Below are 72,089 nucleotides of genomic sequence, written 5' to 3'. Positions count from 1 at the left end.
GCCACTTCGAGCAATGGGAGGGACATTGGGAACAAGGAGAAGTAAACATAATGAGTGCTTCACCTGCTGCTGCTAGCAGATGAAGGAGTTACGAGGAAACAGGTTGTTCTAAGGTCTACTTCATGTCTTCTTGTTCGGTCATGTGGATGAGTGGTTGTTGAAGAAACGAACAAAGGAAAGCACTTGTCATGATATTTGTAGCCAATTGGGGTCGCTTGTCAGCTATGTTAGACTGGAGCAATATTATATACGGGACCTGGTAAAATAGTAACCGAGACAACATCCCCCCCCCCAATCACCCCGGCACCAAGCTAATCAGACAAAATTCTATCAATTCACCTATGAAGTTCTACCATGCGAAAATGCAGGAATGCTACCATGCGATATTCTCATACCGACTCTTTCAATTCGTGGTCTTGGGGTCAGAAGAAGAAGTTTAATGATTATCAAGGAAAAGAGAAAGACGCCAATATGCCACGATATCTACTTATTTATTCTCCAAAAACTATGTTCATTGTCCATTGCTACTACTACACCAAAATCAAAAACTGCAGACAAGAATATAAGCACAATGAAAAGCAAGAACGATAAACAATACCCATGCGTAGAGAAGTAAGGCACTATTCCCCCACACAACTGCACGTGATAAGGATCTCACGCGATATCTTACTGCCTGCCAGGAACCAAATCAACTCCTGCAAAGAACCCAAATAAAACAAAATTCAACTTTACACAATGCAAAACAAATATGATCAAAGATGGAATAAAACCAAAAAATTAAAGTAACTGTAGTGGGACAAAAACGTCAAAGATGGACACAATTTGTTATAAAGAAGAAGCTTCTAAAAAACACTGAAGTCAAAACGGTAAGAGGTTAGCTAGCGCCTAGTGATGGGGTGCAAAGAAGAATTTTTCAACCTGACAGAGAAAGAAAATGTGCATAAAGGATTTGACTACGTCCTCTAAAAATTATAATCCCACACCATTGATTTGCCAATAGGTATAGGTTTGTTAACTTCAATGTAATGGATGTTGATTTACGTAAACTCTACGTGAACCCCGTTTGCAGTGAACTCGTGAACAAAGGTCCACAGTATTCGTTCAAGAAGTTGTTCCCCTGAGAGAGAACGAACGCCCTTTATTATAGTATTTTAGTTAGCACCATCAGAACTCACAGATAGGAATCCAAACCTCATAATTTGCGGTTGAAATGGACATGCCACCAACAGCCATCGGCTTGCCTTCTAGTGATGGATCACTTAATGTTTCAACTGCTGCATAGAATGCATCCATATCTATATGCAGCCAAATCCTTCAGAGATCCCGATCGAGTAGTTTTTAATTCTAGAATTCTTTTACCAGCAACCTATACCAAGAGAATACCTTTTTGAAATCTAAAACATCTTTTAGAAGCAGCAGCCTAAGATCAAATACAAGAATTTTACTTCAAATCAACAGTTGCCAGAGTTATTATAGTCATTTTATGTTTATTTCTGAAAGTGAGGTCCCTGGTCAACAAATCTACTATAAGGTGTACAATTTCATCGGTGGATGGAAATTCCACTTCCTATATCCGTCAACACAACCAAGTAAAGCAAAATAGTATTGCAAGGATTGCGTAACCTTGATACAAGTAAATTGGTAAAAAAATTTATGAATATAAAAATAATCAGTAAAAGAACATTCGTATAATACTCCAACTCACCCCTCCCAAAATTTCAAATTGGAAATCCCAAGTGGTGTCGTCTATGGCCAATTTGACTGCACATTGCACAACATCAATTTCCTACTTCAACCTTATGATTTTAGTAACAAAATATGCATTCCGAGAATCTAAATAATAACTGGTGAATAATATAGAAAATGCATATAACCGGAAATAAAAGCTACACTAAACATATACCTTCTGATGATGGGAAATATCAGAGGTGTAAGCTTACTGTAAACTCATCTTTTCAATCTTAACCTTCATATATATCAACCTCTTTTCTGGCCTCATTTTCAAAAAACTTAGAACCTTTACTCATCTCATACACTATTTTCTGCACTTCTGTCTACTCCTTCCATCCCTACACACACGCACACACATTCAACATTAAACTAGAATCATACCCCCAATTCAATCACTAAATTAAATTAAATTCTATCCAATCCAAATTTATATACAATAACTTTGTTATATTGCTGTAACAATATATATTGCTAAATACAATATATAATTGCCTCTATATTGCTGTAATAGTCGGTATTATCTCCAACACTACATTCATCATATACCTTCATTTCACCAACACAAAATTCTTGCAGTAAAAACATGTTCATCTACTGCAAAACAAAACCAAACATAACGAATACATCTCAATCCGACCCGCAACTAAACTTCGAAAAGAATAGGCTGCGCATAAAGTAATACTACACAAAACCCATGTCTCACTAACATATAACTAATCATGAAAAAGTAAAGTTAAAATTCTTTAAAGTGATAGAATTGAGACGAAAAAATATATTACTTTATTGAGTTTATTATTTGAGTAAAACATTATGTCCTTTGTGTTGGAATTGGATAAAAATATTTTTTAGCGAGATTATTATTTTAGCTACAAATTGACATATAATGATACATAAAAGTACATAAAAGTAAGCATAAAAGTACATAAAAGTAAGTGGAACAATACTTTGACCCATGGTTTTTTTTCACATGGGACTTACCTATGGCGTAAGAACCATCTCCCTCCTTAATTCTTAATGGCAAAAAACTCACAACTTGCAACTTTTCTTTTTAATTCCAATTAACACGAGACACAACAATTAAGGATTCACTCAACTCCTTGTATGAAATACTCGCTACTCGCTCTTCACTCCTCTTTACGGCTGTGAATCGCCTGGTGCTATCGAATTAAATCAATGATTCCCTTGGTAACCTTGTTATCTTACTAATATATCCTGTTTAAATAGATTTGATGCTACAACCCCTAACCCTCCGCTCAGAACTTATTTGTCCTAACATACTTGTTTAGCAATACATAAAAAAAGATAGGGGCTTTGGATAAAAGATCAAAAAGGGTATTCAAATATGTTATAATCATACCTAAAGTTTATCAGCCCCATGTTAATTATAAATACAGATATTCAATTCCAAAGGGGGTAATTATTATTTGTATCCAAATTTTAATGATACAATTTTCGAAAAAGCGAGATGAGGATTCTTTTATCTCAAATGTTGAGCGTACCATCAACTCTGAGAAATAATGTTTTTTTTTATATTCGTTCCAAATCTTATTAGCCAAGGCTAATAAATATGACAATACTCATTAGTCATACCAATTACATATTTAACTTAAGTTCGAGTTGGATTGTCCATGGTTGTTCTTTGTTTTTTAATTGTGCTATGATCTTAATTTAGTTAACTGTTTTATATAAAAATACACAACACTTTCATATGTAATACATGCATACACTAATAAATATTTAGTGTAAAATAATAATAGAGACTAATTTCACAAAAAAATATTTTTATTTTGTTAATTATAGAAAATAACAAAGCTTCGTGTGTGAATCACGTGTCGAGATTTTTTGTTATATATTCATACCTCCATAACTCTTTGCACCAGCAGCATAATAGACATCAGGAATCACACACGCAACACATCCGGAGCACCTGGGAAATGGAGGGAATTAATGAGAACTGCATTTTTTCCCAAAAAACAAAAGGACATATAAGACCAAACAAGAACTTATATTTTTAAGACTTAATTGCAAGACAATGGCATAAGTTATAATTGATTTGCACAAAAATGGCTAATATATAATAATAGGCACTCATATGACTCATGTATAATTATTTTGTCACCCGATTGCATTCCGTTAGTTATTTTTAACGGACGTTAAGATTTTTTTAAATCAAAGATATAATTACACGAAAATGGTCTGAATTATAATTTTTTTGCACAAAAATGATCTATCAAAGAATTAAAAATCAAAGAGTATTTATAAATTAAATCAGTCATGGAATTAAAAACTAAAGAGCAAATATAAATCTTTCTACATTTCTGTCAGACCTTGTTAAAAAGAACGATTTTGCTGATTTCTTCTGTGAAATTGAGTGCATGACTTTGTGTGTATTTCTTGGCTTTTTCTGTATAATCTGAAGGTCTCTCTTTAGTTTATTCTATATGTGTTGGCTTTATACTGTAATATTTTGGTATTTCTTTACATCATGCTCATTAGCTTAAAGTGCTTATTGAAAATGTAATAATTTTGTATGGATTGTCTCGTTCCTAAGATGTAAAACTTTGATATTCTCTAACTATCACTTCTAGATGTTGTCTAACATAAAATTTTGAATCCTACCATTCGATATGGAGTTTGGATTCATGAAATGTTGGTACATTAGTATTTTTCATTAGTATCCTTAATTATTTTTTCCATGTTATCAGACTATACATGAAAATAAGAAATTAAATAATTATAAGTAAGATATGGCTGATATGCATGTTTTAACACTTATTTTTATGTGGATATTATAATTTTGGAAGGCAGGTGATTAATGTTCCCTCGTTCATGGTGAAAGTGTATTATCATAAGTATATTGACTTTTCACTTACGAGTCCCTTTGCTGGTAGTCGGCCTGATAGAGTTAAGTGAAGGAACCATAAGACTGCTTCAAAAAAAAACTAGTGGCGGAGATGGAGACGAAGAAGATGAAGATTAATGCGTTAAGTTTAATATACTTCTGAATGCTTATGTTTGAAACATGGTTTATGGTTTACCATTTTCCGTTTTGGCTCTGTCCCAGAAATATAGATTAAGGTGTTTTTTTCCGTCTTGGCTATGTCGCAGAAATGTAGATTAAGGTGTGATTCTTTAATTTTACAAAAGGAAAGTCGTTTACCTTTATAAAAAACAAGTTTTTTTTGCTAATTTGTAGCTTTTGTTTGGTTTTTTATTCCGTGATTGATTTATCTTACAAATGCTCTTTGATTTTAATTTCATGATTGATCATTTTTGTGTAAAAAATATTATAATTAGGCCATCTTCGTACAATTACAACTTTAATTTATGAAAACCCTAGCGTCCGTTAAAAATAACTAACGGAATGCAATCGGGTGGCAAGAAAATTATACATGAGTTATACGGGTGCCTATTATTATATATTAGCCATTTTTGTGCAAAAAAATTATAACTCATACCATTTTTATGCAATTAAGTCTATTTTTAAATATACCTCTCAAATTCTTGGCAACATCTTCTGGGATATGAACTCCAAATTCAAAATAGTATTTGGTTGAAATGGAGTAGATCTTCAATCGAGCATATGCCTTGCTGCAAAAATTGAATTCATCAAAAGGAGACAAAAAAGACAAGTTAGTGTATAGTGTAAAAGCAAAATATTTACTTTTAGTAACCAAGTAAGGAAAAAAAAACTAATCCTACCTTCAAGTAACAGTTGCTAATATGTCTATATAACTGTCAATGATCTGATCCCGAGTGGGATTACCCACTGGTGTCTCAACCTCAACTCGCCAGTGCTGATAATCCAGCCCAACGGTCAAATCACTCGCGGAAGGTCTGACACCAGTATAGGGCCATGGATGCTGTGCATTCGAGGAAGACGACGCCGGGCCACTAGAGAAACATATATCCAGCGGCGATGCAGAAATGAGACGAGGGCGAAAAAGAGCCGATCTCCCGGAAATATAACTACTAGCCATATCACCTGTGAATTGTTTTTGCATTCAAGAACATTTAACATTATGTCAAATAATGCTTAGCAATTCTTCAAATGATTTAAATAGGCCATTCGCATGAGTATATTAAACATGCAATTGAATTATACACCCAACTAATGATACAAGTCAAACACTTAAAATTTTTATAACAAGTGAAAAATGAAATTCAAATTTCTACACATATATGTCACGCATACATTCTACTTGCTACAAAACTTACTCAATATAGTGACAGTTCAACCACATAGATGATTACTGAAATTAGAGCATTCCATTCAACTATAAATGTGTAATCAAGTCAACATGTTCATTAGCTACCGCAAATATTCAAATTTGACTAAAAACAATCAAACCGGACTCAACCTATTTCCATACTTTATCAAACCCAACTCGAGTTTCAAATTACTCGGCCTCAAATAACAGTAATTGTACGTAACCTTTATAGTGTATAACTATATATTCCTTCTTGTTAATGAGAGTAGTTAATTGATTTACAAATTACAATAACTTAGATGATCTATTTTTCTTTTTTATTGTTAGCAATGCTCTTCATTTTGGTTGCTGTATGCGAGTCGGACTCTCCCGGCTCTCCGACTCGGCCCCGTCTCCTGAGTACGTATTGGACTTGCCACGTGGCGAGTCGGCACAAACCACCGTGTTGGACTCGCCACCGACTCGGGGGCGACACTCTTAGTACTCTACTCAATTAGAAAAAACCCAACCCAACTAGAAAAAGCTCAGCCCTCCATTATATAAACTTTATCATAGGTGGAGGAAAGTGTTCTAACAGTTGGAAACTTTTAGATCGACTAACCAGAGATGGAGTTTGTTCTTTTTAAACAAGATGAACATAATGTTGACTGAGTTTGTAATGAAATTTTCCACTTAATTTGAAGAATTGAACTTTCATGACTTGTTATAACTTGTGATTTATAATGAAAATATGAAGTATTTCACATATACAAATCTACTAACCAATTAAAAGTTCTCCATGAAGATTCAACTACTGTAAGAACAACGTGTACCACAGGATAAACACTATTTTATGTATGTCATATAATTTGGTTTCCAACACTATTTTATATTTCTTAGCTTGAATTTAGTTTGAATTTTGTGGTTGTTTCTGCAACACCTAAATGAGAGAGAGGATCGAGAAAATATAGTGCAAAGTCCGAAGCTCAATTTGCAAATCGTATATATGTGTATTATACACGAAAGAGGATAGTGCCGGTTATCGTGAATTCTTTGTTGACATGCAAATATACAGGAACTTCAACTTCCTAAAAAGGAGAAAACTACAAAATAATTGGTTGACACTTATATGGGAAGATGAACTTCTTGAAAGTAAAAATTTCAATACAATTTAGAAAGTTGTTTACCCACCCTCTTTGTGAGAACAAATTCCTACACCACAAACAACATTTTGTCCAACTTTTAAGGAACTTGCTAAAGGAATTAAAGGACAGGGCAATATAACTTCTGAAGGAAGTAAATAACCACATAAAAGTATGAAACCAAACCAGCACTAAGAAAGTAAATAACTCCTAAAGCACAAAAATAAAAAAGTAAGATGTACAGAACTTACTACACATCTATCTGAACTAATATATATAATATTGACCTCAAAATTGTAGGCAAAACAGTCATGTTGATAACCTATCAGGAAGAAACTTTGAAGTGTTCAAAAAATTAAAAAGGGATATAGACGCCAGGCAACATATATGTATTTAATGAATGTGCAAATTTTATATTATAATATTAATACTACTCACCATTATGTTTTTGAAATGTTGCTAATAAGTTTTTGAATCCCCTCCTTGCCCAGAGAATCCTTCAAGTACAAAGCATCAGCTACCTTGTACAAAGAATCAGAACGCTTCATTTCTGACTTCACTTTTTTCCTTCTGTTTTCTTCCTACAAAACATGATATTAAGCTGCTTCAGTTGCGATGATTAGTATGCTTTAAGCAAGTCCTAAGGCAGTTGCAGACCAACAATAATGTGCTTAGTCCTTCCATATTTTTTTTGGTGTCATTCTCTTATTCCTTTAGCCTTTGCTACCTTGTACTTACCTTGTATCAAAAGTTGTGGCCAGAACCTTGCAGGCTCCTTTATACTAATAAAAAAAATTGAAGTTATGAGATTTCCAAGGATATGATATTTAAAAAGCATACTGACTTTGCTCTGGAAATGGTCATGATCGCAAACAGTTTGCTTCACGTTTAACTTGATCTTTGCTCCAGCTGTGTCCCGAAGAGAAATTGCAAATTCACTTCTTGCCTTTAAGCTGTTTAGCTTACTTTCCGGAGCTTCCTGCAAGCACAGATGATAACAGATCAACCATAATGCTCCACAGACAAGCTACCTACTGATTGATTCGCGCGTGCAAGTCGAAAACATTTAATGGAAACAAAATATACACATAAGTTGGAAAAAATGACAAAAATACCTCTTTTTTTAAAATTTGTGACAAGAATACCATTTTTTGGAATGTTTGACCAAAAATACCTGCCTAAAACGCATTTTAAAATTGGGTATTACTAATACGCATTTTAGAAATGGGTAACTTGTATAAAAAAAATTAAATTTTTAAAAAAAAAAAAATAATTATGGATACGCATTCGTGAGATGCGTATTATGCCTTTACAAAGCATGAATGCGTATCATGATTTTACTTTTTTTTTTAAATAATACTCATTTGTCAAATGCGTAATAGCCTTACCCATTTTTGAAATACGTATTAGAAATGTATTTTTGGCCATATCTTTCAAAAACGGGTATTCCTGTTACATTTTCTAAAAAAAAAGGTATTTTTGGCCATCACCCTAAGTTGCCAGAGAGAAATGCATGCAGAGAAGGGTAGCTTGAAAGAAAAGAGGAAGGGAACTCTTAACTAGTGACCTTAAAGCTATCTTCGCTGATGAAAACACAAGTTCGTGTCTAACCCGGTACATTCCAGGCCAGTTTTCGAATGTTACCCAATGGTGGCTGAAAGAAAAAATAGAGCACTACAATAATAACTAATATTTATTTTTATTCTCGAATTCTAAAAATAACAATTCACCATTGAAAATAACATGCTCATTGAGGCCACAACTTTCGGAGTATATTCTAGTTTGCAAATTCCCTGCTCATTTAAAAAATTTCCGCAGTAACTACCCTGGAATAGTCCCAATTTAAATAACCCACAATTCGCAACATTGTGCTGAATCTCACGATAATGTGTAAAAGCGCGAAACTGAGTAGAGACATTCAAGTAACTAAAAAGAAGCTTGTTCCTCCTCCTTAACATTGCTCCCCAGGATATAAACGCTAAAAAAAAATTAAAAAAAAAACAATAACAATTCAATTAAACTTGAAACAAAACAGGAAGACAAACCAAATCAAAATAAGGAACAAAAAGTTGTCCCGACAGCTATTAAAATCACCATAAATTGTAAAGCAAGAATATTTTTCGATTTATACAGTAGAATCTAGTCTGGTCCGAAACAAAACAAAATAGGGATAGTAAGTTGGACAAGTGAATAAAATATTTGTAATCGAACCTGTTGTTAAATACAAAATACAAAAATTGCAAACAAATACTGTTGTTTTTTTTAATAAATTACAAACAAAAACTGTTATTTTTTTTCATACTTACATAAACTTAATCGGCAATGTGGGTTTTTGAATATGTGATGAACAACTCCAAGACTATTCGGAGAAACTATACGAAGATGAAACACCAGTTTTAGATATTCAGCCAATTCCCCCCATTTCGGGATGTGTACTACTATCATGCTGTCTACTTTAGAAAAAATGACAAAAATACCTCTTTTTTTAGAGTTTGTGACAAAAATATATCTTTTTAAAATTTTGGCCAAAAATACCCGTCTAATACGCATTTTTCAGTTGGGTATACTAATACGCATTTTAAAAATGGGTAATTCGTATCAAAAAAATTGAAAAAAATAAAAATAAAATAAAAAATAAGATACGCATTCACAAAATGCGTATCACCCATTTGATTCTGGTGATACGCATTTGTGACATGCGTATCACATGTTCTTCTCTTTTTTTTATAATTTTTTTTATGTAATACCCATTTGTCAGATGCGTAATAGATTTACCCATTTCTAAAATGCGTAATAGAAGGGTATTTTTGGCCATAAACTCCAAAAAGTGGTATTCTTGTTACAACTTCTAAAAAAAAGTATTTTTGGCCATAAACTCCAAAAAGTGGTATTCTTGTTACAACTTCTAAAAAAAAAGTATTTTTGGCCATCACCCTCTACTTTACGTGTCTTATTATTTTCTGATTTGTTTTTTAAACTTTATTTATATCGATATATTAATATGTATAAATAAAATATATTTATACAATTTAAACTTATCATTTCATTATTTATTTATTTCATGTATATTAATTTTATGTCGTGTATTCTACGTTAAGATACCAAATCAATACTAGATTTATATGCTTTAACTAAGCTTTTTTTTTAATTCTACTAAAATTCAAAGTCATTTCTACCTTTAAATATGAAATAGTGACCAATTTATCTATATTTTCATTATTTTTGCCAACTGCAGCGTGAATTCCGATTCTCTATTCCCTTCCAAGTCCCATCTCCTGATATTTTATTGGTTAATTAATTTATAAATATATTTAGCGGATGCAATAATCACATTAAATATTAATAATCGAGCAGTTAAAAAAAGGGACAGAGAAGAATTGATAGGGATAAATAAGTCCTGATTTTATAATTAATGGGCTGCTAGGCCCAATAAGAAGGTATATGATATTCAGACCAGAAAAGTTAAGCCTGATGGACCAAATCAGGTCTGGTGGAATAAAAAAGGCCCAAAAGCCCTGATTATTAATTAATTTCGTAATTAATTAATAAGGGAAAAATCAGCGGTTGAGAAGAGTCCTGATAAGGATATAAATCCTTATAGATAAGCCTCAAGGGGACCTAAAAGGATAAGGAATCAGTTTCCTACTATCTAGGACTCCAAAGTCCATTCTAATTATGAGACTTGCCCACCAAGTCTCCTATACCAAGTCCAATTCAAGGACCACCAACATCTATATAAGGGGCCTCACCCCACAAATCAGAACTACGTTTTTTGGCTTGATTCTCTAACTCACAGAGATACGTAGGCATCTCGTAAAGGCAGATTGAGCCACGAAACACGAGAGCAGCCATTAAAGGCCTTGAGCTCCCGAATCTTAGTAATAAATACAGCAATTATATATATTAGTTTTTTATCCATAACATTTGGCGCCGTCTGTGGGAATCGACAACAACCATGGCGAGAACACGGAGAACAATTAGAGCTTTGGAGGAAGGAACACCATCAGGGACAACTCAGGTGATTTCGTCAACCGTGGAGATTCCTCCCCACTCAACTTATGCATCTGCTCAAGGTGAAGCCCAGACAGGGGCAACTCAACCTCAGCTACAAGGGACAACTCCCCCGACTATTCAAGGTACGAATCCTCAAGTTCAACAAGTACATATACCTGTGAATTCTCGACCCGTCGGGTATGAATATTCAACTATTGTTACTACTAACCCCCCTTATGGGATGCCCCTTCACCCTGAGATTGGAGGAAGCGGATATGCTGGGCGAAGCGAAGCACGAGGGCAGTCGCCCCCTATATACGAGGATTGGGTCCTATCCCTGAGGATCGGGAATTTTCTGGTCCTTACACTGAGAGAGACTCCGAATCTTCGGATGATGAAGTGGCCCCGAGAAGGAGGCGTCCTGGCAAAGAGCCAATGGCTGATGGAAGGCAACGCCCTCAAAGCACCCCAGGGGCGAATCCCCAAGAAGTGCAGGAAAGGATTAGGGCTCATGAGGCCGAAATCCAAAGGCTGAGGCGTGATTTGGAGGCTCACCAGGCCGCCAGACCCCAGATACCTCCTAGGGGGAGAAATCCTCCTCCTGTCATAGACCTGGAAGGTCCAGTGCGAAGAAGGGCTGTTGTCCCAAGAACTGATCCAAGCAATCTACTTCCCCTTGGAGATCCTGATGATCCAACTCCGCCCTTCACAGAAGAGATAATGAATGCCCATATATCAAGAAAGTTCAAGATGCCCACTATCAAAGCCTATGATGGCACAGGAGACCCCGCAAATCATGTTAGGACATTCTCTAATGCACTGCTGCTGCAACCCGTGAATGATGCTATAAAGTGTCGGGCCTTCCCTCAAACCCTGTCGGGTATGGCTCAAAGATGGTATAGTCGCTTGCCCCCGAACTCTATAGGATCGTTCCGGGAGTTAAGTCAGGCTTTCATTTAGCAGTTCATCAGTGGGAGAGTCCATGAGAAAAGTTCAGCATCTCTCATGAGTATTGTGCAAGGAGCAAAGGAATCTTTGAGAGACTACCTGAATCGTTTTACAAAGGAGGCTTTAAAAGTCCCAGACCTTGATGATAAGGTAGCCATGATAGCACTGCAACAAGGAACCAAGGATGAGTTTTTCAAGATGTCCTTGGCCAAACGTCCCCCTGAAAATATGTTGCAGCTCCAGGAGAGGGCAGGGAAGTATATCAAGGTTGAAGAAAGCATGAGGAAGACCGCAGTAAGTAATGAGCCCACTGGAGGCAAGAAGCGAAAAACTGATCTGGAGTATATCGCTAAGGACAAGTATTCTAGAACCGAACAAAATCCTGATTCAACCCCCAAGAAGGGAGGACCTGGTCAAAAGTTCACTGAATACGCTAAACTGAATGCTCCTAGAAGTCAGATTTTGATGGAGATTGAGAAAGACAGAGATATTCGATGGCCTAAGCCCTTGAAGGCTGATCCTGCCAAGCTAGATAAGAGCAAGTATTGCAGATTCCACAAAGATGTTGGCCATGACACCGATGAGTGTAGGCAATTGAAAGACGAAATTGAGTTTTTGATTCGAAAAGGAAGATTGAATAAGTATACTGGAGAAGGAGGGGACATGAATAATAATGGAAGGAAGAACTTTGAAGATCGTAGGAGGGACCAAGACGATCAGGGGCGAAATCCCCAGCCTAGAGGACCTGTTATAAACACCATTTATGGAGGGCCGAGACCTCGAGGGCATGTGATAAACACGATCTTTGGAGGTCCAACTGCTGCTGGATTGTCCAAGAATTCCAGAAAGGCATATACTAGAGAGGTTATGCATATTGTAGGAGAAGCCCCGAAAAGGGCCAGGACAGAGGTAACATTGGCTTTTGATGATTCTGACCTAGAGGGAGTCAAGTTTCCTCATGACGACCCGCTAGTCATAACACCGATAATAGGAAACAGCCCGGTCAAGAGGGTCCTTGTTGATAATGGTGCTTCTGTGGATATCTTGCTCCATGACGCCTTTCTAAGGATGGGGTATAACGATTCCCAGTTAACACCAACCGATATGCCGATATATGGATTTGCTGGAGTAGAGTGTCCTGTAGAAGGGATAATCAAGTTGCCAACCACCATAGGTACGGAACCAAGGCAAGCAACGCAGATGTTGGATTTCGTGGTGGTAAAGGCTAGTTCAACCTATAATGCTATCATGGGGAGAACAGGGATACATGCCTTCAAGGCAGTCCCCTCTTCCTACCATTCAGTCATGAAGTTTCCTACCCGAAATGGGATTGGAGAAGAGAGAGGAGATCAAAAAATGGCTAGAAGCTGTTATGTGGCCTCTTTGAGGGCGGACGGAGTTGGGGGGCAGGTTCTTCCTATTGAAGATATGGATGTTCGAGAAAATGACGAGAAGAGAGGAAAGCCAGCTGAAGACCTGGTTTCGGTCCCTTTAGACCCCAAGGATCCTGAGAGGAAGACTTTCATTGGAGCCACATTAGAGGAGCCCTTTAGAGGGAAGTTGGTGAAATTTTTGCAAGAAAATAATGATGTGTTTGCATGGTCAGCAGCTGATATGCCAGGCATAGACCCGGAGTTAATTACTCACAAGCTAAACGTGGATCCAAGCCGGAAGACAGTGAAGCAAAAGAAAAGAAATTTTGCCCCGGAAAGACAAGAGGCTATAAAACAGGAAGTAGAAAAGCTCTTAGAGGCTGGTTTCATTGAGGAGATCCAATTTCCGGAGTGGTTAGCCAACCCTGTAATGGTGAAGAAGGCTAATGGAAAGTGGAGGATGTGTATAGACTTCACTGATCTGAATGATGCATGCCCCAAAGACTGTTTTCCGCTGCCTAGGATTGATACTTTGATTGATGCCACTGCTGGACATGAGATGCTGAGTTTCATGGATGGATTTAGCGGATACAACCAGATCAAAATGCATAAGGATGACATTCCAAAGGTATCATTTATCACTGACTTTGGTGTTTATTGTTATCTTGTTATGGCGTTTGGTCTCAAGAATGCAGGAGCCACCTATCAAAGGTTGGTAAACAAAATTTTTAAGGATCTTATTGGTAAGACTATGGAAGTCTATGTTGATGACATGTTAGTCAAAAGTTTAGTAAAGACCGATCACATAACCCATTTGAGGGAAGCTTTTGAGGTCCTGAGGTACCACAAGATGATGTTGAATCCTGCGAAGTGTGCTTTCGGAGTAGGATCTGGAAAATTCTTGGGATTGATGGTCTCAAAGAGGGGAATTGAGGCTAACCCCGATAAAATAAAGGCAATCCTGGACATGGAACCCCCAAAAACTGTCAAGGATGTTCAGAAGCTCACAGGAAGGGTTGCTGCGCTAGGACGATTCATCTCCAAGTCAGGAGACAAGTGCTTGTCATTCTTCAAGTCACTAAAGAACATCAAAGACTTTGTATGGAGTGAGGAAAATCAGAAGGCATTTGAAGAATTAAAGAAGTATATGGGCCAGGCCCCGTTGTTGGCCAAGCCAGTTCTGAATGAAGTTTTATTTCTGTACTTGCCTGTTTCAGAGAGCGCCTTGAGCGCGGTGTTGGTTAAGGAGGAACTGAAAGTCCAGAAACCCGTATACTATGTCAGCAAAATTTTGCATGGTGCTGAGTTGAATTATTCAACTATTGAGAAATTCGCTCTAGCCTTGGTAATGGCTTCGAGAAAGCTGCGTCCTTATTTTCAGGCTCACCAAATTGAGGTGCTAACAAATCAGCCCCTGAGAAACATCATTCACAGTCCCAAGGCAAGTGGGAGATTGATTAAGTGGGCAATAGAGCTGGGAGAGTTCGATCTCAAGTATAAGCCACGTACGGCAATAAAAGCCCAGGCACTAGCTGACTTCGTGGTGGAATGTACCATACCCAACCAAGAAGTCGGGGGGCAGGAAGATACCATACCTCAAGACAAGGGAGTTGATAATGAAAGCAAAGAGAAGGATGATAAAGAGTATTGGGTTCTCTATTTTGATGGAGCATCAAAAACAAACTCCAGTGGAGCAGGATTGGTTTTGCAAAGCCCTGATGGGTTCTTAATTGAGTATGCTATGAAGCTAGACTTCCCAACCACAAATAATGAGGCAGAATATGAAGCCCTGATAGCTGGCCTTGGTCTAGCTGGGACACTTAGAGTCAAAAATTTAAAGGTCCGTGGAGATTCGAAGCTGAACATATCCCAGGTAAAGGGAGAATTTGAGGCAAGGGATGATACGATGGCTAAGTATGTCCGCCTAGTAAGAGCTGTGATGACCCAATTTAATGAATGTCATGTTGAACACATTCCAAGGGAAGAAAATGTTAAGGCAGATGCGCTATCAAAGTTTGCTTCATCTGAGATAGAAGAAAGTTCAGGAAGTGTATACTTCCGTGTTTTAAAGACGCGAAGCATAGATGTTAAGCTTGTGGCTCCCATAGGCCTGGGGACGTCATGGATCGATCCCATTAAGGCTCACATTCAAACCGGATGGTTGCCAAGCGATGCAACTGAAGCACGAAAGTTAACTGTTCGGGCACTAAGGTACTCTTTGATAGATGGGATTCTGTATAAAAGATCTTTCGTGGTTCCTTACTTAAGGTGTCTCAGGCCCGATGAGGCACGCTTGGCTCTTGAGGAAGTGCATGAAGGTATTTGTGGACAACACTTGGGGGGCAGGGCCTTAGCTCATAAGATAACCCGTTTAGGCTTCTATTGGCCAGAAATGATGGCTGATGCCAAAGAATATGTGAAGAAGTGTGATCGCTGTCAGAAGCATGCACCAGTTGTTAGGCAACCCCCCGAGATGCTGACCTCTATCAACTCGCCTATTCCCTTTGCAATGTGGGGGATGGATATTCTAGGGCCTTTTCCTATGGCCACGGCACAAAGGAAGTTTCTGATTGTAGCCATTGATTATTTCACCAAGTGGATCGAAGCCAAACCTTTGGCCAAAATCACAACTAAGCAAGTTGCACAATTCCTGTGGGAAAACATTATGTGCCGATATGGGATTCCCCGTATCCTCGTCACTGACAATGGAACACAATTCAACAATGAGGAATTCAGGAAGTATTGCGAAGAAAATGAAATTGAGTTGCGGTTCACCTCTGTGGCTCACCCGCAAGCCAATGGGCAAGCGGAGGTAGCAAATCGGATAATCCTGGATGGACTAAAGAAGAGGATCGAAAAGTCGAGAAATAATTGGGTGGATGAGATACTTCCCATATTATGGGCCTATAGGACTGCTTGTAGAGTCACGACAGATGCAACTCCTTTCATGTTGGCATATGGGGCGGAAGCAGTAGTTCCCGTGGAGATATCACATTCCTCTCCAAGGATTCAGGCTTTCGATGAGAAAGAAAATGAGGAAGGGCAGAGATTAGCCCTGGACTTAATTGATGAAGTGCGAGATAAAGCACATGCAAAGATAGTAGAATATCAGAAAAAAGCTTCATTCTACTACAACCTAAGGGTTAAAGAAAGGTTTTTTTAAACAAGGCGATCTAGTCTTGAGGAAGATAGAAGCATCTGGTGTAGGACAAAAAGGGAAGCTTGCCCCAAATTGGGAAGGGCCGTACAGAGTCAAGAGTGTTCAAGGTAGAGGAACCTACAAGCTCGAGACTATGGATGGTTTTGAAGTCCCGAGGACCTGGCACGCACAAAACCTGAAGGTTTACTACGTGTAAGATAGGCGAAGTACGATTCTCACTTGTCATTGTGACAAGTAGGTTTAAAAGCACCTGGAAGCTTTGCTTGCGTAGGATTTTATATTCCAGTAGAATTTATATTGTCTAGTTATTATTGATTAGGGTCGAACCCATGCTATGTAAGGTTTTGAAAAACCAGACTTCATATTAAAGATTTTGAAATTATTTCAATCCAAGGATGTTTAAGGCTCAAATGCATATTAAACAGAAAGAGGCAGGAAAAGCAACATATAAAATATAAGCCCCGAAGGGTAATAAGTTTTGAATACAATTAAGTTAATACAATAAGACAAGCCATGCAGGGCTGAAAAAGCTCTAAGGAGCTGAGGTGCCCTCGGCGTCCATATCATCGTCCTCTCCGCTCTCGCTAGATGTCTCCGTCGTCTCGGAGGAGGAGGAAAAGCTGTCGTCCTCAGCAGGTCTGGAAGAAGACTCGGGAGGAGGAAGGAGTGGATCCTGAGGAACATGATCCGAGACAACTACTCGGGTACGAAACCTCTGTAGCAAAGCCTCGTCATCAGGGCAGATATAGTCCGCCGGGTTAATATCAGGACAAGCCTCGTTCACGGTCCCAAGGGCCGTGTCCCAACCAGTCCTAAAAAACCCGGGAAAGACTGAATCGTCCCTAATCCTCATGGATTGGGTAAACTCCTCCGAGTCCAGATAGTTGTCTATTGCTTTATCCTTCTCCGCCCGAAGTACCACCAGCTCGGCGTTGGACTCTCCGAGTTCTTCCTCCTTGCGCTTGAGCTTCTTTTCCAGGGCAGCATACTTCTTCTGTTGCCTCCTAAGGGCATTGTCGGCCTTATCAGAAGCCCGCTTCCATGACTCGGCTTGCCTCACCGCGCCTTGAAAATAGGCGTTAGACTGAAACAAAGCAATCAATAAAGTATAAGGCGAGAAAACGCTACAAGAATGAAAGGTAAGTTCAAAAGAGAAAAGGCATACCGAAGCCAAAGATTGGGCTCCCATGAGCTTAATCCTCTCAAGGTCGGGGGTAGCCACCACGTCAGTGAAGTCCTTTGGAGTCACGCTATAGTAGGACCAATCCCAAGCGTGTTTCGTGGAACCAACCACGGTGTCCCCTCGGCGGAATCCCCAGAGAGGCTGAAAGGCGCCTGTGGCAGCAGCAGCAGTAATAGGAGCACTATGGCCCCCAGCTCCTTCAGTTGAAGCCTCCCCTATAGGCTCCTTCTGCTTCTTCAAAAAGCTAGGCTCCGTGGCCTTTCCCCGGGTGTCTAGGCCTGCGAGCCGAGCTTTTTTCATCCTAGCTGTCTCCTCAACCAAAGGAACATTGTCCTCGTTAATCTCCTTAGCAGCTGAAACAAAGCAAAGGACAAAATAAGTGATGTTAATAATGCATGAAATGAAGTGAAATTGAGAAGGGAAGAAAAATACCCTGTTGAGAAACAGAGGATAGTCCCACATGAATCAGGGAAAACTCCTCTAGGAGAGTCCAGCTGGTGGTCGTGCCATCATCCTGAGTAAGCCCATTATAAATAATAGTTTCTTCGGGAGTTAAGTGAATGGATTTGAGGCTACCATCACTAACCTTCCCAAAGGAAGATCGAAAAAGTGTGCCCCAGTCACCATTCTCCCAACGTAACCCGACGAAACTATTCCTCCAATTTTGATTATTATCAGGAATAGAGGCGCTGTTAAAGATATGTTTGCTTTTGGGCCTTTGCTTGACATAGACCCAGCCGCAGATACTGGAAGAACTATTGTAACACTGAAAGACTTTCCTAAAAACAGCTACAGAAAGAGGAAAGCCCTCCCTAAGACAGCAGACCATAAAACATAGAATGTTCCTCCAGGCGTTTGGAGGAAGCTGACACGGGTTGATTTGTAAATCAGCCAAAAGATGAGGAATAAAGGGGTGAAAAGGAAACCTAAGCCCAGCATTAAGGGCATCTGTGTAAATGAAGAGAGTATCGGGTCTCCAGTGGCAAGTACGATCACCACCAGAGACTGGAACTAATTTAAGAGGAGGAAGGACGTTATAACGAGCATTTAGTTTATTGAAATCTATGTTGTGCCTAGTATTACAATGATTAAAAGAGTCGAGATGTGCAGTGGAGGGATATTCATCCCCCCTAGTGTTAATCATATCAATTAAAGACATATATGAAGAGCGGATCTCGATATCCTTACCTCGTTTTGAAGCCGAGGCTATCTTGGCCGCCCTCTCGGAACTCTTGTCAGCCATTTTAGTAAAGACTGGAAAAGACTTGGAAGGCCAAAGGAGGGGATTTGAGAGAGGAGGAGTTTAGAAATTTCTAGGATGATTGAAGAAATGAGATGAGAAGGTGTGAGGATTCCACTCTCCCATCCAACTCTTATATAGTCACAAAGAAGGCTAGTTGGGCCTAGAAAAGCCCATTTGGGCCCAAGAAAAGAATGTTCTGGAAGGATCCAGAAACGAAATTTAAATTAAATAGATATTTATGGAAATTTCTGGAAGAATCCAAAGAGAGCCATAGAAGTTCTGGAAAGTCAGAAATTTGAGCCAAAACCCGGCTAAAAGCAATGGGCCTGAGTTTGAGCCCAAAATGTCAGCCCAAATTAAATTAAAAAGCCCAGAACTAGGGCCCAGTTAAAAAGCCTGTGGAAAAGATGGCCAATAAGAAATGAGCCCAGAAAAGGGCCTATATAATTAAAAGTGGGAGGCCCAGGAAAATAGGAATAAAAGGTTGATATCCTGACCCAATTCGATCAGGACTTGCATTACATTCCTAGTCGAATGAGTTGAGATTGAAATTCTGTCGATCAGGGCTGAAGAAAAGGTTTATTTCGATCAGGATTTGGACCTATTCGACCAGGAATTGTACAGAAATCCAGATCGAAACTCTTGAGATCGAAATTGCTTCGATCAGGGCTTAGAAGGAGGGTTAATTCGGTCAGAAAACAAAAATCCTGGCCGAAATTCGACCAGGACCTCTGCTCGAATATTCCTGCTCGAAAATCCTTCGATCAGGGCTGAAGAAAAGGTTTATTTCGATCAGGATTTGGACCTATTCGACCAGGAATTGTACAGAAATCCAGATCGAAACTCTTGAGATCGAAATTGCTTCGATTAGGGCTTAGAAGGAGGGTTAATTCGGTCAGAAAACAAAAATCCTGGCCGAAATTCGACCAGGACCTCTGCTCGAATATTCCTGCTCGAAAATCCTTCGACCAGGTCTGAAAGAAGGTTAATTCGACCAGGATCCTGGTCGAATGGATTCCTGGTCGAAAATTGCATAAAAAAGAAGAAGAGATAAATCCCAGAAATTAGGGAAAAAATCCAGAAAAATAAGGAAATTCCTTAAAATAATTTTTGAAAAATGTTAATATTTTCAGAAATAAGGAATAAATCCAGAAAATTAAAGGATAAATCCCAGAAATTAGGGAAAAAATCCAGAAAAATAAGGAAATTCCTTAAAATAATTTTTGAAAAATGTTAATATTTTCAGAAATAAGGAATAAATCCAGAAAATTAAAGGATAAATCCCAGAAATTAGGGAAAAAATCCAGAAAAATAAGGAAATTCCTTAAAATAATTTCTGAAAAATGTTTTCAGAAATAAGGAATAAATCCAGAAAATTAAAGGATAAATCCCAGAAATTGGGGAAAAAATCCAGAAAAATAAGGAAATTCCTTAAAATAATTTCTGAAAAATGTTAATATTTTCAGAAATAAGGAATAAATCCAGAAAATTAAAGGATAAATCCCAGAAATTAGGGAAAAAATCCAGAAAAATAAGGAAATTCCTTAAATATTTTCTGAAAAGTGTTAATATTTTCAGAAATAAGGAATAAATCCAGAAAATTAGGGAAAATCCCAGAAAATTAGGGAAAATCCCAGAAAATTAGGAAAAATTCCTGGAAATTAAGATAATTTCTGAATAAAAGGAAGATTCATTGTAAATGTGTAGGTCGCTCCACACTTTACGCAGATACGAAACCCTGTAAGGGAACGAATAGATTTAACTTCTGCGAAACCTAATCAATGTATCCCAAAAGTTGGGGGGCAAATGATAGGGATAAATAAGTCCTGATTTTATAATTAATGGGCTGCTAGGCCCAATAAGAAGGTATATGATATTCAGACCATAAAGGTTAAGCCTGATGGACCAAATCAGGTCTGGTGGAATAAAAAAGGCCCAAAAGCCCTGATTATTAATTAATTTCGTAATTAATTAATAAGGGAAAAATCAGCTGTTGAGAAGAGTCCTGATAAGGATATAAATCCTTATAGATAAGCCTCAAGGGGACCTAAAAGGATAAGGAATCAGTTTCCTACTATCTAGGACTCCAAAGTCCATTCTAATTATGAGACTTGCCCACCAAGTCTCCTATACCAAGTCCAATTCAAGGACCACCAACATCTATATAAGGGGCCTCACCCCACAAATCAGAACTACATTTTTTGGCTTGATTCTCTAACTCACAGAGATACGTAGGCATCTCGTAAAGGCAGATTGAGCCACGAAACACGAGAGGAGCCATTAAAGGCCTTGAGCTCCCGAATCTTAGTAATAAATACAGCAATTATATATATTAGTTTTTTATCCATAACAAGAATATATAAATATTTAAATAAATTGATCATAGCTGTTGGATCTAAATTAAAATAATATTCTCTAATCAACTATAAATTGGTATTTTAAATGGGAAAATAGATTTTTCAATATTTAAACCATAAGAGGTAGACATCCTAAATTAAATAAAGTAATAATTCAAATTTCGTAATTATTCTTTTTCTTCAATTCCAGCTCAATATTGAATTCCATAAATCAGATTTTGACGATTTTATAACCCACACGAAAATTACGAAATCATGTTTAATTCAATAATAATTTAAAATTTTAGTCCAACAAATATTATAATCAAACAAAACTCGGTAATTTTTTCATTTGCTTAAATCCTAATTTAATTCATTTTTTCACTATTTTAATTTTGATTTTTTAAAATTTTTATGAATAAACAACTACTTCATTCCAAAAAAAAATATTACATGGATAAATTGAGCTAAAAAAATGTTCACGGAAGCCCCCTGTTAGGACGAAAACACGCGCTAAATTACACGCAAGTATACGCGTTCGCAAGTCATATGGAATTATTTCTAGTTCGTTCTCACAGAGACTCTTTTAGTTTAACTTCAATTTATGCACATATGCAACAATGGTATGATTACTATTCAATGTTATGATGATTACAAGTTGAGATTGTTTATAACTACGAGATTATACTAACTAATATTAGCTAAAGAGAATTAAGGTTTATTTACTTATATAACACAAACATGAGATTCTAACTTCATTAAATACTTCATTCAATAGCCTTTTTATTCTTAACTTTAGCATGCAATGGTGATGACACTAATCAGATAACACGAAACTAGTAAACGCCAACTTTTGTTGTACGAATACCCTACTACCAGATATCCACAAAAGAGATAGAAGTTGAATAGACACCAGTTATATTAAGACCCTATATTTCTATAAAATTTGACAACATAACGGTTTAATGCACAAGTTATCTATCATGATTACATAGAGCAAGTAAGATGGTTAAAATTACCTACGAATTATGCATATCAAATACATGAACCTATGCTAGCATGACAAGTTTTAAACCCCTGTATTCACTTTCGCTTCAATAGAGATTAACACGCTATCTTATAAGTTCGCGACGGTCATAAGACGAATAAGCACAACCAATACTAGGATATCATACAACCACCACACACTAAGGTATCGAAATAAATTAACTACTGAAATTCATTAGTAAATCCGTTGAAACCCCACGATAACGATTAGCTCATAACCGAACTCATCATCACCGCGGGTTCCGATGAAAGCATGGTATAATATACTAAGTCTTTATAATCTGAATAATAATCAAAATACGTTAAACAAGAGTATTAGGTTCAACAAAAAAGAAAACTAGCATCCAAGATTACAGCTCAATTAAAGAATCACAAGTATAAACAAGCTTTTCTTCTCCTTTGTTGTATTTGTGCTCCTGGTTCTTCTCGCTGTCTTTTCCTTAGTCTCCGTTATGAAAAATATCTTCAAAGAGTCATTATATAGCAACCCAATCATAAGAGAAGTACAGAAAATCAATCTTCTAGTTGAAACATGATTCTTCAGTTTCAGCCTGGCGCGACCGCGCGCTCTCCCAGCGCGGGCGCGCTGTCCTTCTGACAAACTGGCGCGGGCGTGCGCTATCACAGTGCGGGCGCGCTGACCTACTGGAAAAAATTCTGAACTTTGTTTTCTTTGCTGGTTTTTGATGGCATTCAACGAGCAATCTTCCGAGACACCTTCCTCAAGCATAAAAACATTGTAAAACTCTTCCTGCTTCCGACTATGACCTGATATCAAATACACAAATAACTTGAGTACAAAACACCAATTCGAGCCTTTATAGGACGTTCTAAGTGGATATAAATGCCACTTAACATACCCCCAAACTTGAACCGATGTTTGTCCTCAAGCATAAACAGGCTCAAAGAACGATAAATATAAATGCATGAATGCAACTAACATGAATGCAACGATCCCCCCAGAATAACTAAACCAATCAATGAGCAACATCTCAACAAATGCAGTTATTCGCACAAAGATCAATCAAATCCAATAATTTAACTCACAAGCCAGATTCGTGCGTGTGTGCAAATGCTTAACAGATATACTATCGCCACTAGATCAATAATCATGACTCACTCTTCATCAAGGCAATCACAAGGTTATAAATAAAATAAACGCTAAACTCAAAATGACTGACAACACTTCAATTTTTATATCGGAGTTATACACTGATTTATGCTTTTATTGATAACACATAAACAAACAAAAACATGTTTATTTGATGGTGCAATGAGTGAGGTCCACAAAAGACTTATACAATAATACCCATGTAGCGAGCGTTAGGTTAGTGGATCCCAGAATATAAAATCCTTAGGTCACTAGGCACAAAGTCCCCTAAGAACTTAATAACTCGAGTATTAAAGAGCCCACTCGTGATCAATTATGCACAACACATATTTTTTCTTTTTCTTTCTCTTTTTCATTTTTTTCTCTTTTTTTTCAACAATTTCTGAACGAGTGCGTTTCGTTCCATCTCGTTCAACCCTAAACTACTCATATAAATATGAGCTGACTACTTGCCATTTGAAACCTAGCCACAACAACTAGCAATGAAATCCAATATTTTTCTCCAATTTTTAAATATCCATGTTATTACGCCACTAAGAGAATATCATACATTCTAGATATAAACAAGTGATTAAACCTCGACAAACAAACAAAATATGATCATGATCTAGCACTCAAGCAACATATAAGACTTAGTAAAAAATTTATTGCTTCTAGCATGCAAATCAACTAGATAGGACTTAACATCCCTCTATATGACATCACTACACTAGCATCAATATCATAAATCAATCGGTAAAGTAAACTTAAGGGATCGTGATATAATGTATATGCAATCTGTATGCAACATACTAACATGCAAAATACTAAAAACTACTACATGGCAAATATGCAACTATATGAACTAAACTATCATGAATATGTAACTATATGAACACACACATAACATATATTCCTTAACTATCACCCCCAAACTTAAAATATTCACTGTCCTCAGTGAAGGTTATAGTAAGGAATCAGGCATATCTACTCGAAATCAGGATCATCACCCTCAACGGGTGGAGTGTCAGGAGGTGGGTACACAGAGTCCTCACCAAAAACTGGCCACTGGATGTCAACTCCTGTGGCTCTGAATGTTGTACCCAACACCTGGGTAAGGTCCTGCGCAAACCTGCTATGGATGTTATGCATCGCATCCATCCTCTTCAACAAGCGCCTATACTGCACTGAACTCAAACCAACACTGCCCTCAACATCCTGCTGCTGCGAAGAACCGGCCTCTCCCATCTGATGTCACCATGCTGCTCTACTAGCCTGAGCAGAACCACCAGCATATGTCTGATCAGCTGGTCGTCCACCCGGCAAGTGATCATAAGAGTAACCGAGCCCCTTCTCATCAGCCTTTCCCATATACCAATTCGGCATCACTGCTATCATCGAACTATCAATCAGGGTACTAGGCAACTGCAGCTGCTCGTGTGCATGCCAATGAACTCCAATTGTCACACACAGCTTCGTCACGATCAACGCATACGGAATAGAACACGTAGTGCTCCCTCGCAGAAACCTCAAAATCTCCTAAAAAATAATGGACCCCAAGTCCACATAATCACCCTGCAGAATACCCCACAACAGCTTTGCCCGGTCCACCGTAACATCATGTACATGTAATGAAGGCATAATGTTAGCATAAATAAATGAGTTCCATGCACGAGCATACCTGTTCATGCACAAAGCAGGGAAAGTAACATACTCGTTCGACCCCTTCTTGAACTTCCAGTGAATGTCGGGAATGCAGAGAGTAGCAATAATCATGTCCAAGTTAAAATCTTCCCCCATCTTCGTCACTCAATCCTCCTGACCCGGCTGTCTCTCGGGCTGGCTAATCACCCTCCCGATCACATCCATAGTATAATCCACCGTCAATCCCCTAACCACCGAGTACCCGTATTATCCGCATTCGCGTTCGCGTAAAACTCGCGAACCACACTCATGGGCACATCGGTGGGTGCATCACAAAAAGCAACCCAACCCATCTCCATAATCATCTATAGTAACTTACCATCTCTCCCTGATGGCAGAAAACCTCGCTCCTTGGATATGGGCTTCGATAGCAGCCTCGTATACTCCGTCTCAGCCTCCGGAGTTGCAAACCTGGGCCTCACACCCCCAACACTAGAAGAATCGGTGTTGATGCTACTAACTTGGGTTCTTTGTCTCTTTGGTGCCATTGAATTCGAATAAGTTTGAGAGAAAAGATGTGTGTAAGAGAGATTTAGAGTTTTGAGAATTGAAAAAGTGATGGAGATGATTGAGTATAAGTGTATGTATATATAGGGTGTAGAATTAGGTTTAGAAAAGAAGCGGGAAAAGATATGGAATTAGTGGGACTAATGGGGTGATTAAAACTGATTTGGAGAGGGAATTATGGTAGGTGGAGGAGGAAAATCGGTTGGACTTTGATTTTGTTTTGATTTTTTGATTTTTCTGTTTTTTTCTTCTATAGGGGTGCAGCACGGACACGCCGTGATACTGGAATTCTAGCACAGCCGCCCCGCTTCTAGCGCGAGCGCGCGTAGTTACTGTCTTTTTCAGCGCGGGTGCGCTGTGCTTCTATCAAAATTTCCCCTGTATCTTCTGCTTTTATGATTTTTTTGTGTTTTTCTTCTTTTTCTTCCTTCTAACACCTACTAATATACAACAAACTTGAGTTGCCTCCCAAGAAGCACTTGGTTTACGTCCCTAGCTTGACGTCGAATCCCGAGATCAAGTGGACAATAAAACGGCACTAACCACCTCACGGTTTGCCGTATTCCCATAGTAATGCTTCAACCTTTGTCCATTCACCTTGAACGCTTGGCCTGGATCATTCTCAAAAATCTCCACCGCTCCATGTGGAAACATAGTTTTGATAACAAACGACCCTGACCACCTCGACTTCAACTTTCCAGCAAAAAGACAGAGATGAGAGTTGAACAAAAGAATTTGTTGCCCCGACACAAATGATTTGAGCACTAGACCTCTATCGTGTCACCTCTTAACTTTTTCCTTATACATTTTGTTGTTCTCATACGCTTGAAGCCGAAACTCATCGAGTTCATTCAATTGAAGCATCCTTTTCTTACCAGCTACATCCGAATCGAGGTTTAGTTTCTTCAAAGCCCAACAAGCTTTGTGCTCTAACTCCACAGGCAAATGACATCCCTTACCATAAACCAAGTGAAACAGAGACATGCCTAGCGGAGTCTTGTATGATGTTCGATACGCCCAAACAGCTTCATCCAGCTTCAAAGACCAATCCTTCCTGGATGGACACACAACTTTCTCTAAAATACGCTTGACTCTGTTAGACACCTCAGCTTGACCATTAGTCTGAGGATGGTAGGCTGTAGCAATACGATGATTCACATTATATCGCTGCATCATAACAGTGAACTTGCGATTGTAGAAATGCGATCCCTCGTCATTGATTATGACTCTTGGAGTCCCAAATCTTGTGAATATCTGCTTGTGAAGAAAATTAAGCACTGCCTTTGCATCATTTGTTGGCAAAGCCTTGACTTTCACCCATTTCAACACATAATCAACCGCCAACAAGATATACTGATTATTGCAAGATGAGACAAATGGCCCCATGAAGTCATTTCCCCAAACATCGAAGACATCAACCTCGAGAAGCACATTCAGAGACATCACATCCCTCTTAGACATCACCCAAACGCTGGCAGCGATCACATTTCAAAACGAACTGATGCTCATCCTTAAATAATGTAGGCTAGAATAATTCTGCTTGAAGGATACAAGCTGCTATCTTTTCTCTACCATAGTGGCCTCTATAAACAGTCAAATGACAGTCTCGCAAGATACCCTCCATCTTGATGTACGGAATACATCTCCTGATGATTTGGTCAGCTCCTAGCCTAAACAGAATCAGCTCATTCCACATGTACCACTTCACCTCATGAAAAAACTTCTTCCTTTGAGCAGAAGACAAGTCTGGAGGCATAAATTTACTCATAAGGTAGTTCACAATGTCTGCGAACCTCGGTTTTTCCTCTTGCACCCTGAAAGGCATATGGCATAGCCTATTTGTATATACGTGGATATAACTCAACTCAAATAAGAATGTAATAAGTAAATAGTGGATCTATCGTCAGAGAGATCTCACAAAGTAACATCTGTCAAAGGGTTAAGAAACATTATTCATCTACAGACTTGAAGACTTAATTCACTGGAAGAAGCTCAAGAAATTGATCAAGCCTCAGTTGAAAGGAATATGTCCTAAGTCCAATCATGTATTAGGATTTAGGAATAACTTTTATGTAATCTGTTTTGATTTCATTGATATTAATAAAGACTTGTTTTGTTTTATTACGGGCTTTATCTATTTAAGTGTTTAAATAAGATATACCATAGTTTAGAGTAAAGCTTTTTATGGATTATGATGAGATCATAATAGTGAGACCTAAAAAGATGATAACTCTAAACTTAAATAGTTCCTGGTCATAGGATTACTAACTGGTAATTAATAATCCGCAAAGATCGGTACATACTATGCTTGCTTCATTATGAAGGATGTCTGTTCTCATAGACATTTGTGTGGTGACACTATAGCTAGTATGTAGGTGCTTATTATGGAATAAGTTCACTGAACATGACCCGCCCAGCTGAACAACTGATGGAGTTCACTCACGTGTCAGCAGTTGTTCGCTTAGTGATAGTTGTACAAGTATCCTTAGACTTGAGATCATCATAGTCATCTTGTGTACACTGAACTATGCTTTGGTTTAGTTCTTAGTCTCCAGGGACAAATATTAGGGCTCTTCTGGGTATAGGAATTTGTACACGAAGATAGTGTATGATCAATAAAGGATCTACCCCTTCCAGTGAAGGAAGCGAATGTTCAAGGCTGATCCACTTATGCTAGTTCAGGAATCTCTGGCCAGAGTAAATGAAATTAGAAAGGAGTTTCTAATTTGCATAGAACTACGCATAATAGATGGTAAGCAAGTGATTGAATTAGATAGGCTTGACACGAGATCCATGCCTTGTATTTAATCGGGACATTGTAGGGTAGAAGGAGTTTATTGTACGGTAACTATTCACTGACAGGTTCTTGGTATTCTAAGCAGTGAATTCATATTATCCGGATAGTCGCGATATGTTGAGAAGCATCACTCACGATGTAGAATAAATGTGATTAATTAATTAATCATATTTAATAAATTAGAGAATTTATATAAATAATGATAAAATAGTTTTATTATTATTTATTTCTACTACCGGCTTAATATTGAACCTACAGGGTCACACCATAAAAAGAGAATGATTTTATGGTGGAGGAATTAATTAATAATGGTTAATAATTATTTATTTGTGAAATAAATAATTAATTGGCAAATTTAATAATTGATTAAATGAGATTTAATTGATTATAAATTAATTGAGAAAAGTTCTTAATATTATTAATTAAGGATTTAATTTTTGGAAATTAAATCAAGAGAGAGAATTATTTCTAAAGTGTTTAGAAAAAGGATTAATAATTAAAAGGTGTTTTAATTATTAATGAGAATAATAAATGGGATAATAATAATATTATTTATGGGAAAATTTCAGCTGAAAATTTTGCCTATAAATACACTATTATAGACCCTATTTTATTCTAATCTAAGAAACCCAAAAGTTTCAGAAAACCAAATTCTCTCCACCTCCTCCTCCTCCTAAAAGTCGTTTTCTTGGTGGATACCGGTGGAGTGCTTCACACTTGAGGAGCAACTGCTAAGGATCTCTGATCGTTGTCTCCGATTATTAATTTAAAAGGTTAGATTCGATCCCTCGAATTTTTATTCACGATTTATATGCTTTTATTTGGATTTTGTGTGTGTAAAAGTGTTTTTCCACGCCCCGCTGCGATTAAAAATCCATCATCAGTGATATAAATCAAGATTGTGGATTTAATCAAGTGACAGAGATCTCGTCAGGGTATCAATTAATTACAAGGATTTAATCTGAAGAAAATCAAGAGTATCAAGGTCAAGGTTTGAAGAAACGTCACGGAAGTTAGTCACTCATGAACCAGACAGTACATCGAGTGTCAACATTGAAGTGGTGGAATTGATTCATAATTGACAGTAATTTTCAGAAGATTTTCAGAAGAATGGTTGCTGCTCAAGATTAGTATTAATTCTCTATTAATTAATTAAGTCAAATAATTTAATTAAGAAAATAAATTATATCTGCAAAGATTAATTTATTGATTAATTGAATTAATTGATTAATTGAATTAATTGATTAATTGAATTAATTGATTAATTGAATTAATTGATTAATTAATTCAGAATTAATATTAAGGATTTTCAGAATTATTATTAGATTAAAATCTATTAATAATTCAGTAAGACAATGTGATTTGAACTACTATGACAATCGGTATGACAATTGATAGTCATACCGAAAGTCTTGCTAGTTCATTCTGATTGTCTTGCTAGCTATTGGGATTGTCTTGCTAGTTCAAGAGGATAGTCTCACCGAAAGTCCTACCAGTTCAAATGGATTGTCATACCAGTTCATTTGATTGTCTTGCCGAAAGTCTTGCTGAGTAAACTGGATTGTTCTGTTTACTTAAACAACAAAAACACAGCAGAAGAGTTTGATGGAATAATTCAACAGAAAACACAAGTCAAGAACACAACAGAAACAAAAGCAAATTATTTCATTTTTCATCTGCCTTATTCAAGATCAAAATTCTAGATTGTAAAGTTAAATCCAAACCACTAGAATTATTTATCTTGTTCTTGTGTAACAATCTAGCGGATTAAAATCCCTAGAACTTAATCTCAAATAGCATTTAGCATTTGATCTTTTAATTGCAAAAATAGAAAAAGTTCATGTCGAATTTATTCTAGATTTGTAATAATTGACTTGAGATTAATCCCTTGTAACCGATACTGTAGTTGTAACACCTTTCCAGTTTAATAAAAGTTTTATTTAACTTGAATTTTGTTTCACCTTTTTATTCCGCATTTTATTCGATTAAACGGTATTGTTTGCATTCAACCCCCTTCTACAAACAAATTGGGACCTAACAATTGGTATCAGTGCCTTCTGATTAATGTACAAATCTAGATCCTAGACTTTTGTGTTTCTTTCACTTCTTGAATTTTTTATTCACTCAAAAATTCATAATGACTACACAAAAAGTTGGAACCGTTAAAATTCCACTTTTCGATAAAGAAAATTATGTTATGTGGAAGAAGAAGATGCTACTGTTTTTACAAGTTGCTAATCCCAAATATTTGCAAGTGTTAAAGAAGGGTCCAAAAATTCCTATGGTTATTGAACCAGAGGTAATAGAAAATGATGTGGTGATCACCAAAGCGAGAACTTATGTGAAAGATCCTGAGGATTTCTCTCCTGCTGAAGTAGAAGAAGCCTCCCTGGATGCTAGCCTTCAATTAATCTTAGTAGATTCCCTTAATCCCTTGATGAATAGACATGTGATGAATTGTAAAGATTCCAAACATATCTGGTAAACTATTGAGATTATTAATGAAGACACAGAGGAAGTTAGGGAGAACAAGCTAGAAATCCTAACCTCTGAGTATGAATACTTTAAATCCAATCCAGGGAAAGGAATCACTGAAGTGTTTGAGAGGTACAATGCATTGATCAACAACCTGAACATTAATGGTAAATACTATTCCATCAGGGAGGTCAACAAAAAGTTCCTCTTAACACTGCCAACTCATCTCGAACATAGAATCACTGCCATAAGAGAAGCAAGAGATCTGAGTGAGATTTCTTTGGAAAGGCTCTATGGTGTGTTAAAGACTTATGAGTTGGAGCAGATTCAGCAGAAGGAAGTTTACGGGAAAGGAAGAGTGGTCAGCACGTCTACTGCTCTAGTAGCTGATGAACAACAACAACAACCACAATATCAACAACAATCTCAACAGTCAGAAAGAATGGTACAGTCCTCCAAGGTTGAAGATAATGTGATAGTAGCAGAATTTGATTCTCCTACTACAAATCAATCAGGAGATGATTATTATTCCTTGGAAGAACTGGAGCAATTGGAGGATGAGTCAATGGCCCTGATTGTCAAGAGATTCTCAAATGTCAGATTCAAAAGGAATCCCAAGTTCAAGTACAAGTCCAACTACAACAGATTTCAGAAAGGTGGATCTTCATCCTCTAACACCAGCAGTGGTGGGTATAAAACAGGGATGGTTGATCGAAGCACCATTCGATGCTTCAACTGCAATGAGTTGGGACACTTTGCCACAGAATGCAGGAAGCCAAAACAAGCTAGGAAGAACTCTTACGATTCTAATCAGAAGAGTAAATCTGAAAGGGCTTACCTGGCAAAGGGAAGAAGCTGGGATGATACTGACAGTGAAGATGAAGAAGTTGGGAATCTTGCTCTCATGGCTAGTGATGCAAGCACCTCATCGTCAAGAAAAGAGGTAAAATTTACTGATGCTGAATTAGTTTATCATCTAGGAGGTTCCTTAGATTGTGCTCGTCGTGATAATGAATTGTTAAATCAACAAATCAAAGACCTTTAGAAAGAGGTCAATGAATTAAGACTTGTGCACATTAATCAAGATAAATTAAAAGAACAAGTGTCTTTTCTAGAGAATAGAGTTGACTGTTATAGATAACTTGAAACTATTCTTAAAGACAAGATCACTGGTCTTGAGGCTAAGGTTAAGGCTTACTTTAATTCTTGTTCGAAGTCCAAAGAGTTTTACAATAAGCAAGCTGTTAATCAAACATCTGGAATAAGTTATGATTACAATGCTGCTATTGGAAAATTAGGCATAAACTCCCCTCCTCATGTCTGTGCTAAAGGCAGGGAAGTACCACATGTGCTTAAGGGTGTTGATGAACCCCTCTATAAAGAATCAATTGCTGAATCATTTGATGAGACCTCATTTATTATTCAAGAAGAAATTCGTGCTGAAGATAATGCTAATGAGAAAGCTGTCTCCAAGTCAAGTGTGTCAAAAGTTCCAGTCAAGGTCGTGAAAGCAACTGAGACTAACTCAGACACACATGAGTTGGATAACACAAATGCCATGTCTACCATGCATAAGTTGCCTATTGTTAATCCCTCTCATAAAGCATGTGGTGTTCCTGATTGTATGTCTTGTGCTTTTAATCTGATGTATGCTTATTTTAATGGTAAGCATGTTTCTAATGATAAGACTACTCCTCGTCAGCATGTGAATAATAGAAAGCATGATAGGTCTAAGACTGCTAGTCCTCCTAAAGCTAGAAAGGAGACATTTGTGCCTAAGCCTAAACAGAAATTTGTCAAGGCTGTTCACAAGGTCAAATGTTCAGTCATTGAGAACGTTGAGAATATTAAAATTAAGAATGTTGTTTTGCCTGAAAAAGGCCAATTTTACAAATATGCCGGACCCAGCCAAGCTTGGGTTCCGAAGAAGGTCTAATCCATTTGTATTGCAGGGCATTAAACAGGTACAACCGGTAGTGTGGATTCTTGACAGCGGATCGTCAAGACATATGACCGGAGATAGAGCCCTGCTATCAAATGTGGTTGAGAAAGCTGGCCCAGTGGTTACCTTTGGAGATAACAGCAAAGGTTTAACGGAGGGATATGGCTGTTTGCTAGCTGGAAATGTTATCATTGAAAATGTATATGTTGTGCAAGGACTTGAACACAATCTGCTTAGCATTAGTCAGTTCTGTGACAACGGCTACAATGTTTTATTCGACAAGCTGAAGTGTCAGATTCTGCACAAGAAAAGTGAAAAACCCTCCTTAATGGGAATCCGGAAAGGAAATCTGTTCGTAGCTGACATGAACTCTGGAAGCAATCCTGAAGTCAATTGTTTCTATGCAAAGGCATCGTCAGATGAGAGTTGGCTATGGCACAAGAGACTTTCTCATCTCAATTTGAAAACAATGAATTCTCTTGTAAAAAGAGAATTGGTAAGAGGTCTGCCTCAGCTGGAATTCTCTCCAGAAGGACTATGTGAGGCTTGCCAGAAAGTAAAGTCAAAGAAATCAAGTCACAGAGGCACTAACACATCTTCCATAACTGGTGTTCTGCAATTATTGCACATGGATTTATTTGGACCAGTTAATGTCCTTTCGATGTCAAAGAAGTGTTACTGTCTTGTGATAGTTGATGACTATTCCAAGTATACGTGGGTTTTATTTCTTCACTCTAAGGATGAAACACCACAAGTTGTGATTGATCATATCAAGATGATTGAATTAGATTCTAACGTCCCTGTTAGAGCAATAAGGTCAGATAATGGGACAGAATTCAAGAATGCACTTCTCAATGAATTCTGTACAGACAAAGGGATTACCAGACAATTTTCAGCTCCTAGAACCCCTCAGCAAAATGGAGTGGTAGAAAGGAAGAATCGTACATTGATTGAAGCTGCAAGAACGATGTTAAGTGAATCAGGTCTTCCAATGTACTTTTGGGCTGAAGCTGTCAATACTGCATGTTATACTCAAAATCGAACTCTAATCAACAAAGACTTCATGAAAACTCCTTATGAGATTTTGAATGAACAGAAACCTTCTATCAAATACTTTCATGTATTTGGTGCCAGATGCTTCGTGCTCAAGGATGGAGATGATCGTCGTGGTAAGTTCGAGGCAAAGGCATATGAGGGTATTTTTGTTGGATATGGAAGAAGATCATACAGAGTGTATATCATTGATCAACACAAAGTAACTGAAAGTGTCAATGTTACATTTGATGACACTAAACTCCCTAGTATCCAAACTGAAGATCCTTCTGAGAAACTGAAGTTTGATGATATGTCAGATTCAGAATCAGAACATGGTCAAGAACCTGAGGTTGTTGCTGGTGAAGAACCTGTTAATCATGATGATACTCAAGGTAATAGTGATGGAAACTTTGGCAACAATGGAGATACCACTGATACTGACGGAGAATCTTCAAGTCAACATGGCAACAACTCAGAGGGAGATGCTGAAGGATCATCTAGTAGGACACAACATCACAATGAATTTCAAGGCGAATCATCAAGATCAAATCTTCCAAGACAGACTGTCTGGAATAAAGCTCACCCTTTTGAGTTGATTGTTGGTGATCCAGATGTTGGAGTCAGAACTAGACGTGCTACTTAAAATGAGTGTCTGTTCTCAGGATTTCTTTCTGAGATGGAACCTAAGAAGATTGAAGAAGCACTAACTGATCCAGATTGGGTGATTGCTATGCAAGATGAGCTCAATCAGTTTGAAAGTCAACAAGTCTGGAAACTAGTACCTAGACCTACACACAAGAAGGCTATTGGTACTAGGTGGGTATTCAGGAATAAACTAGATGAAGATGGTGTGGTTACAAGAAACAAGGCAAGACTGGTAGCAAAAGGGTATTCTCAAGCTGAAGGCATTGATTATGATGAAACCTATGCTCCAGTGGCTAGACTTGAGGCCATCAGGATATTTCTGGCATTCGCAGCATTTTCAAACTTTAAAGTTTATCAAATGGATGTCAAGAGCGCCTTTCTGAATGGAAAGCTGGATGAAGAGGTATATGTAGAGCAACCTCCTGGTTTTGAAGATCCAGATCATTTGGATTTTGTCTTCTTTCTTTTCAAGGCTATCTATGGGCTAAAATAGTCTCCAAGAAAATGGTATGACACTCTCTCTGAATTTCTTATTGAAAATAGCTTTATTAGAGGTGTCATAGACAAAACTCTCTTTTCTAAAAAAACCTAAGAATGATACTATTTTAGTCCAAGTCTATGTGGATGATATAATATTTGGGTCTACTAATGATAATCTCTGTAAGAGATTTGCTAAGTTAATGCACATCAAGTTTGAAATGAGCATGATGGGAGAGCTGAAGTTCTTTCTTGGATTACAAGTAAATCAAAGGTTAGATGGAACATTTATTTGTCAATCCAAGTATCTCAAGGAACTCCTCAAAAAGTACAATCTAGAGGATTCTGCATCAGCAAGGACTCCATCAACTACAGCTGTCAAGCTTGGACCATGTGAAAACTCCATTAAGGTAGATGTCACAAGCTACAGAGGTATGATTGGATCGTTACTCTATCTTACTGCAAGTAGACCAGATATTATGTATGCTACATGTTTATGTGCAAGGTTCCAAGCGGATCCTAGAGATATTCATCTCGTTGCTGTTAAACGAATCTTAAGATATCTTAAGGGAACACCAAATCTAGGTATTTGGTACCCTAAAGAATCTGATTTTAACCTTGTTGGATATACAGATTCAGATTACGCAGGAAGTGTTGTTGATAGGAAAAGCACCTCAGGAAGTTGTCAATTCCTAGGAAGCAGGCTAGTCTCATGGTACAGCAAGAAACAACAAACAGTTTCCAACTCAATGGCCAAGGCTGAATATATTGCTGCTGGAAGCTGCTGTGCTCAGATCTTGTGGATTAGGAACCAGCTACGAGACTATGGCTCTGTAGTAAACAAAATTCCTATTTTATGTGACAATACAAGTGCAATAGCCATCACCAACAATCCTGTGCAGCACTAGAGGACAAAGCACATTGACATCAGGTATCATTTTATTAGAGAGCACGTCATGAATGGTACTGTTGAACTATTCTTTGTTCCAACAGAAGAACAAATAGCAGATATTTTCACTAAACCACTTGATGAATCCACATTTACCAGATTAGTTGGTAAATTGGACATGTTGAATAGTTTTAGTGATTAATTTAGTTAATATCTGAGATCTGTTCTTGAATGAATTTACAATGAATTTTTCATAAATGAAAAATTCATTTGCAAATTTGTTTTATCATTCTATCATATTTCTTGCTTATTTCTATGGAATTTTTATTATCTTATCTGTTTTATTTACTCGACTTGTTAACTTCAAATATCTAAGAATATTTTATTTTCTCTAAAAAAAATTTTCTATGAATTTTATTTGCTAAAATTCAACAGAAATCTATTTTTGAAATAAAAATAATAAATTCTGAAATATTGTCTTTGTTTTTGTAAATATTTTCTGAATTTCTACTATTTATATAAGACTTTATTTCAGTTTTCCATATTTTCTGTACATATTTGATTGTCTTTCTACTGAAATGACAATCGGCAAGACAATTAAAATTGTCTTGCTGAAAATCATTTCAGTACTTATATATACACATATATATACATATTAATTCTGTTTGTAAACATTCTATTTCCAGAATGACAATCGGCAAGACAATTGAAATTGTCTTGCTGAAAGTCATTTCAGTATATAATTGTCATTTTAGTGTTTTTATACTGGCAAGACAATCGGTATGACTATCAATTGTCTTGCCAGTTATAAACATTATATATATATTTTCTTTTAATTTATACTGGTATGACAATCGGTATGACTATCAGATTGTCATACCAGTTATATTTATTTATTTAGTCTGTTTTTAAGCTGGTATGACAATCGGTATGACAATCCCGGATTGTCATACCAGTTATACTACTTGATCATTTTTGTGGCTGTTTTAATCTTCATCAGTTCATTTTCTTTCAAAATTTCAACAGTCTCCTTCTTTCTCTCTCTCTCTCTCTCTCTCTCTCTCTCTCTCTCTCTCTCTCTCTCTCTCTTCGAACAGCTACTCCCAATTCGCCATTTGATCTTCCTTGCTCGAGTTTTTACTCAGCATACAAAAATCATCACTCCTGTGATATATACATACAAGTATATAAATACAGAAGTGCTGTTGGATTTTTGTTAAAAAAAATCAGTTTCTGTTTGTTGATTTTGGGAATTTTTTTTAATTTCTAATTTGTGTCTTTTGGCTTGTCAAATCTGCGTTTGTGAGTTAAGAAGTTTAACGAGATACATTTCTGTCTAAATATTTCGATTATAATTAATTTGATTCGAATTATTAAATTAATTTAATTAATTCGAATTTTCTTAATAGTATTCTTAAAATTCTGAAAGTGTGTGTCTTATTATTATTTTAAATGGCCCTCAATTTCCAAATTGTCTCGCATAATCAGGTTGGTTATTTTAATCCAGAAAAATGTGATGTAGAAAAATTTAAGCCGTGGATTAGATTTTTAAATGACCATTCGATTGTTAGCTCTGCTATTAAATCAAATGTGATTTTAAATGTCGATCTGCTTAGACTGATTTGCACAACCTCTACTGTGGCCGATGATTCAAAATCTTTTTCATTCACCGTGGCAAACACACAGTATGTAGTTGATGAATCAGTCATCAATCAGGCGTTAAATTTTTCATTGGACAATTTCTGTAATTTACCCTCTGAAAATGATATCACAAACTTTTTCCATGCTATTCACTATCAGGGGGTGATCAATTTAACCAAACTTTCAAAATCCAATTTGGTGTCTGAATGGGATATTTTCTTCGATACACTTTCTAAAGTATTTGCCAACTGCACTAAATCCAACTTTCACAACATCACTTCCACTCTGCAGTATATTGGTCTTGCGGTTGTTTTCAATCAAAGGATCAATTTTGGCAAACTACTTTTTCCCATTCTCTTGAGACGTCTCACTACTGCTTTACGTGATCATTCTACAAATCATAGGGTATCATGTTACTATGCTCGTTTTCTCATGCTTATAGCAGATCATCTTCTCACACCTGAACACAAAGCCCTTTTTGCTAACTCTGCAGTAACTGAACCCCCTCCAGTAAGCAAAAAGATTTACACCCGCCAAGACACAACCTTTAAATTCATGCAAGTTCCAGTAATTGTATCTGCTTTCATGGCCACTTATATTCCTTTACCTATTTTCAATCTTCCCGGTCATGAACAGCAACCTCAACCTCCAATGGTTCAAGCCACCCAGGCTCCTCCAACATCAGATGCTCTTCCATTACAGGTAGTAATTCCTCACTCTCACTCCATTCCTGCTTCTGTTGAAAGACCCCCAGTGGTTGATAGGGCTGACCATGAAGTTGTAGAACCACAGCTTCAATCCCAGGTCATAGAGCCAAACACAGAGTCACATTCTATCTCAACCTCTCCCCCACTGTCTAAAATGTTACCCAGAAGATTAATAGGAAGTAGTGCATTGTTAAATGTGAGTGAACCCTCAGCTCTGCCTCCTCCAAAGAAAAGAAGAACTTATACCGAGGCATCTGAAAGCCCATCCTTGTCCTCCCAATAGGACATGGACTTTGAAATGGCCAATGAACAGTTACTAGAGACATTCTCTCAACAGGATGAATCTATTGAAATTCGCCATAGGGCCATGACATCTTGTACTGAGTCAAGCACAATTCCATTACTCACAATGGAACCATTCATACCCACAGATGATACTCAGGACACAGAGCGAGGAGTGCACATAGAGTCTGTTACAGTGCCTGCCATAGTTACGGCAGAAGAGCAGTCACATACTTCTGAGGGAAAATCTGACTCTCAGCCACCCTTTATAGAGTCATTTTCTCCCCTCCCAGATCAAACACCTCTGGCTCCCTCACGGGATTCTCCACTCGCAGATTTATCTGGAGAAAGTGGAGGGCAACTCGGTCAATCTATCCCTGAAGCAATTCAGACATCTATTTCACATGAAATGATAAGTTTGACTGAGGATCGGGACTCGCGAATTCCCATTGCACCACCACTGACCTCTCTTGAAGAGGCTAGGGTGATTTTAACTGCAGGTACAGAAGAACAGCAACAGGAAGACTCCTCACGAGCAATTATATTGAGAGAAACACAAGCACGTGAGGTGAGTGAACCAAACACGAGTGAAATTCAGGTGAGAGCACACACAGACACAGATACTGAAAACCTGTTAGCTCAAATTGCTGCTCTAAAAGAAGAACTTGCTAAAAGCCAAGCTGAAGCTCAAGCATTCAAAGCACAAGTGGTTGAACGGTCTTCTTCTTCCACCTCTATCAACAATCAGCTGGCACTCATAGGGAATGATATCTCAGATCTCAAGAACACTGTCACACCAAAGCTCAATTCCATTCAGGAAACTCCAACTTTATCAGCTGATGACATTTCTAACTTCTGCTCTCTACATACAAGGATGACTTCTCTTGAAGATTTGGTTGAAATGAATCATTCACTGGATTCCTCTAGATTTCTGAAGATAGAGACAGGTATGGAACATCTGAATGAAGGGATGAAGCACCTGTACTACATGATCAAAAATTTTCACTGTCCCAATGAAGAACAAAGGACTTACTTTGAAGGGCCGTCTGGTGGAGGCTCAGGCTCGGGAGGTGATGGAGGTCATGGAGGATCTAAGGGAATTAAGAACAAAGGACTTACTGAAGCATGTCGCTCAAGAATATCAAAATGGTTTTGAATACAATTAAGGAATCAATTCTGGGGTTCCTTAACTAAAGTTTTATGATTCAGCAATTATGATTTGATTTTAAAAATGTTCTGCGCTTATGCAGATGTCCATTTTATATCAAAACGACCCTATATTTACTGTAATGAACTTGCTGAGCATTTCTTTCGCTCATACTTGCCTGTTTTTAAATTTAACCTCCAGTGAGGATTAGCTTGCGCTGTTTAGCTGCGTAATTCAAGGAAGCAAAGAAGAAGCTATTGGAAGGTGGTTGGTCCAGGGTTTGCGATCTAGTGTAAGTTTTATTGTGTAAAGTTGTTTATATTATATTATATTATAGTTTTGTATTTTATTTGGGCCTAGTATACTTCATTTCGAAGTTATACTAGTGGGTTTAATTGTGAGTTGGAATTTATTGAAAAGAGTTTTAAAAGAAAGTGAGAAAAATTTATTTGTGGAATTTGGATATCTTGTTTCTAGAACTGTAACCTTAAAAGATCTTGGATTAGTTTGGGGTCATTTATGCTAAATATCTTCCGCTGGCATTTGTTTATTAATTAAACAAGTTAATTTGGATTGAAGTTTTATAGTGACGACCAAATCCTCTGACCCCGGATTTGGGGGCGTTACAGGTTGGTATCAGAGCTGAGGTTATAGTAAACTAGAAACGAGAGTGTGTAGGAGTGTGTATAGCTATGTGAGGACGTTTGAGCTCATATCGAGTTCATGTTGGACTATTGGATATAGTACCAACGAGTAAGTTAAGATATGGCGTATTCGTTTGAGATGGTTGTGTTGAGTTGGATGGAACTCCGGGAAACTGCAAACTTATATTGTGGAACCTTTCGAGGCTACTACGTTTTGACGACGATGAAGATTATCGATATCCTTGGAACATGAAGAAGCGTCTAGAATCAGAGGGCGAGTCAACTGGAGAGTTCAAATTGAAGATAAATATTAAGACTTTGGCAATACCTTTTCTTTCTATAATTCATTTTGACATCTCTCAAAAGAAGTAATTGTTAGAGGATATATTCCCTAACACTCATTTTCAATCCTATCTGTGTTTTAAATGTGCCAGAGGCTGTCATGAAGCCTATTTTTCAGGTTTTGATAGCTCTGTCAAGTTGTGATAATAAATTCCACTTTTCTTATTTGGAGGATAGTTTCTTGGTGATGTGACATCAGTTGCTCATTTGGTGTCAGAATTTTGTTCTCTGGATTTCATTTCCTTCAGAATTATCATCTTTGAAATCTTTTCAATTTTATTCATTTGATTTTGAATTCTTTGATATTTTTATTCTGACTGAGGTGAACAACCCTAACTATAGGGGACACAAGGTATACCTGTCTGTGTGATAGGAGTTGGATGGGACGCCATCACTTGTGTGTGTTGTGAATACATGAAGGTTAACAACCTTTAGTAGTGTCTTAATTTGGACACGCAATACCAAGTTCGTTTGATCATATTGATCTCTCAGTTATTCTTTTATTTCAACAATACTTTTTCTCCAATTCAGATTCTATCCTGTTATGATATGAAATTCTTTTCTTTTCTATGATTTTATCATTTCAAATATTCGAAGGTATGCCAATCAAGTTAAGTTGAGTATCCTGGTCAAGTCAAAGTAAGGCGGTGTGACGGAAAGTTGGTTAGAAAACCCTAAGTACTGTCTTCTGCTGATTCCGAGGACGGAATCCTTATAAGGGGGGTAGATTGTAATATCCCATATTTTCAAATCTTATTATTATAATTATTTGGAATTATTTATGTGATTTTATGTGAATTTTGGTGAATTATCTGATAAGTGGAATTGATGTTTGGGTGTTTATATGTGATATTATTTGAGTATTTGAATTATTATATGTCCAGAATAAAATATAGATAATTGTGATATTTTTCTGGTAATTTTTGGACTGTTAGATGATTTTATATTAATTTATGAATTATTAATTATTTTCTGAATAATTACCAAAATTATTTTATAAAGCCGGGAATCGTCCGACTTCAACCGTTTTTGCGTTTTTACAACCCGAAACTCTTCCGAAAACTCCTTTCTAACCTAATCTGGTAATTCCGGACATTTTCCGTGTTTTGACTTTTTCGATCCGGATTACGGTTTAACCCGTGCGCGGCCCGGCAATATTTTCGATACGATAGTTATTTCAGTAATCAATAAAACCCGTATTCTCGAGAGACGGGATATTTTTATATTATTCTCGTATATAATGTTTTATAAAAAGCTCGGTTTTGATAATTATCCAATTTTGGTATTGAATCGGATCGTTATTGCAGTTACTTAGCGGCTAAGCAACTAATTTAATGATCCAAAACGATCCAAAACGATCCAAAACGATCCAGAACGATCCAATATTCCATAAATATAAATAGCCTATTTCTTATTTCGTTTATTCCGTTTATTCATTTGCAACCAGTTAAAACACCGTAAATACAGAGAAAAACCCGAGAAAACCGATACGTTCCCGAGAATCAAACACACAAACGAAGGCGTTATCGAACTCCGATTCGGGCGTACAGCATATCAAAACGAAGCTCTCGGAATCCTCTTTCTGAATCAATCATCAGTTTCTGCCCAGAAATCACAGTAATTTTCTTATTTATTTAATTATATTCGAATTATTTGATAATTAAATTACGAATTTTTGTTCTTGATGTTGTTGCTGTGATTTGATGCTTCCATGTTGTAGAGCATGTTTTTCTGGTCAATTTGGTATATTATATGTCAAAAATAGAGTTCAATATCATATAGAAATTAAGGTTTGATTTTCTGAAAATTCTTTGAATATGTGTTCTTGGTGTTCTTGGAGAATTCCGAGAATCAAAGTCAATTTTGAAGGTGTTATTGAACACCAAATCACAAGTATGAATATCCGTTTTGAAGCTCTCAACATCCTCTTTCCTATTTGCTCATCAAAATTATCAGAGGATTAATAAATTATAAAATCGATTTTTAGGGTTCTTATTCGGATTTAGGGGTTTTTAATTTGCTGATTGTTTGCTTGTATAATTGATGGTGTTAGATTATACCTGTTACAAGCTTTGTTTTAAGATATTAATCATTGAATTTGGTTGTCAAACACGCGTATTGCAATTTTCCGACTGTGTCGCCGGTTTTTGGTATTATACTCGCCGGAATCGAGTGTTTGGTGATCGTTTGAGGTTGTTGTTGTTTGATTCATGGTTAAAAAGTGATTTGGAAGAGATTGCACTGAAAAACCGAAGGAATCGGAGAGGATTGGAGGTTGCCTGAGCTTTGCCTGGGCTTCACCGCGGTTCGCCGGAAACGATGAAGCTCGCCGGATTCTGCGTTTGGTCCGGCGAGTTCTTCGTGTTCTTGGCAACCCGGTTTGACCCGAATTATGACCCGTGGGTTTTATTTCTGACCCGGGTTCGATCCTAAATTATCCAATCTGTTTTCTAAAAACCTGTTTCTGCAATTTCTATTTTATTTTAAATCAAAATTTAGTTTCTTTTATTCAGAAAATTCATTTTTATTTTCAAAATCAATATTTTAAATTCTGAAAATTTATTTTAATTCAAAAATAAATCTTAATTAGTTAATTAATTAATTTTAGTTGATAATTAATTATTTAATTAGTCAATTAATTTAAATATTAATTGATTAATTAATTTAATTAGTTATTAATTAATTTTAATTGATTATTTAATTAGAGTTAATTATTTATTTTTGATTTAAAAATTCTGAAAAATAGTTTCGAGCTTTAAAATATTATTTTAAATTATTTTCCAAGCTCGATAATTCTTATAAAATTATTTTAGGGTGTTCGAACCCTATTATTTTATTATTAAATGATTCGGAGATTGTTTTTATTCCGAAAAATGTTCAAAAATTCATAATAAATCAACCGTTCGTCTGTTTAATACGAAACGAACGCGTGCAGACTCAGAAAAATATTCCGCTTTCAATAAAAATACTTTCGAGACCAAAATACTTTTTGTTTCAAAAGGTCGCTTGTTTTACGAATGATTCTGAGTCGATTATTCATCGATAAATCATATTTTTGACCCGATTTCAGTTTTAAACGTATCGAGTCGAACCTTTTGACGAACTGAGTCATATGTGATATGAATTATGTGATACGTGGATTATGTGCTTACGTGCTATGTGAATTATGTGCATATGTGGGTCAAGATTCCTGTGTTTGGCTGATATAATTATGTGTGGGTTATCGTATGGGTAGACGATAGGCTTTTGACGCGTAGTTCGTCGAGTGGTTATCGTTTAGACGATTAAAGTTCTATATTTTAATTATAGATGCGGATCATTCGAGTTGATCAGGACAAGACGTTGGATAAAGAATGAGATGGAATGGTATTGGGTATCTGGCTTCTAGCAATCGCAGGAGCAGCATATCAGTCAAGTGTTGAAAAGAAAGATGGTGATATTTTAAGACAGAATGTCAGAATAGATACATGTTTGCGAGTGTGCTACCTGCTAAAAACCCAAAGGCAACTACCTCTGACTTCACTTATCATTCAAGTGACGTTTATTTCGAATTATATTATGCAAGTATCCCTATCATCACTTATTGTTCAAGTGATATTTATTTTGAAGCTTATTATGCAAGTATTGCTTTCCCTATTCTCAGTTTAGAATTGATAAATGTTTTACATATCGCTAAATTAAATGATTCTGTTTACGCAAGTACCCTCTGCTATTCTATGTTCAGAATAGTCAAGTGATTTTACTTATCCAATTATTGGATTTATAAATGTTTTTGGATTTTGAGAAAAGTGATTTGGTTGCGAATATTCCTACCCAAGAATTTGGGGAATAAAATTATTTCGGGTGTCGAGTATCATGACCCCATTTCAATAAAAGGTTTTAAGATTGGATCATAATTGCGTAAGTGACCGGGACGGACGGTCCAGCGGAGGGCTATTTCTAAGTGCCATATGAATATTATGACACCATTTTGCCACAGGCTAGTTATGCCTTTTTGTTTGAGTACTCGTGTTTTTGGGGTCACGTTTCTATGAATCATGACCTTGTGTTATCACACGGGCTGATCAGCATGTGATAGTACGTCCGTCAGAGAATGATCCTAATCTAAATTGTCATATCATTTTTGATATTCATAGAATAAATGATTTATTGACTGATTCTGTTTTGGATTAAAAGTACTGATTCTGTTTTGGATTAAAAGTGAACTGTGGCTTTGATTCAGTTTCTGATTTTGTGGATACTTACGTTGTTGTTAAATATCAAAGGTGGTATTAGTATAGATGATTGATGTTGACTTCAGTATGGGTGTTGTGAGCATCAAAGTTCGTATTGATATCTAATTTGATATGACAACAAAATAAGTATTAATATCAAGAGTTGAGTTTTGGGTAAAGTTTATGATTCATTCGATGATCATTGTTTCATGTTATTGTGGTTTACGATATTTCCGTAAACACTGTTTTTACGAGTTTTATTCTCGTCAAGATTCAAAGTATTGCTGAAGCATGTCGCTCAAGAATATCAAAATGGTTTTGAATACAATTAAGGAATCAATTCTGGGGTTCCTTAACTAAAGTTTTATGATTCAACAATTATGATTTGATTTTAAAAATGTTCTGCGCTTATGCAGATGTCCATTTTATATCAAAATGACCCTATATTTACTGTAATGAACTTGCTGAGCATTTCTTTCGCTCATACTTGCCTGTTTTTAAATTTTAACCTCCAGTGAGGATTAGCTTGCGCTGTTTAGCTGCGTAATTCAAGGAAGCAAAGAAGAAGCTATTGGAAGGTGGTTGGTCCAGGGTTTGCGATCTAGTGTAAGTTTTATTGTGTAAAGTTGTTTATATTATATTATATTATAGTTTTGTATTTTATTTGGGCCTAGTATACTTCATTTCGAAGTTATACTAGTGGGTTTAATTGTGAGTTGGAATTTATTAAAAAGAGTTTTAAAAGAAAGTGAGAAAAATTTATTTGTGGAATTTGGATATCTTGTTTCTAGAACTGTAACCTTAAAAGATCTTGGATTAGTTTGGGGTCATTTATGCTAAATATCTTCCGCTGGCATTTGTTTATTAAGTAAACAAGTTAATTTGGATTGAAGTTTTATAGTGACGACCAAATCCTCTGACCCCGGATTTGGGGGCGTTACACTTGCATAGTGATCTCACCCTTCTGCACATCTATCAAGGTTCGGTCAATAGCCAAAATGGCCTTCCCAAGATTATGGGAATCTTTTTATCCTCCTCGAACTCAAGAATTACAAAATTAGCATGAAATATGAGTTTGTCCACCTTGACCAAGACATCCTCCACAATACCTTGTGGATATGTAATAGAATGATCGGCCAACTGTAAGGACATATACGTATGCTTTGGATCAGATAAATCCAACTTCTTGAAGACAAAAAAAGGCATCAGATTGATGCTAGCTCCCAAATCACATAAGCACTTATCGAACGACAAGTTTCAGATGGTGCAATGAATAGTGAAGTTTCCAGGATCTTTAAGTTTCAGATGCAACTTTTATTGCAGCACAACACTGGATTCCTCGTTAGAGCAACGGTCTCTAAGTCATCGAGCTTCACTTTCCGAGAGAGAATACCTTTCATAAACTTCGCATAACTAGGCATCTGTTCAAGAGCTTCAGCGAAAGGTATGTTGATATAAAGTTTCTTAAACATCTCCAGAAACTTCACAAACTGCTTATCCAACTTTTGCTTCTGCAGCCTCTTAGGAAAAGGAGGTGGACGATAGAACTGTTTCTCCCCTGTATTACCCTCAGGAGGAGTGTGTTCCACAGTTTTCTTCCTTTGTTCCACTTCTGCTTCCTTCTGCACATCTTCTTCAACTACATCTTCAGATTCTGAAACTTGAGTTTTTTCGTGGCTTGCAACCCTTCCAGACCTCAATGTAATTGCCTTAACTTGCTCTTTTGCTTCCTTCTTGCCTGGAACTTCTGTGTCACTAGGAAGAGTACCCAGTTGACGATTCAGCAAGGCATTGGCAATCTGCCTAATTTTATTCTCCAAGGTCTTGATAGACACCGCTTGGATCTTGCACATGACCCTCAACTCCTCCAATTCAGATTTTTCATTAGATTGCTGTAGTTGGAGTTGTTGTCTTAGTGCATATTGCGTTTGTTGAAAACCAGGAGAGTTGTACTATTTTGCTACATACTGCTGATAAGGCTGTTGATTCGCATTCTGAGTGTTGCTCCAGCTAAAGTTAGGATGATTGCGGTTGTTGGGATGATAGGTGGTTGGAACTAGGTGTTGTGACCTCTGAAAGTTGCTCACGAACTGAGCTGATTCACTAGATATAACACACTGCTCTGTCTCATGTGCATTAGCACAAAGCTCACAGATACTAGTGATATGATTAACTCCATAATTAGCCAAAAAATCCACCTTCATCGTCAAAGCCTTAAGCTGAGCAGCTATAGCAATAACTGCATCCACCTTTAAAATTCCTGCTACTTTGCCTTGATTTAGTCTCTGAGAAGGGTTCCGATATTCATTAGCAGCCATCAGTTCAATCAACTCATAAGCTTCATCGTAGCTCTTGGCCTATAAGGCTCCACCTGATGCTGCATCGAGCATGGTTCTAGACTGTGCTCCCAAGTCATTATAAAAGCAGTTAATAATCATCCATTCAGGCATCCCATGATGAGGACACTTTCTAAGCATCTCCTTATAACGATCCCAAGCTTCACACAAAGACTCTCCCGATTGATGCGCAAATTGAGGAAGAACATTCCTGATTGCATCAGTCTTCGCCACAAGAACGAACTTAGTAAGAAAATTTTGAGCAAGATCTTCCCATTTAGTGATAGAGCCAGGTGATATAGAATGCAACCAATACTTAGCTTTATCCCTCAGAGAGAATGGGAAAAGCCTTAGTTTTATAGCATCTTCAGACACATTGTTAAATTTGAAAGTGCCGCAGATCTCGATGAAATCTCTAATATGCATGTTGGGATCTTCCATCGAAGAACCCCCAAACTGAACCGAGTTCTGCACCATCTGAATTTTGCTAGCTTTGATTTCAAAAGTGTTAGCCACGATGGCTGGTCTGACAATGCTAGACTGAATATCATTGATCTTTGGTTGAGAGTAATCCATCAAAGCTTTCGTATTCGCTTCCGGTTCTCCAATTGCAATAAGAGCTTCTTCGTCAACTTTCTCCTCAACAAGAACTTCTTCCACAACTTCCTCCGCTTTATCCAGTGTTCTCTTTCGAGATCGAGAACGCATTAGCATACACGCTCTCTAGAGTAGCTGAAAAAGCAACAAACAAACAAGTAAGTAAAATATCCGAGTCAGTGAACTTTAACGACCACTGATGTCAAGCACATAAACTAAAAGTAAACCACGAGTCCCCGGCAGCGGCGCCAAAAACTTGTTAGGACGAAAATACACGCTAAATTACACGCAAGTATACGCGTTCGCAAGTAATATAGAACTACCTCTAGTTCATTCCCATAGAGACTCTTTTAGGTTAACTTCAATTTATGCACTTATGCAACAATGGTATGGTTATTATTCAATGCTAAGATGATAACAAGTTGAGATTGTTTATAACTACGAGATTATACTAACTAATATTAGCTAAGAGAATTAAGGTTGATTTACACTAATAAGATAACACGAAACTACTAAACGCCAACTTTCATTGTACGAATACCCTACTACCATACATCCACAAAAGAGATAGAAACTGAATAGACACCAATTATATTGAGACCCTATATGTCTATAGAATTTGACAACATAACGGTTTAATGCACAAGTTATCTATCATGATTTCATAGGTCAAGTAAGATGGTTAAAATTACCTACGAATCATGCATATCAAATACAAGAACCTATGCTAGCATGACAAGTTCTAAACCCCAATTTTCATTTTGGCTTCAATAGAGATTAACACATTATCTTATAAGTTCTCGATGCTCATAAGACGAATAAGCACAACCAATACTAGGATATCATACAATCACCACACACTAAGGTATCGAAACAAATTAACTATTAAAATCCATAAGTAAATCCGTTAGAACCCCACGATAACGATTAGCCCATAACCGAACTCATAATCATCGTGGGTTCCGATGAAAGCATGGTATAATAAACTAAGTCTTTGTAAACTGAATAATAATCAAAGTACGTTAAACAAGAGTATTAGGTTTAACAAACAGGAAAACTAGCATCCAAGATTACAACTCAATTAAAGAATCACAAGTATAACTAAGCTTTTCTTCTCCTTTGTTGTATTTGTGCTCCTAGGTCTTCTCGCCGTCTTTTTCTTAGTCTCCGTTATGAAAAACGTCTTTAAAGAGTCATTATATAGCAGTTCAATCAGAAGGGAAGTCCAGAAAATTAATCTTCTAGTTGAAACAAGATTCTTCAGTTTCGGGCGCGCTGTCCTTCTAACAAACTGGCGCGGGCGCGCGCAATCACAGCGCGCTACTCGAAAAAATTCCGAACTTTTTTTCTTTGCTGGTTTTTGATGGCATTCAACGAGCAATCTTCTGAGACACCTTCCTAACACCATTCTAAGCATAAAAACATTGTAAAACCCTTCCTGCTTCCGACTATGCCCTGAAATGCAAAACACTACAAAAACACATCAAACACACAAATAACTTGAGTACAAAACACCAATTCGAGCTTTTATAGGACGTTCTAAGTGGATATAAATGCCACTTAACACCCACAACAAACCAAAGAGACATAGGGAGCTATTAAAACAATGATGGAAAAGATATACATGAACATTAGACACAAACATTGTAGAGGAATTTAACCCAAATTGAAACTAAATTTATTATCCAATGTTTAAAATTAAAACAAAACATTTGTTAAATTAAAAATAAAACATATATGCAATATTAATATTATTAATGTTAATAATAATATTTTTCATTATATTACATTATATATAATATACTTATATATTATTTTTTCAAAATCCGGAAAATATTTTTCAATATTAATATTACAAGCATCTTGAATCAAACACGCTACATGTAGCACTAGGGGAGATAGAGATGTTCAAAAAATCCGAAACCCGATCCGAAAAAAAGGCCCGATCCGGAAAAAAGCCCGGCCCAGGTTCGGCCCGGCCTGAAGCCCGAAAAGCCTGGATTAAAAAAAATCCAGATAAAAGCCCGAATCGAAGCCCGAATAAATGCCTGGATAAAAGGCCGGGCTTTTTGAAAAGCCCGATTAGAAAAACGATATTTTATATAAAATTTGAAAATATACAATACTTTTTATGATTTTTAAAATATTCTAATATAATATTAGAAGTAATTAAGGTATATATAATTATTTATATATTATATTAAAAATTAGTTATTTATTTCGGTGTCTAAACTACTCTATATGATATATCAAGATATTATTTTCTCCGGTACTTAAACTACTCATAATTCGAGTTATAAAATATTAAAATATTTTTTTAATATATAAATAAAAAGCCCGGATAAGCCTGATTCGGCCCGATCCGGCCCGACCCGTGGGCCTAAAACGGGCCCTATATTTATCAGAAAGCCCGACCCGATTTTATAAAAAGCTCAGCCCGATCCGTTTTCAAAAAAAATCGGGCTTTTTAAAGCCCGGATAAAACCCGGCCCGATGAGCTTTTTGTGCATCTCTAAGGGGAGATGAATTTAACGTGCCAACTTAAACAATTATACCACAATATTAGTTGGGATTATATATGTACAACTATATTTTAGTAATCAACCCAATTAACAATATTTATCACTAGAAAATTGTTTTGTTCACCTTATTACCCGTATAAGTTATACAATAATTTAATTTTATTGAATTTAATATTAATTAATTTTTAATATAAAGCTAAATATATGTTCTAAAATTATGCAATAATATGTATATTGTATATTTGTCTAGTATATAAAATAATATATAAGTATATTATAAATAATGTAATATAATGTGTAATATTTAAAAGTATATATATAATTATATAGATATGTATTTATCTTTATAATATTATATATATTCATGTTTATTTTCAGATTATGAGTTCAGATCGGGGTTGGATCGGATTTCGGATCGACATACCTTATATTCAAATCAAAATTAAAAAAAATTGGACTTAAAAATTAAATCTATATCCAAATCCAAAAAAACGGGTACAATAAATCTAAAATTTCGGGGTTTGATTTTTTTGTCAGACCAAAATCTATATAATTTCAAGAAAATACATAAAATTCAGCCGCTATCGATTCGTAAACTTCTTGCTATTTTCCACTCTATTTCAATCTAATTGACACATATACATACACTCATATTTATATTATGTGTCTATGTATGTGTAATTGCTCTGATCTTTGTGTTTATTCAACAAGATAGGGCATGAATTGGATGACGAGCGTTTCTTAGTTGTTGAATTCTCGCCGGTTCCGGTTCGGCCGGGTTGTTAGGAATATATGTGCATTAGGTTGATGATATGTTAAACAAAACACTTAAGTAGAAATCTAGTGATTGTAGCCTCAACGGATAAGACCACTTTGGCTATCCGTTGATGGTGTAGCTTTACTTAGAAATAAGTTTAGTATTGTAGCACATTTCAGTCTCTGTATTCAAGTTATAATTCTTAGAAGTTGTAGGAAATTATAAGTCATGTTGACTACTAGAGGATATGCAAATAGGAAGGCTAATTGTAGATATTTCATGCCTTGTAATTTTGTATAAATGAAGTGTTATCAACTGATAACTTAAAGACCTTCAACGGATAAGAATCAGAGCTTCGATGGATGTCTCTAAAGCTTCAACGGATAACATCCATCAACGGATGAGTGCATCAACGGATAAAGCTTCAACTGCTAAAGCATCAACGGATAAAGCCATCAACGGATGAAAGCTTCAACGGATGCTCAGTTCCATAGCAGTTGATAGTGACAGTTAACAAAGCAGACAGAGGCACATGGGTTGACAGAGACAACTGGAATGCGGTAGCCTCTTTGAGGAACAGCAGAAAAAGCAGCCGTTTTCACTCTGATACAAAAAGGAAAGTCAACGGATAATCCTATATTGTACTGGATAAAAATGGAGTAGAGACAAGTGGAGAACTATTTTTTAATTATACTTTATCTTTGTCTTCACTTGTAAAACTTGGTGATACATAAACCAAGTTATAGCTAGTAATTAGATGTGAATTTTCTAGAGCTGTTTAGAAAAACCTTGAGAGAAAATCATATAGTTTGTACTAGGACGCAGCTGTGATCAATTCTTTGAATCACAGATTTTCTGAAATACCATCTCTGGTGGAATAACAAATCCACCAGAAAAGTTTTTAAGGTCTTTGTGTTATTTACATTTGTGTTTCTGAATTTACATCTGTCTGCATTTGCTTAAAGCAATTCACACACATTTGTATTGTATTCACTTAGCCTTGAAACTGCTCAAAACTTGAAAAAGTTTTGAGATTTACATTCAACCCCCCTTCTGTAAATCTCATTGTTAGTTCTTTATAAATAACAATTGGTATCAGAGCAAGCTCTTGACACAAAAAGAGTCTAAAGATCTTGGAAGCTAACAAAAATGAGTAAGAAGGATATTGGTGTAAAGATCCCAGTTCTTGACAAAGACAGTTATCACCACTCGAAGGTGAAAATGCACCTTCATCTCATTTCTCCAGATGAAGGTTATGTAAACTGCATAGAAAATGGTCCTCACATTCCCCACAAGGTAGCCACAGTTGCTACAGCCACAGTTGCTGTTGGCCAATCCATTCCCAAGCCTAGAGCAGAATGGACAATGGAAGACACTGAAGAAGTCCACAAGGATAAGAAGGCCATGAACATTTTATTTAATGGCCTGGATAAAGACATGTTTGATAATGTGATCAATTGTACAACTGCCAAAGAGGTTTGGGACACAGTTCAGTTACTGTGTGAAGGTACAGAACAAGTAAGAGAGAACAAGATGCAGCTTCTCATTCAACAGTATGAGTATTTTCATTTTGAAGAAAATGAATCTTTAAATGACACATTCAATAGATTCCAAAAGCTGTTGAATGGATTGAAGCTATATGGTAGAGTGTACCAGGTGAAGGATTCAAATATTAAATTTTTAATATCCTTGCCAAAGGAATGGAAACCCATGAATGTCTCCTTGAGAAACTCTCAAGATTATAAGGACTTCACTCTTGAAAGATTATATGGAATTTTGAAGACTTGTGAACTTAAGTTGGAACATGATGAGGTGTTGGAAAAGGGGAGAAAGAAAGGAGGTTCAGTTGTTTTGGTAGCTGAAAATGAAAAAGAATGCAGACAAGAGACTGTGAGATCAACATCAAGCTTCAAGGTTGGTGTAAGCAAGCAAGAATCAAGCAAGGGAAAGGAAGTAGCTGTTGACATTGAGGACAACTCCAATCAAGATGACTCTGATGGAATTGATGAGCATCTTGCATTCCTGTCCAGGAGATTTGCAAAGATGAAATTCAGGAAAAACAATAGAGCCACTAAACCACATAAGAACATGGTGGACAAATCCAAGTTCAAGTGTTATAATTGTGGCACAAGTGGACACTTTGCAAGTGAGTACAGAAAGCCAGCTTCTGAAAAGAAGAAATTTGAGCAAGTGGATTACAAAAAGAAATATTTTGAACTGCTCAAGCAAAAGGAGAGGGCTTTCATTACTCAAGAGAAAGACTGGGCAGCTGATGGAGCTGAAGAGGATGAAGATGTGGAATATGTCAACTTGGCTCTCATGGCTGATTCTGAGGAAAATGAAGTTAGTTCATCTAGCAACCAGGTAATCACTACTGATGTATCACAACTTACTAAAAAAGAATGCAATGATGCTTTTAATGACATGTCCACTGAATTGTATCATTTGCGTGTGTCTCTTAAATCTCTTGTTAAGGAAAATAGTAGGATTAAAGAGAACAATCTGTTTTTAAGTGATAGAAATGCTGTGCTAGAAGATAAGTTGATTGACCTTGAGAAAATTAAATTGCATTGCTTATCTGTTGAAAATGAACTAGCTGAATCTGTTAAGAGAGTAGAAATACTTTCTAAACAATTAGAGAGAGAGCAAGAGGTGATTAAATCCTGGAAAACATCTAGGGATGTTAGTGTTGGGAACCACGGACTTCGGGTGCTACTACGTTTTACGATAAAGATTACGAAAAGAAAATCACCTTGTTAACGGTTGATTCCATACTCTTCTATTGTATTCCCAAATTCCCTTGAGCGAAGTGTGGCCCCCGTCTTCTCAAGTTATCCTCTCTTTCTTGCTTCTTGGTGGCTACAATATGTTTTCACACACTACCAAGCAAGAAGAGAATAAGAATATATATAGGCTACACTAGGGACCATGGATAATTAGGTTGGGCCTTATAATTACATCTTGAGCCTAGCCCAATGTAATTAAATATTAATTCAATCAACTAAAGAATTAATATTTGCACTACATTTCCTAATACTGTAATTTAAATAATTAATTCGGTTCCAATATTATTTGCTTATTAAATTCCCCATGTTTAAAATATCACATGTCCATTAATTAAATAAATTACTGATAATTTATTTAATTAATATCTTTTATTCTTGATAATCCACTCAATCTTTATTTAATTATGCCAGAATAAATTTCACCTGCAGGGTTTCACATAATTAAATCGTTTTGAGCTTTCAAGGGGACATCATTAACCCGAATATTATCAGGACATGGATTCCTTCAATAAATAATATCCACCATGTATATAATTCCATCACCCAAAATATAATGATATAATTCAAAAGAATTACTTCATATATAAATCAAAGCATGTAAATAATATACACGTGTCAATTACTATTTCCGGATTAAGAACCTAAGCATTAATAATAACATAGAATTTTAGTTCTCCTTCTTAATCAGTATTAAAGGAACAATTCTAAATTTGATCATGTTCAATATACACAAAGTATACTAGTATTATTTATTAGTCAATATAAACTAATCTAAATAATACTAAAGCCATACCAGTGGATTGTCCAACACCACCTGTGCTGTGAACCTTATTATATTATATAACCGTATTTAACAATCTAATATTCTGTATCCCATTTGATACTAGATTGTTCACAATATATAATATTAGACAACATGTAAACATTCAAATGATTCTCAATTAAACTGGCCAGAAATAAATGTATATACTTCAAATAAATATTTTTAGTATACACTAACAATCTCCCACTTATACTCAAAATATTCTATGTGTACATCAGTGTTTATTTAATCCACTATTACATAAAAATCTATGTGTCCATCCATCTGACTCCTATCGCTTCCACATGCTTGTCAAAAATCTTGGCTGACAAGCTCTTTGTGAAAGGATCTGCCCGGTTGTCTTCTGATAATATGTGAGCTACAACTATATCCCTTCGCTTTACGATTCCTCGTATGAGATGATACTTATGTTCAATATGTTTAGCTGCTTTGTGGTCTCGCGGTTCCTTTGAATTTGCCACAGCACCAGTGTTGTCACAATACACTGTCAAGCTCCTAGGCAAATTAGGTACCACATCTAAGTCCAAAAGGAAGTTCCTGAACCATACAGCCTCCTTGGTAGCCTCAGAGGCCGCCACGTATTCGGCCTCCATGGTGGAGTCTGCAATGCATTTCTGCTTTACACTCCTCCATATAACGGCTCCACCTCCCAAAGTAAAAACATATCCCGAGGTTGATTTCCTCTTATCCCTATCTGATTGGAAATCTGAATCAGTATATCCCAAAGGAAATAGATCTGAGGCCTTGTAAATTAACGTATACTCCTTAGTCCTTCTCAGGTACTTGAGTATAGTTTTTACTGCACTCCAATGTTCCTGACCTGGGTTCGACTGATATCTACTAACCATGCCTACAGCAAAGCAGATGTCAGGCCTCGTACATAACATAGCATACATTAAGCTTCCACATGCTAAAGCATAAGGAACTGCTTTCATGCTCTCTATATCCTTAGGTGTCGAAGGACACTGCTTCTTAGATAGAGCAACTCCATGCTTAAAAGGTAGAAAACCTTTCTTGGAGTTCTGCATGTTAAAACGAGCTAATACTTCATCAATGTAGGGCTCTTGAGATAAAGCCAACATCCTTTTCTTGCGATCCCTTATAACTTTGATCCCAAGGATGTATGCCGCTTCACCTAAGTCCTTCATGTCAAATTGTTTGAACAACCATGCCTTTACTGATGACAACATCTCAACATTGTTTCTAATGAGTAAAATGTCATCTACATATAGTAATAGAAAAACCACTGCATTACCTTCACTTCTCTTATACACGCACGATTCGCTTGGACTTTGATCAAATCCATATGACTGGACTACCTGATCAAAACGAATATTCCAGTCTCTAGAAGCTTGTTTAAGTCCATAAATAGACCTCTTAAGCTTACATACCAGATGCTCTTGGCCTTCCTTAATGAATCCTTTTGGTTGCTGCATATAGATGGTTTCTTCAAGACTTCCATTAAGAAAAGTTGTCTTGACATCCATTTGCCAAATCTCATAATCGAGATGAGCTGCTATAGATAAAAGAATACGGATTCACTTAAGCATGACTACTGGTGAAAAGGTTTCCTCATAATCGATACCTTCTTTCTGAGTATACCCTTTCGCAACAAGTCTTGCTTTCCAGGCTTTCACCTTTTTATCTAATCCTTTCTTTTTCTTGTAGATCCACTTACATCCAATAGGTTTTATACCTTTGGGTGGTTCCACAAGCTCCCAGACCTGATTAGAATACATTGATTCTATCTCAGATTCCATCGCTTTTTGCCAAAGATCTGCATCTTTGTCTTGTACTGCCTCTTCGTATGTACGGGGATCATCATCATGTTCACCAGAGACCAAGTCTGAAGACTCTCCCAAAAACATGAATCTATCAGGCTGTTGAACAACACTCCCACTACGACGAGGCACTGGTGCAGTATTAGTGACAAGTTGTACATTTTGTTGTGGTTGTTCTACTTCTACTACAGCTTCATGGGTTTTATCTGTCCCTCCCACTAGTTCCTCTAAAACGACACTACTCATGGGTTTGTGATTCATTATATAGTCCTCCTCTAAGAATCTTGCATTGGTGCTAACAATGACATCCCGATTCTTCGGACTATAAAATAAATATCCTTTCGTTCCCATGGGGTAGCCTACAAACAACTTTACTTCTGTACGAGATTCTAACTTAGTCGCGTTCTTGTTCAGCACATGTGTTGGACAACCCCATATTTGAATATGTCTTAGACTCGGTTTATCCCCGGTCCACAATTCTTAGGGGGTTTTAGGAACCGACTTAGAAGGTACTAAGTTCAGAAGATAAGCTGCTATCTCTAAGGCATGTCCCCAAAATGACTTGGGTAAATCCGAATAACTCATCATCGATCTAACACTCTCTAAAAGAGTCTGGTTCCTTCTCTCTGCTATACCGTTCTGCTGGGGTGTGCCTGGTGCAGTTAACTGGGATTCTATCCCATTTTCTGATAAATATTCCCTAAATCCTCCAAGCAAGTATTCGCCACCACGATCTGATCGTAGTGACTTGATACTTTTATTAAGTCGCTTCTCCGTTTTAGCTTTGTACTCTTTGAACTTATCAAAGCACTCAGACTTACGGCGCAACAAATAAACGTACCCATATCTAGAATAATCATCAATAAAAGTGACGAAATATTCATAACCACCTCTTGCTTGGATATTCATGGGTCCACATAAATCAGAGTGAACCAATTCTAACAGTTGTTTGGCTCTATTCCCCTTTGCCTTGAAAGGCCTATTAGTCATTTTACCTTCCAAGCAGGATTCAAAAACTGGAAATGGCTCCACTGCCAATGAGCTTAAGGGCCCGTCTACTACCAATCTTTGAATCCTCCTCAAGTTAATATGACCTAATCTCAAGTGCCAAAGATATGTTTGGTTCATACTAGAAGGTTCCTTTCTTTTAATAGAGTTAGTAGATGTGTTGTTCAATTCCCTAAATTGCAGTTGCAGTGCAGGTTGACTAGGAATAATTATATACAAATTGTCTTGCAATGTACCAGAACATATAATTCATTTATTCATCATAATAGAAACATTACGATCCAAACAAACATTATAACCATCCAAAGCAAGTTTAGAAACCGAAATTAAATTCCTTCTAAAAAAAGGTACATAAAGACAATTGTTGAAAACCAAAATCCTATCAGAACCAAAAGATAAATGAATAACTCCTACTGCAACTACTGCTACTTTCGTAGCATCTCCCATGAACACGTATATCTCACCATCTCTAAGCATTTTGGATAGACGGAACCCCTGCATAGAATTACAAACATGATCAGTGGCTCCTGTATCTACACACCAAGTGCTCGTAGATATAGCCGCTATAAATGTTTCTGTAACTAGAGAAAGAGACATACCAGTATTGTTTGTCTTCTTAGGAAGAGGACAATCCTGTTTCCAGTGACCTGACTGTTTGCATCTGAAGCACTTTCCCTTAGGCTTTTTCACACCACCCTGAACTCCCACTGCCTTCACAGCTTTCTGTGTCTGAGCCTTTTTCTTCTTCTTAATACATTTCGGCTTAGAGGAAGAACCTTTCTCAGCCACATTCACTTGAACACTCTGCCGAAATAATCCTTCAGCTGCCTGAAGTTCTGTCAGCAGTTCCGCGAGACTATACTGCCTCTTGTTCATGTTGTAATTCAAGCGAAACTGCTAAAAACTCTTGGACAAGCTCATAAGGATAATGTCAATCTGGGTTTCCCCGTCAAGTTCAGCACCAAGGATCTCTATCTCATTCAGATGTGACATCATCTTGAGAACATGATCCCTTACAGGTGTGCCTTCAGCCATCTGAGTGTTCATTAAAGCCTTCATGGCTACTTGCCTAGCAGCCCTATTATGATCTCCAAAAACTTCTTTGAGATTAAAGAGCATATCCGAAGCAGTGGCCATAGACTGATGCTGATGCTGCAAAACACCCGACATTGCTGCCAGAATGTAACATCGCGACATCTCATCAGCCTTAATCCACCGTTTATAATACTCTTTCTCATTTTCAGGAGCATCAGCAGCAGGCTGATCAGGCTTGGGATCATAAGTGCAAAACTTGTACTCCTCAACAGTCAACACAATGTCCAAATTTCATTTCCATTCAATATAGTTAGGTCCGGTAAGTTAGTTATCCTTAAGTATGGTGAATAGTGGATTAAAGCCCATTTTATCCTGAGAATCATGCATAAAAACATCACATAAATAAGGGTGCATTAATTATTAAGAGTTATTGATTCCTCTAACAATTATTAAAATTAAATGCACTAACATCTAAACACCATAAGTTTCTGGTACGCCACGATGTGTGACATGTATACCACCTAATTTTGTTTAAATGTTACTTCGGTCCTATTACTAAATAATATGTCACGTTGGGGTGGACTATATTATTTTTCATAGCTAAGTGTATACCATCATCAAATCATAAATTATTCGAAATCTATGGAACTTGGTATGCCACGATGGGTGGCGTGTATACCTTCCAATATTCGTAATTTTGCCTTGAATAGAATACTACAATTCAATATTCATCAATGGTTTGATTTCCAGGTAGTGGAGGAGTCACATCGGTCTCGCTTAATACCCACAGCCTTACAAGTTCGATGAACCAGTTTTTGACAAAATCGCCCCATATCAGAAATAAAGAAAATTCGTATTAATTCCTTTTTAAAATTTATTAATTTAAGAAGTTTGTTCTAGTAATTTCTATAACATTCTAGACACCATAAATTACATGCCACGATGGGTGACGTATATATAATTTATATTCGTTTTTATGTTAAATTACATACAACCAATAATGGAGTCCATGGGATTTAATTTCATATTAATTCCCTCTCCCACTTAGAATTTTTTATTAAAATTGAGGAATTTTAAAATTAAGCCCTATGTCGTTACAATTATGTCTAATCATGCATTCAAAATACACACATAATTTTAGCAACATATAACATTTAATTAAAACAATAAATAAAATTTATGTCCATGTCGTCCTAATTATGTTAAAAATGCAATTTTAAAGGAATTACACACACAATTAACGACACATAATCAGTAAATTAAAGCAATAATTAAAAAATTAATGGAAAAAATTAAAATAAATTTTCCACTATTATGGCCCTTTGAAAAAAGAATCCAGCTCTCGAGAAAAAAAATTTTCTGCCGCCAGCACCTGTTGCGCATGCCAGACCTGCGTTACAGCCAATCTGGGCGTGTTGCGCAGGTACGACCTGCGTTACAGCCAAAATAGGCATGTTGCGCAGGTTCGGCCTGCGTTACCGCCATAACTCGGCATGTTGCGCAGGTTCGGCCTGCGTTACCCCTGTTTCTCCTGAATTTCCACACGCCAGCCGCCAGTACCTTGTCTGTTGAGTTTTGTTTTGGTTTTTGTTCGATCCAAACACCAACAACGGCCCCTTGTTATTGCACAGCGGAACAAAAAACCATCGGAATTGATTTCCGATCGCACATAATTATTACAAAATACCCGAAACAATTACAAAAAATAGATCTAATACAAATCTAATTTTGTAAAATCTATTCTAACACGATCAACCCTCGTGTAAATTACAACCACGATTAAACCACGTGGAAACCAAAACAAAAATTAACCACGATTAAACCACGTGGGATCCAAACACATAATTAAAATATACATGGCCATAATAGTGGATTAACAACCTGCATCAAAACCAATACAAGCAAAACACTATATATACGCATATATAATTACGACATGGACATTATATCATAAAACGTAGAACCCATTACCAGGCTCTTGATACCAATTGTTGGGAACCACGGACTTGGGGTGCTACTACGTTTTACGATAAAGATTACGAAAAGAAAATCACCTTGTTAACGGTCAATTCCACGCTCTTCTATTGTATTCCCAAATTTCCTTGAGCGAAGTGTGGCCTCCGTCTTCTCAAGTTATCCTCTCTTTCTTGTTTCTTGGTGGCTACAATATGTTTTCACACACTACCAAGCAAGAAGAGAATAAGAATATATATAGGCTACAATAGGGACCATGGATAATTAGGTTGGGCCTTATAATTACATCTTGAGCCTAGCCCAATGTAATTAAATATTAATTCAATCCACTAAAGAATTAATATTTGCACTACCTTTCCTAATACCGCAATTTAAATAATTAATTCGGTTCCAATATTATTTGCTTATTAAATTCCCCATGTTTAAAATATTACATGTCCATTAATTAAATAAATTACTGATAATTTATTCAATGAATATCTTTTATCCTTGATCATCCACTCAACCTTTATTTAATTATGCCAGAATAAATTCCACCTGCAGGGTTTCACATAATTAAATCTTTTTGAGCTTTCAAGGGGACATCATTAACCCGAATATTATCAGGACATGGATTCCTTCAATAAATAATATCCGCCATGTATATAATTCCATCACCCAAAGTATAATGATATAATTCAAAAGAATTACTTCATATATAAATCAAAGCATGTACATAATATACACGTGTCAATTACTATTTCCGGATTAAGAACCTAAGCATTAATAATAACATAGAATCTTAGTTCTCCTTCTTAATCAGTATTAAGGGAACAATTCTAAATTTAATCCAGTTCAATATACACAAAGTATACTAGTATTATTTATTAGTCAATATAAACTAATCTAAATAATACTACAGCCATACCAGTGGATTGTCCAACACCACCTGTGCTGTGAACCTTATTATATTATATAACCGTATTTAACAATCTAATATTCTGTATCCCATTTGATACTAGATTGTTCACAATATATAATATTAGATAACATGTAAACATTTAAATGTTTCTCAATTAAACTGGCCAGAAATAAATGTAGATACTTCAAATAAATATTTTCAGTATACACTAACAGTTAGTGCTCAAATTGCCAAAGTTCAAGGAATTGAATCATTCTGTGAGAATGCCTGGGAGAAAAACAAAAAGAAAATAGAATTATTTGACGGATTATCAACGGATGTGGAATCAACGGATGATGAAAGTCATCCGTTGAAGGAAGAAAAGGAGCATCCGTTGAAGGCTCATCAACTAAAACAGGCAAATGATTCTAAAAGAGATAATTTGAAGAATCTCAACAAGAAGTTTGGTTCAACTTCCAAGAACTTTATCAAAGGAGAAGCTAGCACATCCAAAGATGCCAGTAAGGTGAATATAGGACACATGACTTTAGAACAGTTGAAAAATAGGCTTAAGTTGGTTGAGGATAAAAAGGAAACTAAAAGAAAATCTAATAGAAATGGGAAGTTAGGGATTAACAAACACAACAATTACACACCTGATAAGTATGTGCCTAGAAAAAGCTGTGTGCATTGTAAAAGTGTTAATCATCTATCTGATAACTGCAAATCTGTTAAGAATGCTCCCATGCCTTTAACTCCTTCCATGCCTAACATGTCTATGTCACCTCTGCATGCTATGCCTGTTATGTCTCAACAGAATCCTTATGCACATTTTGCAAACATGCCATATGTTAATAATCCTTATTTTGCTGCATTTAGTTTACCTCAAATGCCATACAACATGCCTATGTGGAATAACATGTTTGCACAATCCATGCCTTATCATATTCCAAATGTGCTAAATAATTCTGTGACTAACCCTACACTTCAACCAACTACATCTGAGACCAAGGTTGATCCAAAGTTACCTAAGTCAAAAGATGCGGGAGGAATGAAGTCTAGGAAAAAGGCTAACAAGAATGGACCCAAGAGTTTAAGGAGAGAGCTGGCCCTAGCATAACCTTTGGAGATGACAGCAAAGGGTTTTCTATGGGATATGGCTTGATTTCAATAGGAAATGTCATCATTGATGAAGTTGCATTAGTTGATGGTCTCAAACACAATTTACTGAGCATCAGTCAACTACGTGACAGAGGGAATACTGTTTCCTTCAATTCTGAAGCCTGTGTTGTCACCAGCAAGAAGGACAACAAAGTGGTTCTAACTGGAGTTAGAAAAGGAAATGTGTACCTGGCTGACTTCAACTCTACAGATGCAGAATCAATCACTTGTCTTTTCAGCAAAGCAAGTCAAGAGGAAAGTTGGCTATGGCACAAGAAGCTATCCCATTTGAATTTCAAGACAATGAATTATCTAGTCAAGAAGGACTTAGTTAGAGGAATCCCTTTAGTTGAATTTTCAAAGGATGGTCTGTGTGATGCTTGCCAGAAGGGTAAGCAAAGGAAAGCATCATTCAAAAAGAAGCTTGAAACAACAATTGATGAACCACTACAGCTACTGCATATGGATTTGTTTGGACCAGTCAATGTATTGTCAATTGCAAGGAAAAGATATTGTTTAGTGATTGTAGATGATTTCTCCAAGTTTTCATGGACATACTTTCTTGAATCCAAGGATGAAGCAAGTGAAATCATTATCAATCACATAAGACAAGTCAACAATCATCCTGACTTGAAGGTAAGGAATATCAGGAGTAACAATGGAACTGAGTTCAAGAATTCTACAATGAGGCTATTCTGTGAAGAAAATGGAATCATGCATGAGTTCTCAGCTCCAAGAACACCACAACAAAATGGTGTAGTTGAAAGAAATAACAAATCCTTGATTGAAGCTGGTAGAACAATGCTTGAAGAATCAAAGTTGCCAACATATTTCTGGGCTGGAGCTGTTAATTGTGCTTGCTACACTTAGAATATTTATTTGGTCAATCAAGCTAAAGGCATGACTCCTGATCAGTTGTTCAAGAGAAGAAAACCAACTCTAAACTTTCTTCATGTCTTTGGATGTAAATGTTTTATACTAAGGAATCAACCTGACCACAAAGGGAAGTTTGATGCAAAGGCTGATGAAGGGACATTTGTTGGTTATTCAGCTGGAAAATCTTATAGGGTCTACAATCTAAGAACCAATATTGTTATGGAATCTGTGCATGTTGTGTTTGATGATAAAAAGATTGATGGACTAACAGATGAGGGACACCATGAAGGACTCAAATTTGACAACATTGAGATATATTGTGATGATAGTGAAGATGAGAATGGTGGAGATGACATTTCAAAAAGGATTCAAAACCTGCCTTTGGATAATGCACAAAATACTGCATCCGTTGAAAGTCATAATCCAGCATCCGTTGATAGAGGCAATGCAGTATCCGTTGAAAGACATAGTGCATCATCCGTTGAAGTACATAATGAAGCATCCGTTGATCATAGTTCATCAACGGATAATCGAATTACATCATCAGTGGATTGAACTCCAAGTTCCCTGCAAAGGACCAACAACTCAGGGGGAGTTTCAATCAATCAACACTCTATCTCACATCATGACGATACTGAGGCCACCTCATCTAGAGCAAATTTTCCACCTCAAAGGAAATGGACCAAGAGTCATCCCTTTGAACTGATCATTGGTGATGCAACATCTAAAGTGCAAACTAGAAGAGCTACTCAAGATGAATGTCTATATAGTAGTTTTCTATTACAGGAGGAGCCTAAGAGAGTGGAGGAAGCTCTATTGGATCCAGATTGGATATTAGATATGCAGGAAGAGCTAAACCAATTTGAGAGAAACAAAGTTTGGAAGCTGGTACCCAAGCCAAAGAACAAGAGTCCTATTGATACAAAATGGGTATTCAGAAACAAGATGGATGAAAATGGCATTGTCAGAAAGAATAAAGCTAGATTGGTTGCCAAGGGCTACTCTCAACAAGAGGGAATAGATTTTGATGAGACATTTGCTCCTGTTGAAAGACTGGAAGCCATCATAATCTTTCTAGCCTATGCAGCCCATGCCAATTTCAAAGTCTATCAAATGGATGTCAAAAGTGCATTCCTGAATGGAGAATTGGAGGAAGAAGTTTATGTGAGCCAACCTCCAGGGTTTGAAGATCCAAATTTTCCAGACTATGTGTACTATCTGTTGAAAGCACTCTATGGACTAAAGCAAGCACCTAGAGCCTGGTATGAAACTTTGTCAAAATTCCTTTTGGAGAATCACTTCACTAGAGGTACTGTTGATAAAACTCTTTTCTTTAGGAATGTTAATGGCTCTAGTATACTTGTTCAAATTTATGTAGATGATATAATATTTGGTTCTACAGATGATAAACTTTGTAAAAAGTTTGCTAAGCTAATGCAAAGTAGATATGAAATGAGCATGATGGGAGAACTAACCTATTTTCTTGGTTTACAAGTTAAACAAGTTAGTGGTGGAATTTTCATTAGTCAAACTAAATACATTTATGATCTTTTAAAGAAGTTTGATTTAATGGAATGTTCACCTGAAAAAACTCCCATGGCCACTGCCACTAAGCTTGAATTAAACAAGGCTGAAAAGTCTGTGGACATCACAAACTATAGAGGCATGGTTGGTTCACTTTTATATTTAACTGCTAGTAGACCAGATATAATGTTTGCTACATGTCTTTGTGCTAGATTTTAAGCTGATCCTAGGGAGTCTCACTTAATTGCTATTAAGAAAATTTTCAGATATCTCAAGGGTACACCAAATTTAGGTATTTGGTACCCTAGAGAGTCTGGCTTTGATCTATTTGGCTATTCAGATGCAGACTTTGCAGGTTGTAAGATAGACAGGAAAATTACAACAGGCACCTGTCAATTTCTAGGAAACAAGCTTGTGTCATGGTTCAACAAGAAGCAAAATTCAGTCTCTACTTCTACAGATGAGGCTGAATATATTGCTGCAGGAAGTTACTGCTCTCAAATGTTATGGATGAGGAATCAACTCCTTGATTATAGACTTCATGTTGATAGAATTCCTATCTTTTGTGACAACACAAGTGCCATAGCCATAACTGAGAATCCAGTGCAACATTCAAGGACCAAGCACATTGATATCAAGTACCAATTCATAAGGGAGCATGTCATGAATGATACAGTGGAACTACACTTTGTTCTAATTGAACAACAAATTGCAGATATATTTACCAAGCCACTTGATGAATCAACATTCACAAGGTTGGTAAGTGAGCTAGGTATGCTTAATTTTTCTTAAAATTCATGTCTATATTGTAATTTGTACTGCAGCCTGAAATGAATTTGTTGCAAGAACAAGGTTGACTTTAAGTTAAGATTATTCTATCAATGGATATTTCCTATCAGTTGAAAGTCAAAGTTGCTCTATCAACGGATGTCCATTATCCGTTGAAAGACACATTCATCTCTGGAAATTTTATCCGATGACAGTTTACTTTATCCGTTGAGATGTCACATCAGTCAATTCAAGTGTATCACAGCCGTTGATTCTATTTTCTTAACCGTTGATACTTATATATACAACTGTATTTATTTGTATTAAAGGCAGTTTTTAGAATACTTACAGTTTATTCTTAAACGGTTGTAATCTACTTAAGTATTGTTTAATCATTTTATTTACGCTTTTTAATTTGAGAAAGTATAAAAGCCCTTTTAATTTCTCATTTTTACTTTACGCTTTCTTGAATCTTCAAAAGCTTTTACTGTCCTTTCTCTGCAAAACCCTCAATCTTTTCTCTGCAACTTCTACTCACAAAAATGGCACCAGTGTAATAACCCCAATTTTTGAGAAATTTTGAAACCCTTATGAATAGTGTTTTTGCTGAACGAGAAAACTTTTCATGCCACACTATGTAGGGGTTCTGATATGAATATTCTGGGATATTATTAGTACTCTATGTAGTATATAAGTGTATGTAAAGATCGTCAGAATCCAAATCCGAACACTTTGATTTTTCCCGGAAATCCAATAGATACGGAAAGAATTGAGTATAAGGTAACAGGATAAAAAGGATTTAAATTAAAGGATTATAAGAGAGGATCATAAAAGGAATACAATATATTGAGAAAGGTTAAGGGAACCTAAGTAATAAGATCCCGGGTATGATCCCTCAAACGATAAACGAGAACGAAAGTTAAGCGAACCGTATAACAGATCAGCGGTCATTAGGCAAACAATTAGGAAGTTAATCAAAGGGATTAGAGAGGATGATGTCACCCAACCAATGAGAAGAGGACAAGGAGGGGAGGATGACATCATGAGGATGACACAAGCATGACATAGAAGGGAAGGAAGTGTGGTTGAATTATAACCACACAAAATCAAGGTTAATTAAGTCATTAACCAAAAACAACACAAAAATCTAGCAACCAAGCAAAACAAATCAAAAAACACCAAAACTCTCTTTTTTCCATGGAAGCTCTCGGCTTCTTTCTTAAAAAAATGGAAGTCCAAGCTCCTCCACTTACTATTTAGCAAGGTAATTATCCTAGCTTCTCCTAGTTAAGTTACATACTTCCTATAAGTTTAAGCTTCTAATTCCAAGCCAATCTTTTTCTATAAATCAAGGAAGAAGATGGTGAATAGTAACCTTCAAGAAATAACTTTAGTTTTCTTGAATTTTTATGAAAGATTAAGGTTATACAAGCAAGGATCAAGGTTCTTTTAGGCATTCAAAGCTCTTGGGTTGTGTTAGGAAGCTTCAAGGAGGTATAAACAACTTTCACCTTTAACTTATAGTTTGAACTTTGAGTTTTGATGAGTTTATGGATGGATTAATGTATGTATAGAAATATCCATGTATGTATAGCAAGATTCATGTATGTTAGATAGTTTGGTTGGATTTGTGGTGATTTTGGATATGAATCTTGGTTAATGGTTAATGAATTTTTAAGTTATGGTTAGTAGATCATGTTTGTGATTGAATAAGATGGAAAACCTTGAGATTATGGACTGACTTTGCCTTGATATAAGTTGTGTTTGATGTATTGATGATGGTTGGGTGGGTTGTAGTGAATTGGTAAAGAATTGGAGTGGTATAAATATTGGAAATCGCGTAAACATAGCCGTCGTAACGTCCGATTTTCTTTGGACTGTTTTTGTGCATAGCATTAGGACCCGAGAACCCCCTGCTAGATTATGACCACTGCCATGTTTAGATAGCTCATGTTACGAGCTTCGTTTTGATATGTAGTTCGTTCGATTCCGATTTACGGTTTAGGAGAAACGACCGTTTCAAGTAACGGCGTTTCGCGAACGAAACTTTTTCCCTCGCCTTACTTTGAAACATAGGTTAAAGACCAAAAAGGGTTAATTAATGTATGAAACATTTATGGTAAGTGTGTTAGGCAGTTGGTAAGACACCCGCGAAGGAATCGCTTTAAAACTCGTAAAGGTTAAATTATTAAAAATGGTGGAGCCGAGGGTACCCGTGTGACTTAAGCGAATCAGTGAGCGCAAAACTAGCGTTAGAGTCTAAGTTAGTTAAAGTATAGATTTACAAGTGATTTTGGTTTAATTCCAACTTACTTGTTGTTTATAGGTTACCAGACTCGTCCCGAGCCTTTTATCACCCCAAGTCGCTCAGGCAAGTTTTCTATCCGTTATACTGTTGTTGTGATGTATACACTTGTATATGCATTATCTTGCGATAAATGCATGATGTTTATATTAGCAAATGTTGCAATATATTGAAGCATGCTGCTATGGTATATATATATGCATGCCTGTTTCATATTCTTCCATATATAATTGTTGATTCAGTTGATAATACCTATGCTAGAGGATAGCGGTATTTGCGTATACCCTTAGTATAGGGACCCAAAGGTGAAAATATTTTCTAAAACCGGGAGTCGAGGATCCCGAGTAGATTTTGTATATATGGATATATATGGATATATATATATACTTATATATATATATATGGTCATAGTTTCAAAACTATTAATCGAATAAGGTTTATTCGATTACTTTATCTTTATTTTATTATTGAATATTATTTTTGAATATTCATTCGAGGACTTATGACTCCTTTTATTTATTTATCTGAATATTATTTGAATATTCATTCGAGGACTTATGACTCCTTTTATATTATTTATTGAATATTATTTGAATATTCATTCGAGGGCTTATGACTCAATTTATATTATTTATTGAATAATATTTGAATATTCATTCGAGGGCTTATGACTCAGTTTATATTATTTATTGAATATTATTTGAATATTCATTTGAGGATCTATGACTCCGATTATTTACTGAGATATATTCTGTATTTTATTAAAGAATAATGTTTCGATAATCAAACAAATTTTCGATTATTCAAATAAAGATAATACCTTCATATAAATATATCTTTGGTTATTTAATACTCGTTTCAAGTATAAATTTTAATACTTCTACTTCAATTATTTTTATAAAGATTATTCTTTATGGGAATATTATTTAAATAATAATATTCAGTCATTTTCTAAATATTCTGGGGACTGATTTACTTCATTAAATCAGCTTTACTCCAAACACTCTATAAGTGTTTTCGAGTCTTCAAAATGATTTTTAAAAGTTAGAGCGGGTCCCAAAACTCAATTTTATATTTAAGATCTTCCTTTTTAAGGGGATTTAAATACTCGCTTAAAACCTGAGGGATCCGGCTCTGTGGTGTATTTTATATTCGCAACAAGGTTGCAGTTTTGGTAAATGAATTGATTACTTACCCAACGTTCGGGAAGTAAGTCCATCTATTGAGTCGGCATAAGCAACATGGGCTTAGTGGGCGTCCATGATAGTGTAAGTGGCTCAGTGGGAGTCCATCAAATGCATAAGTGGCTGAGTGGCAGTCCAGCATAAGGTCCTAATTACGACCAGGGTGATGACCAGTGGGGAATTCGTCCATCTACTAGTAGAAAAGGTTACTAATGGGTATCTTTGCCTGATCAGCAAGATATCTAGTTTATGCCAAAATTCTTTTCCTTTCCAAAATTCATTGGATGTTTCAAACTCTGTTCATACTTTACATAACAGAGGTTCCAGGAAATGTTTAAAGAGATATATATGTGGATATACATATATCGGGATTAAATAAAGTATCTCATAACCTTTTCATTCAATAATATTTCAAAGATTGAATCTATTCAAGTCTTATCTTGTGGTCTCATCTATGGGATGTTTTTCTTAAAACTTATAATACTTTGAACAGTGGTAGTTCAAGTAGCTTTATAAAGGATATAAGTGTGGGGAAGTATTGGTAACTTCATTCCTTGTTTTTATTTATATCTAGTAAGTAATTATCTTACTCAGGATAGAGATTCTATTAAGTATCCATTTAGATACTTATATTATTGTTATCACTATATATTATCTTGCGAGCTGTAAGGCTCACTCTTGCTTTATTTCTTCATCACACAACAACAGTTAGGAAAGATGGCCAGACTCCAGCAGACCCAGCGCAAGCGCGTGGGAAGCGTCCCGCGCCTTCCCGATGATGTTGTGGCTGCTATAGCTCAGAGGTAGATCTATTGGTAGATCAGGCATTCTATTGTTGAGAATCAAATTATGTATAATTATAACTTGTGGCAGATAATGACAATTAACTGTAAATTTATCAAGTAATCATTTTGGATTGTAATAACTTTTAAATTGTGGATTCAAAGACTTGTACTTATTTGAATTTCATCTCTGAGACTATAATGGGTTGTGGTGTGTGTTAGTGTGGGGTCACAGCATAAGGTTGTTTATTATTAATTAAGTGAAGTGATATTGTGGAAAGAAAGACCGTGACGACCCGGATCCCCGACCCCGGATCTGGGGGCGTTACAGAAATGGTATCAGAGCTAAGCGTTATAAACCTCAGAGATGATGGGACGTTAAGATAATAAGGTCACTAAGATAATAAGAACTCTTGCCAAGTTCATAGTCGGGCTACCTAATGTAGTACTGACAGTTAAAACCCTTATGGGAACCCTTATAAATATCGTGATAGGAGCGTAGTTCGTTATCGTATATGGTAGCGGGACTCCGAACCCTGAGGTTGAGGAGCAACAATGCGATGATGTTTATTACTTCTTAGAGATCAGATTATGGATCCGATAGAGCGTCCTAACGCGGGATCGGATGATGTTCATATTGAGGATAAAGCGGATGAGGATGTTGTCCTAGAAGGGATAGTTGTTGAGGAGGACCCCATGGAGGATCCTGACAAGAATGAATAAAGGACCACTGAGGAATTGATGACCATGGTTAGGGCAACTCCCAGAGGTAGGATTGGCCGGTCACTACCGGAGGTTCGTTCAGGTTTGTAAAGATAGTAGCCCCTTTAACGCGGCTTACTCGTAAGACTGAGAAGTTCGAATGGACAGAGAAATGCGAGAACAACTTTCAAGAACTGAAGCAAAGATTGGTGACGGCCCCTATGTGGGCGTTGCCGGATGGAAAATGAGATTTTGTGAAGTGTAGTGACGCTTCGCATAAGGAATTAGGGTGCTTCTTATACAGCACAGCAAGGAAATCGCGTATGCGTCAAGAAAATTAAGGGAATATAAAATTCGATATCCCCACCCATGAGCTTGGGCTCGTGGTAATAGTTTTGTCCTAAAGATTGGAGGCACTATTTGTATGGAGAGGAGTGCGAGATTTACCCAAGCCATAAGTGCTCTAGTACATTTTCCCGTAGAGAGAGCTCAACATATGCCAGAGGAGGCAGTTAGAGCTAATCAAGAATAATGATTGGGAGATTCTTTATCATTTGGGGAAAGCCAATGTGGTGGCTGATGCCCTTAGTAAAAAGGAGAGACTCAAGATGATAATGTCTTTGGGAAAATTGATAAGAGATTTTGAGAAAATGGAAATAGTAGTGAAGGTAACCGGAGCCGGTACCGAAAAGCTGTTTGAGATTGCAATAGAGACCGAATTATTGGAAAAGAACATATTGTGCCAGAAAAAGTGATAAATGAAGGCAGAGAGCCAACAAATAGATATGAGATTAATACCGAGAAAGATGATAAGGGAATAATGAGGTATCCCTATAGAATTTGGGTTCCAAATGTTCAAGAGCTTAAAGATGAGATCTTAGATGAAAGTCATAGTTCAAGGAATAAGATTAAGGGCAAACCCTGAATGTGATAGTCAGGGAGGACGCCATCAAGATAGGAGGAACCCATAATATAATGAAGTGGAAAACAAGGATTTTCACGTATAAGATAACCCTGATTGTGGGAGAAGGATGAAACATTTCATACTAAGGAAACAGAAAGTCGAGTAAGGAAAGGAGACCCGAGACGGTTTTCCTATACGGAAATTTATGGACCTGTCTAGACAGAACTTAGACTATTATCACTAACCACCACCTTGAGGAAACAATGCGGTAGGAAATTCTTCCATGACCTTTAAGTCGCTAAGCTCTCAGAGTTCCAAAAAAAAAAAAAAAACAAGCTGACCCAGCCAAGGCAAGAGCCTGGCTAAAGGAAATATAGGAATCATTGGAGATTCTAAATGATTGACGAATCACAAAAGACTATTTTGTCACTTACCCTCCTAAGAGAGAGACCACCCACTGGTGAAAGACCAAGGAAGGCACGGAGCAAGAGATTATAATA

General features: G+C 36.7%; 1 long non-coding RNA gene and 1 other non-coding gene across 2 annotated transcripts; one reads left to right on the top strand and one right to left on the bottom strand.

Annotated features, from left to right (window-relative positions):
- Positions 1-3,402: 3,402 nt before the first annotated feature.
- On the bottom strand, positions 3,403-5,711 carry LOC141687384 (uncharacterized). The gene is made up of 3 exons (XR_012560998.1): positions 5,434-5,711; positions 5,225-5,322; positions 3,403-3,658 (listed from the first exon to the last, which is right to left on the bottom strand). It is a non-coding gene; the product is annotated as an uncharacterized LOC141687384 (long non-coding RNA).
- A 41,621-nt stretch (positions 5,712-47,332) lies between these two features.
- LOC141688525 (small nucleolar RNA R71) lies at positions 47,333-47,439 on the top strand. Its single transcript, XR_012561963.1, has one exon. It is a non-coding gene; the product is annotated as a small nucleolar RNA R71 (small nucleolar RNA).
- The last annotated feature ends 24,650 nt before the right edge of the window (positions 47,440-72,089 follow it).

Source organism: Apium graveolens, chromosome 9, assembly GCF_009905375.1.
Source record: "Apium graveolens cultivar Ventura chromosome 9, ASM990537v1, whole genome shotgun sequence".
Classification (NCBI taxonomy): domain Eukaryota; kingdom Viridiplantae; phylum Streptophyta; class Magnoliopsida; order Apiales; family Apiaceae; genus Apium; species Apium graveolens.
This window is presented reverse-complemented; position numbering and strand designations above follow the sequence as displayed.